The following is a 72089-nucleotide window of genomic DNA, read 5'->3' on the forward strand; positions in this document are numbered from 1 at the left end:
ATGTGACATCTTTAAATTTTCAGCACTTGATATTATAAATCTTTGTATAAAGTCATAAACCGCATATAAGCTTTTTAAAAATTTTGGAAATATGTTGAATTCTTGGATATTTCTTTTATTGCATTTCGGCCTTGTTGTTTGTGCTATACAAGGATGGACTTTATGACGTCATAGCGCGTGCGATTATGCAAATTAACCATGACACAAAACATTTACAGTTTCTAAGGTATTTATGGATACAGAGAGGCTACGCGACTCGGCTGCCTCGCCTCTCTGTACCATTATACCTTACAAACGAAAAAATGTACTGTAAATATAACTTATTGGTATATTTTTAAACCAACGTTGTCAGATATAAAGTATTAGCCCAATAGTTAACTTACTATAAGATGATTCACTTTCCCCAATGATGTTAATTAGTCTCATCGCGTTCCTGGGCATCCCGTCTGGGTTAATTGCATCAGATAAATCTATTTCATTTATTCATTTTTTTTTAAAAAATTAACCATTGATAGATTGCCGATCCATAGCATCTGCCTGCGACGCATGACAAACTCGTCCTGTCAACCCGCATTCTTGGTTACTCCGTTCTGGAAAGTTCTATCCCATTTTCTCACCAGAGGTCGTGCTTTGGAAGCGTCTAAAATCGCGCAATCAAGAGAGGAATTCACTCATTTTATTTATTCAACATTTGTCAAATCTTAATATATATGTGAACCTTAATAAGATCTCAGTAAATATATTCACCATTTACGTAATCATTTAATATTTTTTCATTGCAAGGATATATTTTGATGCAAACTCCCGCTAGCTTGGATCCGCCAAAGCGTGTTTACCACCCTACTCTCATTTATGCTTTCTCAAAATTTATTTCTCAGAAAAAAATAAACTATAGCTTATGGACATCATATCTCACATTTGTTGAAATACCAAAAGTGTAATCAATTACTCTGGTGCAGACGTTTCGTAGTTTATTGGCAAAATGTCTTAATTTATAAATATAGATTTATACTTGTATGTCGTATTGATAACTTACAGGGTGCACGGCAATGTTCGGTTTGATTTCTGGGCCACCGGGAGCAGTAACCGTTTAATTAAAGCTGACATGAATTCATAAATACGCATTATTTCCCTTTTATCTCCGACTACCGCCATTTTAGCTGTCGATTTCTATTGTTCTGCTCATCGCTACACACCCCCTATATACAGTAAGGCCAAGAGCACTATTCATGCTTCACCGCATTCGGATATTTCATACAACCGAACACGTTACATTTGAAGGAAAGACCCGTAGAAACGCGTTTTGAACAAAAATAATATGAAAACCAATGCACTGGCAAGGAATATTCAATAAAAACGAAACAAGACAGACTGAAATCCAGGCATATCCTCGATAACTGTGTAATGTTATAACATCGCACATGCGCAAACCACACACTGAGGCGGATGGAGCAATGTCAATGATCGCATGGATTTTATAAACGGAGGTTTTAGTAGAAACCGATGGAAACGATGTTACGTTGTTACTTTCTTGGATTTACTTAAAGAGGGTCGTTCTTCTCTTGGGTAACTATTTTATGTCACATCTAGTCTAAAAGTTCTGCATCATATATTAATTCTATTTGTACATCTATATTTAACAATGCCAAATATATATATTGAATAAATTTTTTTAAAGAAAATTACATATTAACAGAGTTTAGTAGGGAACTATATTTTGTGGCGGAAGGTTTTCAAGACGAAAATGAACAATTTTCATAACTCTAATAGTTTTTGAATACTGTACCTTTAGTTTGAGTATTAGGATACTGTCATGTTGTTCTGAAAAACATATTTGAACAATATGTTGATACTTCTACTGATATATTTTGGCATATCTAGCTTATATTTCATAGAAGTAAAGAAAAATTAACTCCAATTTTCGGCTAAAATTAGCTTATTTTAAGCCATATCTCAATTTTTTGAGATGTGACCTCTACTTTTACATGAGATATTAAATGTATGTCTATTTGTACGCAAAATTTTGAACGATGGAATTACTGATACATTTATTTAATTTGCTTTATAAGTTGATTACTCCAAAATTGTGTAACAATCTTAACATCTGCTGTTGTGTTCGATATGTACTTGCATTTGATGCCACCAGTAAAGCAAGAATTTTTAAACTTTGACTTAGATATTACTTTTACAGTCACTACATGTGTTCAACTTCAAAATGTATTGGAATCAAATTTAAAAAATTGTTCAAACTATTAATATTTGTTTGATTTCTTCAATTTAAATTATCAATTTCAATACCACATTTTAGCAATAATTTCAGGAAAATCACCATTTCTGTTTGGGGCCCCATATTTCCAAATTTAAAAAAATTGCATGTGACATGAGTCACAAATGAAATAAATGTGTATTTTAGGTCCCCATCTTTATTTCCAAGTGGTTTTCGGACGATAAACATTACTAGTATTTCAGGTGCCAACCTCCTTAAGGAATAAGTAAAAAAATTTTGAGTATTATGAGGTGATAATTTCTGTCAGGGTGTTGTCAAATCCAATAAAGCCAGAAGGTCAAAAATGTCCTTGTTAAAAAATCAAAATATCATTTGTAAACAGGTGTGGACTTGTTAATCAAGCAAACAAATGTGTGTTCCCCATACAGGTGACATCTTTGATGCCCATGTGCAGCAGGCCTCTAATCGCGGTAGACATACGTCTAACTCAACTGCTCCTCGGCACAAAAAAAACCCATTGAGGAATTAAAATATGCCTTCATTTTTAGAGAATATATGAAATCTCGTGCAAGCGCGGGATTTAACACTTTACACATCAAAGTGATATAATGCTTTATATAATGCATGTACATGTATGTAGAACCATAGATTTGATTCCTTTTTACGAACATTTATATTATTTCCAATTTGTACACTTTAATGTAGCAAATGCTATGTATTACTACGCGGCGCAGCCAATGCCATTTCGTGTCACTCATGTTTTATGAAGTTATTGGGTTTTAGGATTCAAAATTGATTCGTAATGTTATTACAAAGACAGTTGAAAATGTAAGTATTATCATTTATATACTGTGTTGGATGTACAGTCATGTAGTGCTGCCGGGGTTTTCAAAAAGATGCAGACGTTGTGCACTCTGTATGAACGACACTAGTGTTCGATGTGCATGCGAAGTAAGGCAGCACTATCTGTGCAAAATAATACGGATACCCTTGGAAACTCTTTCAATGAATAAATATATTTTATGTTTTATTGCATGTAGTTTCCTTTTTTTTTTATTACAAACATTTTAATGTTTTAATGTGTAAGTTCATGCATTTTGAAGCCTGTGAAACCTGAATGCCTCGATCGAAAAGCAACCAACTGTAACTCTCTCAACAGGTATATATACACTGTACCTCAGTGACAGTAGAGGAGCGATCGAAATGCTCTTATGAATTCAGGTCAGCCATAAAATTAAACTGTTTAATATCCTAAGATTATTTTGTCACATTTATTCTGTACTGTGATTCAGGTGAGCTAACAGAAAAATCAAGAGGGCCCTTTTTATATTTATTTTATTTTCAACAATATGGGTAACAAATAAAAAATACATATACATTGTGTAAGTGCATATCAATTATATTACATATATTTCGGTAAAAAAATGTAAGTACATGTTGTAAATGCCAACTGTTTTGTAAATAACAAATTACAATGGAGATTTTAAATGCTAATAAATACGTGTTTTTTTCCTTATGTCCTCATAGTATTGCACCTTCAATATCGGATTTGATGACACCAGGCAGTTGTGATGATCTCATGAAAATGATCCATGGCTGAACAGTGAAATGCAAAGTTCTGATGTTATGGACAATCAAATGAAAGTTTTTGACCCTCTCCCTTTGACTAAGGAAGGTTCCGATATTGTTCTACAAAAATACGATGGCATACTACTATACTAAGGACTTCAAAAATGAAATATTTAGAATAGAAACTAAATATCGAAAAACAGTACACCATCAATTTTTCATAAGAGTGATGATTTTTAACAAAAGAATAATATTAATAATACAGTTTAGTTAAAATCCGAGTAAAGAGTGAACATTGAAACTGAACAGTATTCCTGAGATAAGTTTTCATTAAAACAAAATATTTTTAACTTATATTAATATGATGTTAACCCTTTAAGCCATTTCAAGAATTACCGATCTAATTCACATCATCTTTTAAGTGATAGCGATTTTTAAGGTATAAACTACTAGTATTGTTTATCTTTATATAGTAAAGAAAAATTTCAAAAGCTTTATTAAACTTCAAATGAATATTTTCCTATATCTATATACAGGTACAGGTATAGAACTCTTTTTCTCAAGAAGATTAATAAAGTATAAAAATGGCCACAGTCATACAGCCCTCAACAGTATCACAGGGCATTCTGTTATTAGCATTTGCAAATACGTAAAGTATTAAAAGAGATATAAAGGAACCCGTAATCACATGTATAAACCATCGATATTCTATACGAGAATTAAAATAATTATTGCTTAAAAATCTTCAAATAGCTCGAGGACAAAGACATACAACAATAGTATTCAGTACCTAGGTATTTCTTCAGGGGTTGGATTTCCTTCACTTGTTGATTGTGCTTCTCTCCTTTTTCGGGCGGGGCCGGAGGGAGGTGGCATCAATTCTCTATCTACTGACCGACTGGCAAACTACACACATGAAATCAGAACCACTCTTAGCATTCAAAAGAATAAAATTAACATCTAAACTTGTACTTAAAAAAAAAAAATTGATGAGTTTTTAAATATAAATTTTATGAACCAGCTAGGGAAAAAAAGTCAGATTACAACAAGATAATTTTAGGGGGAAGCAAGTCTATGTACTTTGTAACACATATTTTCTTTTTATTATCTCTCTCTCTCAAAAATTCTTTGATGTTAGTTGATAATTTTCAAGATAGTTCAAGATAGTTCAAGACAGTTTATAATGATGCAAGATATGTGCAGTTCTTACTGCGCTTGCCCCAAATGGTAGCACCGTAAAACATATTAAAATTTTGTCACAATAAAGTTTTTATGTACATATGGTTATGCCACTTTACCGTCTCTCTCCGCTGAGGACTGGGCGAGGAGTGCCCACTGGTGGGTGGAGTAGCGCTGGGACTTCTGGAGCGTGACATCCGGTTCCGACCGAGTTCATCCGCTGATCCGGTCCATGTGGTCCTAAACATGGCCTTCACACCGGAAGAGGAACCATGAATCAGATTGCTTATTGCCTTGACCTGCTTGCTTCGTCTAAACGACGCACTTCTTGTAAAAGAATCGTCCAGAGATCTCCCAGAACCTGTGCCACACAAACAAAATAACCAGATTTAATTGGCAAATGACAACTGTTTGAATAGTCGAATCCACACACTTTGCAAAAGTTTTGCCGGTTTAAACCAAAGATCAAAAGGGAAAAACCCAACTTTCCCCTTCTTTATTCAACCAAATATTTAGCTGTCAAGTGATGAAATCTCTTTGAATATCATTTATTCCTACGATGTGTGGGTTGCTCCATCTTGGGGCAATCAAATCACATGATGGAAACAGATTTTTAATAATAATAATAATTATAAACCTCTTAACTATAACGACTACTTGGAGAAATATAAAGGTTTTTCCCAATTAAAAGATGGAGACCAAGGGACATAACTTCTGTGAAGTGTGGCTTGGTCTATGGTCAACTAATAAATCTGTGAGTAATTTCCGATGTTCTCTCTAGTATACTAGTAAACTGTGGATTTATTTGAATTTGTGGAGATAAATTACATGTACCATGAGTGATATGTTTGAAGGTTTGTGATGATGTAAAATTCAATGCCATTTTGTGGATTTGCTTCTTTTTATTATGTTCCTCAGGGAAAATTATATTGGTAACAGTGGAAAATTATATATTCATAGCAAGGATTCTCTTTAAATTCTTTTTAAGAAAACCAAGAGTGCATTCGTCTCCCCAGTGCAAGAGCATATAAACTATTTTGAATCAAGTTTAATTTTCTTAAATAGGGAAGTCAACAACGTTAATCAAACTTCGCTCCTTTTAATAGCTAAATAATTGATAAAAGAATAATAATCTCTGTCGTCAAGTCATATGCTAAATAGTCACCTGATTTTATTTTTCTCATTAGAAATATTGTATATCCCTACCTACAGATAGATGCATCATTAGTAAGGGGGCATATTTTCGTATACTAAAAAAAATATATAAAATTATATATATATAGACTTACCCATTGATGATCCCAACTTTCTTGATAACAATAACTCTGAAAGAAAAGGTTAAGTTATATGAGAGTTAAACATACGTATACATGTAATAATGAAAATCAAAAAGTAAAATGGTATTATCTTTCAATTTTTCTGTTCAAAGAAAAAAGAGATATAATATATAAACAGGATTTTATTTGAGTAAAAGAAATTCTTACCTCATTTCAAGAATAATGAAGCATTTATAAAACAAAATAAAATTAATCACTTTTTGAAAAAAAAAGAAGTTTATTTTCCCTTTATGATATGATGAAAACACAAACACTTGCAAAATACCAAAGACCATATGAAATACATGTATAGTATCAAAAGGGCAGGCATGCTGTTTGCAAGTGATAGCCTTTGAGGGTATAGTCCAAGATGAAAGTGCAATGAGGAAATTACTATGATACACGAGAAATATCATCAGGAGATATTGTAAATACTGTGAAATAATTAAATTTCGTGGGATTCAATTTTCATGGATTGTGGGATTTCTGCTTATTCATAAGGATGTTATTTCGTGGATGAATGGGTTTTCAGTTTCAGTTGGAAAATTAATTCTTTTATGATTAGTTTTTGTTGAGGATGTAAATTTGTGGGTGAGGGCTATCCATGAATACCACAAAAGTTGAGCCACCACAAATTCTAATGATTTCACAGTACAATATGATTGTACATGCACTGCAAACTTGCATGTGAAACCCCACCCAACCTTAACTGTAACTACTAAAGCTTATGATTATTAAAAATGATGTCTTTAAAATTGTTGTCAATACACCTAAAAACTCTATTTAAAAGGTTGTTTGTTTTTAAAAAAAATATTCCAGAAAACAATAGCTCTTGTCATTATAGTATAAGTGAAGATGATTACTATTTAAAAACTAAGACAAAAAGATAATTTTTTACGAATTTTACAACAGCTACTACATGTACCATAGAATTAGATTCAGGCTATTCTATTGGTGATGGGAATAAAACGTGAAAGACAAAGCCAACACATCAAACATACTCACAATAAAGGATAAAGTACAAAATACTGTGGTTTCATCAATATTCGTTGAATACCAATTTTCGTGGATTTCGTTTTTAAGTTGATACACGAAATTCAATGTTCATTGAAATGCATTTTTAATTAACATTTTGTATTACTGGGGTCATTGGCCACGAATTTACATCTCCTTGAAACTGTGATTTTCACTTTATCCACGAAAATTGATACCCTTGAATATTAATGAAACCACAGTAGTTCTACCAACAACTATCGTTATAATAGTGTTTTATAACTACGGTACTCTAACATTTCAATGGAATAAAGCAGACTTTTTGCTAACTACTTCGCAAAACAAGAAAAACTTATTCTAAGCCAAAAAATGTATCATATGTTCTACACAAACTAAACCAAAATTTTACCATTATGAATTTCATGGTTCTCATTTGATATGAAATTACAACGCATGAATTTTCTTTCCCAGAGCGCAAGTCAATAGACGTGTTTGTTTACTTGCTGAGCTGAAAATAAGCCTGCTGATGAAATGCGCGGGAAGGGGAGAAATGTAAATAGACATGTAAACATTTTGATACAAAATAACATTGTTCAAATATTGTCTCCACACAATTTGTAGGAATACAATACAAATATACATGTACATTGTTGAAGAATTACATGTATTACTCCAGTATATGAAAATGTCTGTAATGAAACAGTTTCTTACATGTATCATTGGTAAATATAAATGTCATACTTACTTTAAAGTTTGAAAAATAAGACGTAAGCAAATTTAATTATCACGCTGAATTTGATATCTTATGATATTTAAAGAAAATTTCATCGGGGTATATGTTTGTCAAGCACATGACCCATTTAAATTAAACTGTCCTTTGTTCCATGCATTTTCCAGTTAAAAAGGAAAAATAAATATGTTCATGCCCAAGACAATGAAGCATATGAAGTGTTAAAGTGTAAAAGTCCAGTTTGTAAATAACCTTGATTAAAAAAACAACTGTATAAAGCAAAAATAAACATATTTATTGAAATTCTCATGAAATAATCACATTGTTTAAAAAAAACAGAACTAAAAAAAGCACCAGTCTCTAAATTCTTTACAACAAACTGAATTCTTTTTTCAAAGTTACCCATCGATGGGATATTGAATTTAAGGCCGTAATCACCCTGTTTATTCATATATCAATTAGTATCGTAGAGCTCAGGCGGTTAGTGTGAGAGAATATAGAAAGACCTCTGATGGATCCTTGTGCCTCATTGTGCCTCTCCTAAACACAGAGCCTGATAAAACACAACGCCATATTATATATTACTTCATGATTAAAACACCTTAGCAGAACAAAACCAATAACAACAAGATATCTGTGAGCTAATGCTCACTAGTAATACCCCGCTCCGATTTGGATTTACAAAATAAGCAAAGTAGACATTTAACAGAAAACTGACTTCCAGTTGGTGTAAAAATAGATCCCATCAAAAACAGAGAGTGTGTTAAAATTTCAAACATCTGCAATGAATGGTTGCTGAGAAATCTTCGACAAAAATTTGTTTGAAAATTTAAGCCAAAATGTGAGCTTTAAATGCATCTTTTTTCTTTCTTATTTGTCTGTTTTGAATTTGTTGCTTGCATTAAATCCATGAAAAATGACTCGGTATTATCTTTGGAATGTGGAATGCTGGGTAATCTCTATACATTTAACCGATACAATAACAAATAACAGAAAAACACAATTACGAATCCATTACACAAGTGATGAGAAAATTGAATAACAATATTGCTTCCTCATGATTATAACGTCATGATAATTACATTGAATAACATCTTCGATAAAATTGACAAAAACATGACATGTCTACATTTGAAAATAGTTCTCAGATATCTTTTCAACAAATCACTGTTGTAGTTTTCACGCCTTTCCTATAGTTTATAATTGGATGTCAGACTAATCCAAGTTTGATTACGATGTTTCCAAATTAAAATAATCATACAACAATTCAGTTTCATGTACCTTCTTCACCAGGGAAAATGTACATGCATTTCTTCTCAATCAGAACAAAGGAATAGCTTGTGCTGCAAATCTACATGATTATGATATTTCAGGTATACAAATATCCTAATGAAAATTTGACATTATAACATTATAATAAATGGCAGTAACGTAAATATGCCCTCAAATCAACTCCTCAAGGAACTGTTTTTTTCTTCTTTGAATTAATTTACCATAACCATAGCAGCTAGTTCAATATTTAAAATCAAATGGATAAAATTATGAATCATAATCAAAAAATAAATAATATAATTCTTAAATAAGTTATAAATATCACAGTAATACTGTTAAATATAATCTTAAATAAAATTTAAAATATAATCCATAAGAATAATGTAAATAAATCATGTAAATAATTACAATGTATATGAAATTAATGTATAATAAATTATATACTATGCAAAACATAACTGAATTTCATCACTTTAACCTTTGATGCCCAATAAAAACATTTGCATAAAAAATGTACATGTAAAGTTGGGAATTTATATAGGATGGAATGGGTAATAAATAAATAAAACAATTTAAGGGAATGAAATGCCATAAGAGTAATCATCATAGCTTGTTCTTTGTTAAAAACAGTAATACCGAACAATTTAATAACTGATGATCCATGTATATAAAAAACATATAAAAGCCTTTTCTTCTTAACATAATACATGTACCAGTAATAAAATATAACAGTCACATGACTGTTACCTTGACAACAGTAAAAAGTATATTTTTTAACCAATAGAATACATTTGGAAAGGTAATTCATCATGTCAATAATAATCCGACTATATATCAATCATATGGTCCCCAGAGTGGTTTGGAAAAAAAAAAAAAAATGGAAAAAGTAGCCATGCTTCAACAAATTGTTATGAATCGCAGAGATTGCTAGACTACTGATTAGTAAACTTTGCAAAACCAATCGCCACATCCGATTATGCGATCTAAGCTAAGATTGAGTGACAAAGAACATCCATACAATACAGGAGCTTAATTGGATCAGTTTTGCAATCCGACCTACCTCCCATTGCAATAACATTTATGTCATTTCCGAACAAACCTGCATAAATCAACATCAGTCTATATGAAACCCCCAAAATGTACACCATTAACCTTCAAATATACATGAACTTTTAACAACTACTTCTTTTAACAGCTACAATAAGCAAAATACAATGTAATAGAATTTGACTTAAAAAAAAACCCATTAAGTGTAACTAGCACCTTCCCCTGTCTCATTCATTGACAAATGAACAATCTGAAGCGAATTTCTCAAGGATGTTTTGTCTTTTCCGGTAATGTTTATATTAAGGGAGTTTCGCAAAGCCGCTTTCTGAACTTCCGGACAGGCTGCAAAAGAACCGCTATCAATAGTATCAGAGTAGGAGGAGAGAGAGGCAAAATGCTTACGCTGTGCTTTTGTTGAGGCAGTGTTTCTTAAGTATTGTTTAGCTTTCTTTCCACTGTAATCTCGTAGGTTAGCATCTGCTTCTGCAAAAAAAAATCCCTTATTTTAAACTTTGAATGTAAAGGTTTGATGACTCAGAGGATAATTACCATTCATGTATCTTATCTTTTGGAGTTGAATTCTTTGCTATGTTCATTTAATTGCAAAACGGATGTGTATCAATGTGTGACAATTAGCTACTGTAAATACTCTATTTAACCGAGTACTTAATTTCGCGATTTCGATGTTTTGTATCAAATTGCGAGAATAAAAAATTGCGAGCACCAATTTTTTGTTAATATTTCATATAGTTCAAGGTTGTCAGAAAAATAAAAGTGAGATTTTAAAATCCACGAGGTTGGTTTCTCCCCACGATTTTAGGTGAATATTCCTCACGTTAAATAAGGAGTCTATAGTATATACTCTACTTTATTAATTTAGTTTAATAAAATGCACTTATTCATTGATCATTGGTATTTTAAACACAAATTTTTTTTTTGTCAAGAATTTCTATAGACTATCATACTGGTAATTTGAAATAAATTCTGCTTTTCTTACTTATATGAACAGATATATTTCATAGAGTACAAAGTAAAAACAAAGACTGATAAAATGAACAGATAATGTCAAAATCTAGTAAATGATTTCAGAGTGTTTTTTTGGTGCTTGGTCCATTATGACGTCATTAATCTTATACAGCAAAACTCCAATATTACAAACACGGACATAGCAAATTTACGGCTATAACAAATTGTCATCAATGTCTTGACAAATTTAAAATAATAATTTTAAATAAAACCATATAAAAATTGCTGTATATATCGAATATGACTATCACAACTTCACTACTATCACTAAGTGTAAATTTAAGACCCACGCTGCCATTTTTAAAGGGACTGTTAGGTATTCTGCATATATTATGTTCATCAAAATTGAAAAAAAGTCTGAGATTTGCAGTTGGTTTCCTTCATATTTCATTGAAAATGACTGTTTAAAACACATCTTCTCACTGTGTTTATCTTTAAAATAAATTAAGCCATGGTGCTTTTAATAAAGCCATTTACGCTATGGTCAACAAGCATCCTTGAAAGAATTCATATCTCAAATCTCAGAAATCTGTAGCTAGTTCCTTTAATTTACTGACATGATAATGCCCTTTAAATGTACTTACTGTACGTTGAAACTAAAAGTTCAATGATTTCTTCATGCCCATGCATAGCAGCAAGATGTAATGCAGTGTAGCCCTGGATAAATATTGAAAAGAATGTATAGTATATTTCATATTATATGAAAATTATAGGCTCCATGAGGTCAACAAAGATAAATTAAAATCTTCACTTACCCCCTACGTACAGTAAAAGGATCATCAATATGAAAAATAAAAAAATTAATAATTAATTCTTTTTCAAGAACTTTTAATATTTGATTTTGCTTCTATCATTTCAAATATTATATTAATTTTTATTCTATCTTTATATTGAAACTTTCAACAAATACACATTTTAAAAAAACACATAGTTTAAAACATTGCAAGTATATGAAACATTAATCAAATTATTAACTTTAAAAAAGAATGATATAGAGAAAGATGAGTGATTGATTTCTATCATTTCACACCTTGCCCAGATTTTTTTTCACAAAATGATCGAGACGCCATTACATGCAGTTAAAAGGTATATGCTTTTTGGCGGTGCCAGTGGTTATAGGGATAGTCTATACAAAATAATGTTCATATGCAGTGTCAACAGACATTGATTAACATTAATTAAAGATAAACCCCCAACCACCCACGCCCTGTATACTTCATTACCTGAGGGTACATAATTATATAGATAAAATAGGTTGTATTGTCTGAACAATGTTCTAATTAAAAAACACTCCTCCTCCAAAGTTTTGTCTTTGTTTTCAATTAGCAAATGCCTGCATTATTCAAAATAAAAACTTACGTGTAATCACAACTCAACAGAATTTATTGAACTTTTCTTCTTTAGGATGGGTTATAAGGGAAGGAGTGTTATAAACTAATTAAAACACCTGATATACATGATTATTTAATGAAGCTTTAAAATAAATAAGTTCAACAAATATCCCATAAAGTCAATAGTTTATAGCGAGCGCAGCTCGCCGGCGCGCAGCGCCGGCGAGCGAAGCGAGCTCTAAGAACCAGTGTGCGCGGGAAAAAGAACGAGCTAAACCTACAGTTCATCAAACAAAATTTTTTGTCTACGTCCCATAATGCTCTCTAATGTTTTCACCCGTGGTGCTATGCCAAAAATGGCCGATTTTTAACTCGTAATTTATGGTGACTTAAAGTTTGAAGACACGTTTTGAGTACCGCATATGCTTTGGCGAGACTCAAAAGATTTGTTACATGCTTCCATACCTCCGTATTGAGTCGAGAAACGTAAACAAAGACGAACAAAGTCATGGATGACGTCACAGTGCACTCGCGCTATATTTCCCGCGATAAATTTAGAGGTGGATCAAACATCTGTAACGAGTGTACTGGCTTTTTCAGTATAGACTGCGATACCTGCCTCATTTACATATAATTTGTTTTTAATTTTTTTTTAATATAGAGATTTTATGTATATATACTAGCAAGAGCCATACTTTACTGTCATATCGATCCATTTTTAAGCTAATTGTGCATGCATGTACAGTAGGCAGGTAAGTATATGAGTAGGGAGAAAATAAACAATAGGATATTTTGAACTAAATAAAAAGGAATAAAATGAAAAAATAAACATTTAAAAAAATTATGTAGATATTGCATATAGTCAGACCATCAAATTTAAAAGTTGGAAATTACACACCTACAAACAGGAACCGGTCTCTCTCTCTCTCTCTCTCTCTCTCTCTCTCTCTCTCTCTCTCTCTCTCTCTCTCTGGGTAGGGGGTTGCGCTGTATGTATCATAACCATTAAAATTAGTACCTTTGGCATACTTATTGTAAAGCAATACTCTCTCAAAAATTTTCTGACGTTCGTTGATACCTAAATAAAACTATAAGTTGACAATGATGTAAGGTATGTGTAATTCTTGCTGCGCTCGCCAGAACGGTAGCACCGTAAAACATATTAAAAGTGTAATAAATATTTATCATTTTAATGTAACTTGATCGAAAGGGCTGGATCACGTCGAGCTGCCAGGCACTGATTATCAGGTCAAACGAGACACAAAGCGTTGAGTTTAATCTGATGATTCATGCCTGGCAGTGAGACGTGATTCAGATTGTTCAATTAAAAGTTTTAATTACAATACCATCTTCCTAAAATCAGTTGTATGATGTTCACTTATTCAGCAAAGCTATTTTTCAATGAGCTCTTTTAAAAACCCACTAAAATACAGATATTATTTAATGTGACTCCTACGTTATCAGTTTCAGAGAATGGTGATACAGGGTTGGAAACCCACAGTGTGGTAATCTGGAAAATCGGATCACACTCTGTAAAACTGACAGTATCAAGAAAAGTAAATGATGAGTATATGATTTATATACTAATATATTCACTTGCGAAATTCATGAAAACCTCTGATGGGGCAATTTTTATTGCTAAGCACTTTGCTGACTTGTGTTCATAATGACTACTCGAAAGTCTAGACAAAACAGGTGCTCATTTTTCTTCTTCAAATAATCAATGTATGTGCATTGATTAAAAGTGAAGTCCAAATGTTCAACTTTTTACTGTACTTGATAATTATTGATTACTGTACAAACATTCAAAACAAATAAATCTAGGCTGTATATCAGGTTGAAGAAATGATCGGGCAAAATAAACAATATCGAAGCACTGTAAGACTCCAAAGTACATATAAAGGCATACAAGTATGAAGTCATGAAGTAATTAAAATACAGTGGCGCAATATACAAGAGACATAATGGGATCATCCCTACAATTAATTAACTTGTGTATGAGAGTGTCAAGTTGAATAAATGATCGGGCAAAATAAACAGTATCAAAGTACTGTTAGACTTCACAGTAATGGTATATATTGTGAAAGTATAAAGTCATGAAGTAAAATAAACTGGCGCAATGTACATGGGACATAATGGGATCATTGCTACAATTAACTTGTGCAAGTGAGTATTGCATTTTGTCTTGTGTATATTGCACCACTTTTTTATTCACAAATAAAATGTGATGTGTATAATAGTTCGTTTACAATCATTTCTTCAATAGTTTATTTATTTAATTTAATTTGTGAGAAGAATTTTTAATTAAATAAAAAATAAAATGAATACTTACATTCTAATCCAGAAAAGGCAAGATAAAAAAAAAACAATAAAATATTTATTATTGGCGTTAATATTGACAATAAATCTAAGAACAGTAAAATATATAATATGCATACTGAGGCTATGAACTGCTTATGTGTATACAATACCCAGCTATTTTATTTCAGTTTTTCATATAAACTGTACAGATTTTGTTGCTATTGCATGCTATGGATTTCTTATTTTATGCAAGTATGCAATTCCGCAATTCCATTGTTTTTTTTGCATCAAAATGCAAGGATATAAAATCTTGAGTGTCAAATTTTATCATTTAGGTAAGTTTCATATGGTTTACATCTGTCTGATAAATAAAAGCAAGATTTTGAAATCCACGGGATGTGCTTCTCACGATTTTACGCAGATATTAATACGTTGCTTTTAATTAGGAATCTACAGTATTTAACTTTACTACTTCAAATTCCAACAGAGTACCGGGGTATAAATGTCTAACTCTAGACTTACAGTTCTTTTGTTGATGTCGACATTTCGCTGACTAGCCAATAATTTTATAACTTCTGGTTTACCATGCTTTGCTGCCCAATGTAATGCCGTCTGTTGAACATTAAAAAAAATCTGATTTAATAAATGTACAAACACGTGAAAAAAAAAATTCATCATCTTTCAAAGAGAAATTTAATACATGTATTTTAAATAATTTTTACTTACATACTGTATCCAAAATGTATGTACCCCAGCGATGTCAGTTATAGATGAACAATGAAAAACAATTTAAAATCAAGAGCTATATATCACATTTATAGTTAATTCTCATTATCTCAAACTCAACAGAACAAAGAAAAAATCTTTGAAATATTTAAGGTACATGATTCACTACACCTTGAAATAGTTTCTCAAATCTGCAGATAATTCCTTGTTAATTGATGCATCAAAAGTCAAATAGGTGAATATAGGCAAAAAAAATGTGAAGTTTAAAGTTTAGGATAAAAAATTAAGATTTTCAAAGTTTAAATTATGTAGATATGGAGAAAAAATATGTAAATATGAACAAAAAGCTCTGGCTGTTTCCAACTTTTTCTTTAACTGATACTCTAACAACTGAGCTATGATTATATTTTCAGCCAAATCCATTGATACAAACATTATTTAACAAATAAATCGCCATCTTGTGACGTTGTGTTATAAAAAGCACAAATTGTGGTCTAGTGAGCTACCTTAAGTATTCAAGATAAAACTTTAAGGTTAAACTATATAAAGAAACATTTTTTTTACTTTAATTTAGATTCACTTGGACATTTTATCCAATGTTTTAGTTAACAAAATTCAATTACTGTTAAAGTTACTGTACTTAAAAAATCATTGACATGCATAATTTTTACACAATTAAACTATAATTATATAGAAATATAAAATATACTTACGCCCTGGATAAGGAAACATGGAAAAGAGAAATGACATTCCATAATGCATTAATATTTTCATCAAAATTTAAATCAAATAATTCTTTAAAAATTAAAACACGTATCAGTCACCAGTTTTACATGTACTTACACTTGTAAAATCCTGAAATAAAAAAAATCAGCGTATAATAATTAAGATAAATACATATCCAATGCATAATGTTACATGTAAGTACATGTACAATACATTCGACTGCGGTATAAAGAACACTCTACCATCTTCTTAAATCGTAACTCATGCCAAAAAATTTTAATTCCGAAACGATCAAATCCTGCTTTTTTTTATTATATATATATATATGGGAATTTTCAAGCAATTTTTTTTTTTTACCTTAATATTTACAAGGTTTGGATTTTTGGTCAGCATTTTGTGCATTGGATGGTAATCTGAAGATGAGCTTGCTACAATCCATTCTTTTTCTTCTGAATCCAGCTGAAAAAAATATAATTATGCCGTATTTAATTATTTCATGCAATATCTTGAGGTCAGATATCCTTAAAATTTATGTATAAGGATGTATTTATTTATAAGGAGAGGGGAGAAGGGATAATAAACGTTTGTTAAATTTAGATTCAATTTAATTTTCATTTTAGCTAGATTTAAAGTTGGCTCATTATTAATAATAATAACTTTGGAATCATTAGAATTCATGGTTACGTGGCTCAATTTTCAAGGTATTCATGGGTAGCCCTACCCCACGAATCTACATCCTCGATTGAAACTGAAACCTACGCATCCACAGAATTACATCCCCACGAATATGAAAAAAAAACTCACAATGCACGAAAATTGACCCCCACTAATTTAAATGATTGCACAATTATACTCAAGAGCATACATTAAAGCAACTTCCTGATGACTGGGAATCTTCGTCTGGGTCACCATCTCTGTCCTTTGTCTAAAAAAATGAATAAAATTCAGTGTGTATTTCAAAGATAATTAATTTTCATCATCAAAATGTAACATGTAAATCTCAGCTTTAAAAAAATAATTGCCTTATTAATCAGCAGTAGCATTCGTATCAGTTGAATTGCAATCTACATGTATGTATTACAGTGACAATGTAAAAAATGACTACATAAATGTTTAAAAGCAGAAAAGCAGTAAAATCAAAGCATATTGTATTTGTTTTCTAAAGGTACATGTACAATTTAATTAATTAAAGCATATTAATTTAGATATACATGTTTTTGTTACTGGTTTATACATGTTTTTGTTACTGATTTATATATAATGGTTCCGAAAACCTGCAAATTTTAATATTAAGGTAATTAAAACTTTGCATTCATATAGGGGGTTATTTTTGTGGAAAGAAAAAAAATTACCTTTGCCATTCAATGTGTTTTTATTTACTTTGAATTAACACTTATTACACTAGCAAAATCATTTTCATTTTCCAAAGTCTTATCTGATAAATCAAATTATAAATTAATCAAATATGATGATTAGTAAATCATATCTATAAATAATTAAAATTGTTTATTCATGAATTTTCACCACTTTTTAAATTTAACCACTCTCCATGAAAATAAACTTTTAAAGTTCCTGCAGTATTTGTCCCGGTACTCAGGACCTGGGGTTGGTAGACCGTAAGCCACACCCATTGCACAACAGAGATAGACACCAAATTTTTGCGATATTAACTGTGTCACAATGTGTTAAAGTTTTGACGTACTGTCATAAAAAGAACAAGTCACAATGTGTTAAGGATCCTCATAATTATAAAAGTCAGAAATTATAGAAAAATTAAGAAAATGCAAAATGTGATAACGGTCATTTCCAATTTTGTTGTATGCAATCTGTGTCTTATTTATGTTCACTGAGCTAATTAAATTATATTAAAAAAGAAATAAAGGAAAATCGTTTACACAGTCAGGTCTTAGTTTTAGAGGCTTAGTCTATAGGAAAACATGCATTTCAAACAGCTAGTCAACTTGGAACAGTGCATTTCTTCTTTTGATTTCCTTAAATAAGAAAGTCAACATTTTCTTCCATTTGAAACTGCATGCAAAACACTGAGAATTTTCCTGAGAGCATGCCTTGACAACCCCTGTAACTTATAATTGTGAGTAACAATGACACAAAAAAAAAGAACAACAAAAAAATGTGTGCAAATTAAAAAATACTCAAATTTAACCTCAGTTTATTAATACATGAAATGTAGTCTTTTATTAATAAATAGTTTCAAGAACTAAAATTAAACTTAATCCACAGAAATATATTAGCATTGATTGTGAAAATTTGAAAAGAAATTGAAAGTCAAAACTAATTTTAAAAACAAAAGAATTAAAACAAATTTTTACACTTCTCTGGCTTTTGACGCTTTGAGCCTCTGTCATTTTCTGCAACTCGCTCTCCGATTCCATTCTATTCAAGTGATGGGCTCGTTCTCTGACACTTACAACTGAGGCGTTGACATCATCTTCTGATGTAGCTGGTCCTGAATTCTGGAAAGGTGGTAGCGCGAGCTTGTATGTGAGAAGCAAAGCTACATGTGTATAATTGCATAATGAACAATGCAAATTTAAATAAAGCCTTAAGTTCTTTGTAGTGATACATAATACCAACTTCCAAAGCAACATGTGAATGCGTTTAAGGGAGATATAAAGCTAGCAAAGTTCTTTCATTTATTCAGCTAGATCTAAAAACTCTAACTTCATATTATAATACAAAGCTAAATTGGATACAAATTTGTAACCTGTCTAAGAGCTCAGAACTGGTTATCATTTTGAATGGGGCTTAACCATTTTAGATATATATGGGCCCGACCAGAGTGATAACAAAATTCAATGAGTAATTTAACGCCAAAAATTGAAAAAAAACCGTGGTATTTGATCAAACTTATCTGTGATAGCTCCATGAAAACTAACCACCAATGATATTTTGCAAAATACATTGTAAATGGTTGAATTTTATTTCCTAGCAGGTTCAAATGTACTGTAAGTCAATTTAATTTCACAATCTTTAAAATTACGTGATTTTTAAAAGAATAAAAGTCACAATGGTAATAATTTCATGCTGCTAGTGAATCAAAATTAAATAAAATTCATTTGAAATTGTGTATCCTTTATGGTCATAATTTTGCAGAAAAATGATAATTGCGAATATCACGAAATTGACACCATCTGTATACTTCACAAATCTTCAGTATTTTTAAAAGGTTCATATTACACGTAGTACTTAATTAACACATATAACGTAATTAATATCAACACATCAAATCAAAAGCTAAGGAGGATCAACCTCCACCACCTGTCTATAGTCAATATTATCAGCTTGGATTAGAGAATAAACAAGAAGAATGGCAATTGGTCACAAACGCTCCTATCTGTGATGCGAAGAAACATGTACCTTTTCAAATTTCCTGGGTACGTGATACCAAAAATGTCTTCAGTGGTAGATTGAATAAACACCTATCACTTAGGACATGATCAGTGAAGGGAACCTTTAAAGGGACTTGGACACGATTTTAGATCAAAAAATTTTAATTTTCTTTTTTATGTATAAAATGGTTTACTGGTGCATTTTAAATGATTGATCAAAATATTAAATGTTAAAGTCAAGGTACAAGCAAGATACAGAGGTAAGAATTGGTTGTTATGAAAACAAAGCTTGAGTCTTATAGTTGTTTACAAAATATGTAGCCTAATGTAGAGATTTACCATTTATAAGACAAAATGACATGTAAACAACAATTTAAACTAACTCGATATCTTCATAATTACTAGTATCAACAAAAGAAAGATACATTTGATTGAAACTTACACCAATACAACACATATGTAGAAAATGACAATATTCAAGCTTTGTTTACAAACAAAGTATTATAAACTCTGTATCTTGCTTATAACTTAATATTTGAATTTCAAATTTTGACATAGCATTAAAAACTTCTATATTTATCAGTATAAACATTGAAAATGGAAAAATAAAATTTGAAAAGTTTAAGTCTAATTGTGTCAAAGTCCCTTTAATAAAGAGGCTGCATGATGTAATAAATTAAGGTCAATGCATATGAAATTCATTAATTACAGTACTGGTGATTAATAGTACATCATCAAGAACTGTGATTTTATCAAAACATAGTTAGGCCACACCACTATAATTTCTTGTTTGGCAGACCCTGCGCGCTCGTTTTTATATAAAACTAGACAAATAACATTATAATTAATTTAATTCCCACATCCACGAAATCCTGCGCTGATTTCTGTTCTATTTCGGAATCCGCTTTTCTTTTTGCATTTTAAAGAGGCTAACTTTATAAATCAGATACATGTACAAAGAATATAACCGTCTGCACAATTTTATTTATGTACCGCCTAAAAGTTTTTTACTGCAAGAAATAATAATTTTATTATTTATTCGCTCGCCTCAGAAACCCATATGGCTCAGATTCAGCATTCAAGTCTGTCCGGTGCATCAGTATCATAAAATGCACCATCCATGCAAGTTTGGTGAAGTTAGGACCAGCAGTAACTTTGATATTGCTATCAAACAGCACCTGCACCAAAAACTTTAACCAGCTCCTAAAACCTTAACCTCATTTAGCATCTGGAATTCATGGCCCAGATTCAGCATCCAAGTCTTTCAAGTCCATAAGTAGGTCCAGATGCATCATCCATGCAAGTTTGGTGAAGATAGGACTTCTAGTGAGAGAAAGGGTGTGGTGGATACTAAAGACTCCGAGCTGGCTGTTGCGTGGGTGAAACCTATCCGATATTGATTTTACTTGTATTTAGAAATGATAAAAAATTTGGCTAATGTTGTCACCTCATTCATTATGTGTTAGTTTTATTTATTTATATGGTTATGAACAGGAAATATTCATGTTTGCCTGCATGAATGTAAAGGAAACTTTTAATACATGTTTAATATATGTGTTTAGGACAAGGGTACCATACTTGCACTAGTTCAAAATCTTGAAACCAATCACCCAAATTAGTTATAATATCCCATTTAGGATATATATATATATATATATATATATATATATATATCCCAAATGAAATACATTTGAAATGCAAATTCAAATTTTTGAAATAAATTTGCATTAATGCAACAAAGTTTGGTTGACAAATTTCCTTATAAGTCTATCAATTAAGTAAGATTGATCCCAGAGAAGTTTTGATTGCATTGAGGGATAAATCTCCACAACAGTCGGGTTTCAGAAAAACTTGTTTACCAAATGTTGTTCCATTCCATTATTCTAATGGGAATTTGACATATCTTTAGCAAACTAAAAAAATTCTATTTTTTGCACTTCAAACTTTTACCCCATTTGGTATACGGTATATATGATATACCACGAACAGTCTATCATAAAACCATTTGGGTGATTAGTCCCTCCCTGTTAAATTTTCATCAATGATAGTTTATAGACCCACAGGTCAACATAAATTGAATACATTTTGTAACTTTTAAATTCACTCAACAAACAGTCTTTCAGAAGAAATGCCAAAAATCTAATTTATATCAATAAATCAAATGTGTACTGCTTCTATTAAGCAATCAATTAAGTATTTTCAAATATGATATAATATCAAATCTCCATGTTTACAAATTAAATACATAAATACATAAGACTCACATATGAAATAAAATGAATGAGTTCTTAAGCAATGCATTTTATTTAGTGAAGCATGAAAACATAATTCTTTCATCCCAATAGGTATGTTTCTGTTTATAATCATTTAATATATACTTTTTAAACCAGCAAGAGTAAAAAAAAATAAGATATTGTCGATAATGCATGGTCATTTTGAGGTGTTTCTAACTAGTATCTATCCTTCTGTTCAAAAGCATACACATGCAGTGTGTATCATGCAAACAAATGACCATTTATTCTCCAAGATTTTCAATCCAGCCCCTGGTCCTGGCAAATACACTGGGTTAATCAACGTAATGTTGAGAAAATATAGTTAACTTGCTTACCGTTGATGCTACAGATGAAATTGACGAAGCATTCGACAAATGGTTGGAGTTCATCTCAGCTGACTGATCCGCTCCATGGGTACTACTAGACTCAGTCTGAGCTCTGACTCTACTCTCATCTTGAACCCGTGAATCTCTCGCAGCTTCTAATTGTGAAAATGAGTCTGCATTGTTGTGACCTGGCTTGAACTTTTTCTTCAAGACTAGAATTTTTTCTCCTCTCTGTTTGAAAAAAAAAATGTAAGTTAAACTGCAGGTGAAATGGGTTAAATGAATTTGTCAATCTATGTCCATATTTTATTGCATTTCAATGTTGTATGTGCAATCATGCAAAGCCTTAACACACATATATTGGCTCTATAGGAAGTCATACATAATGCTTGTTAAATAATTGTTTTAAATACAGTAATTATACAATCAAAACAAAATAGGAAAGCTTTTGCATGTTTGCAAAACCATGCATTTACTAACTGAAGTGAATGTACCCCAATTTATAATATATGGGACACAGAATTTATGATTTACATATGTACATCCATCATTTTGACACAGCTGATTTAATTTTTTATAAGTACATGTACTTTGGTTCGATCTTGATGTCAAATTGGTAGAAAGATTAGAGCCCTTTTACCAAGAGTTTGGACTTTGGACAGTATAATTTAATGAATACTGCATGGGTCTACTCATTGTTAAGTCTGTCAAGTCATTGACTTATAGATATGAATACACTGAACTAAATGACACATGTACCTGGTACTTGTCCAACATTCTTTATGCCGGGCTGTGTACATGTACTTGTATTTCAGCTTAAACAGGGTCAATTTCACACAATAAAGCCTATCTTCGTTTAAAAATAACCTTCTGTTTTTTATGTTTTGACAGTTTATGAATATTAATGAGCTTAACAAAGCAGATAGGAAATACTCAATGTTTGACAGTTTGTTTTGATGAACAAACTAGAAGGTTACAACCCACTAAAAGTCCAAGCTATTATTGATACATTTGTATGGCTCTATAAAAAACAAACATTTACCTCATCTGTTTTTATCCCTGCCAAGGTATTCACAAACTCTTTGAACTTTTCTCTATTCAACTTTTGGGCTGTAGAAGAAAAATATAAATATCATAAAAAAAGTTTTTTTGAAAGGTAAAAATTACAAAAGCTTCAGCAGGATTTTAGCTCATGGCTCACAGATTCTTAGTGAATGCTCTAACCCATTGCGCTACGCTGTTACGGAACAATTATATGGGAATTCAAAAAAAATATTAAAAAATTTATACTTGGTTTTGATCGTTTTTTTTTTTGATAGTATGACGTCACAATATGGAGGACGTGTCCCATGCCACCTTAAACATTCTGTATAGTACTGTAGCTCTAAGTCAGATGAATAACATAGACAAAAAAAGTAACAAAATGATACAGTTGAAAAGTCTTTAGTTATAATTCTGAAGTATATAATGCTGTATTATGACATCTTGTAGCAAATGTGACATTGTGCGACTCATGATGTTTATTGAAAAGATCGAAGCTTAATAAACAAAACATGGTAACATGTTATAAAAAGTATAGTGATGGTATATGATTTTATCCAACTTGTGTTTTCTAGGCTCTGGAAAAGAAAACACAAAATTGTTGGATAAATGTGGTAGAGTCAAGTATATGGCATTCCTACTAGCTCTGGCTAGTTGTTTAACCCTTTAGCTCGATCGGTAGAGTGCTGAACTGGCATGCCAGAGGACCCGGGTTCAAACCCCAGCAGAGGCAATAAAAAGTGTCTCTGTTACATAAAAACCATGTATCGCAGATCATGAGAAATCCTCATGTGTATGATAAGGCTTCCCGATTGATTTTTTAAGTGATGTGGAGTCACTTGTCTGTACTTTATATGGTTTGACGTCAATTGACATCACGATCTGCATTAATTATATACCATTTGATACTTCTCAGAGATCAATGAATTGTAACATTTAAAATGAATTATAATGGAATAGTTATGAAACCATTTGTTTTCTTTACATAGATGCTGCGGTCGATGTTATACGACAGAATTAATTCATATCAATAATAGGCATCAAATGGCACGTCTTTTAACCCCATGGAATCCCAAAGATACCAAAATGAAACATCAAATAATCAGCGGTTTTAAAGCTTTAAAGAGAATATAAGTACCATGGTGAATCATGCTTGGGACACCTACGGACTTACTCCAATTTTATGTAAATCGCTTTTGACATAGACATAAATAACATCATTTTTGTTAATCATGTCGCTCCTTTTGATTATTAAAAACGTGCCTTATTTTAAGGATTTGGTGAAAAGATTTAACAATGTCTTATATACGCAAACATTATTTATCCCCTTAAAACAACCAGATTATGTCACTCTTGACTCGTAACATGGAACCGTAAACCCTATTCCAAAAAACAAAAACAATTTGAAAATATCAACAAAGACTCGGAGAAATACACATAGTTAAATAGAGGAAAATTCATAACTAAAAACTTACATTTTTCGATGGGGTCATTTAGATAACTTTTAAAATGCGTAACAAGTTCATGGTTTGTCACCTTGCAGTCATTCTCAATCATAAAGTTCTTGACAGCTTCCAAAGAAAACCCGGAAGCTGCCATTTTATTTAAAGTGAAAACGAAAACTCACTATACAAAAGAAACGGATATAGTAAACTTATCTTTCCCGAAAAAAAATCGTCGCATATGGGCATGCACTCTCTAGGAAAAGTAAAACAAATGTGAAATGGGGATAGGGGGTAGGGTCCATGCCCCACGTGCCTGTTGGGGGGGGGGGGGCAGGAATAGTGACCTTTTCATAGTGGTGGTCCAGGGGGCGAAGCTCCCGGAAACTCCCGGATTTTATGAGATTTAAAAAGAATAATATGTTTTATGGTGTGACCGTTGGGGCGAGCGCAGAAGGAACCACACATCTGTCATCATTGTTAAATGCAACCCGTGGACTTGCCCTTACCAAAAAACTTTGGCTTTGTCTCGAAAACTTTTACCACCGCAAGGAACCCGAAGTTATCAAACTTTTATTCCAATGGTCCCTTCCTAGGCTTAAACACTTAAACAAACTACCACTGAACATTAGATCTAATAAAATGTTAAACAGACTTATTAAAATATTTTGATAAACACAAAGTCGTTTGGTTTTTATTATGTTTTATCATTCCATTACCTTTTAATAATATGATCATTCAAATCAATAAACAATAAATTGTGTGTCTGTGTTATTTCTCATGTTGTTCATACAGTGTAGTTGTTACCTGTGTTTTATTTTACTCTGTGACATCAATTTTGTTCTTAATCTTTTTAATTTTTGTACGCTATATAAGCGTTGTAGACATGTGCCATCACCCTTTTTTAGTGTGTGATATCCAATATTATTGAAAGGTTTGACCACATAAGCAACTATAAGAAATACATGTACATGTAGATATTTTAACAGTTTCTTTTTTTTTTTTATTCATTCATTACAAAATGACGTGGCTGCACGTAGTTCTAATAATGATTGGACTTTTCTTTTTTAATTTTTTGTCACCTACCTAACGTATGCATATATCATTGTCCATCCATATGACGGTAAATTTAGCATGGAACTTGCATGTGTATTTACTTAGCACAAAAATTATCAAAACAAAACCAATCAGCCAAAGAGTCACTGTTAACACTGACACTGAGTACTTCTTACACGTAACATCCAGTACAGATGCTTGATCCACCTCTAAATGTATCGCGGGAAATTAAAACGCGAGATCACTGTGACGTCATACGTAGTTTTCTTTTGCGCTCGACGGTTTTCGTAAGTTGTCGGACAAATTCGGGGAAGGAAATTACGTCATGTGTCAGCAAAAGTTCAGATAGGTACATTTTTTTTTACGTAAGCAAATGTGTTGTTTACTTTAACCCTTTCGCTGCCAACGTAAATGTTTGAATTGCCAAATATGTAACGTCACTGGTACAGTGTATATGACGTTTTTAAAAGAGTTATGGCGTTATTCGCGGGTTTAATTTTGCGTTCGTTGCGTAAAGCCATTTTATATAATTTAGCTCCCATTTGATACACGAAATAGAATTAAAACTTTGATTTGTAAGTTGATAGTGAACTTTCACAGAGTGTAGTAAAGATGTGGATTTACAAGTTTTCTTTTCCCCAAATTAATTATCCCCGAGTACCCAAACTCCGTCACCATAAGCAGAAAACCTCCCGCGTTTATCTGTAAATTATTTTTTGTGGTTTTTATCATTTGCAACCACTAAATATAATCTGAAACAATATAATTTATAAAATTATTAGCAAAGATATTTTTATTTTTATTCAAATAAGCTCTCTGAATACGACGTTTATCAAGCGTGCCTATTATATCTTATGAACGTAACTCCGTCACCCACATGCTCTATGATATGGCAGGGAATGAAGACACATTAACAATTTAGTTAAAACTCAATTCGTATCTATATATAGGCCAAGTTATAATAAGTAAAAGTGGTGCATACAATTTAAATTGTATTTAATTTCATCGAAATGAAATGATCGCCAGAATAAAAAATGGGTCCATGTAACAACAATCACAATGGCCTTTTCAGTATTTATGGATGCCGTTTGATTTATGTCCTTACATATTTCAAATATTTTATATCATTAATTAATATATTACTTATTATATTATTTATTTATTACATTTTTAGAAATGTAGCATATTCTAAATAGCGATATACCGGAGATATCTATACCCTGTATAAGGCAAAAGTATCGGCATGAGCGTTTTGACGTTATCATCAAGAGTAGTGCATAAAGGCTATTGCGAACTGAAAAAAATGTATTAATTACCTTAATCAAAAATGTATTCCATGTGAAATGTTTCATCTTGACCTCTCTAAAAATGGCTGACCACCGTAAATGGTCGAATGGGCCCGCATGTCAGAAATATCGATATTTTAGTGCACCCGGCCCGTAAAAAAGTTTTAGCTGATTTCACACAATTAATGGTGCATAAAATGAACAAGGTTTAATTCTGTTATTTTTTGACACATTCTTTAATTTAGCCGTTGCAAATTGTTGACATTTGATTAAAGATTTTTGACATGTAAAAAAAGACGTCATAATCGTACTTGATTTCAAACGGCGAGGAGTTTCCCGAAAGTGACGGAGTTAGGGTAGTGACGGAGTTAGGGGGCTATGCGATACACCCCTTTTTTGTGCATTTACAAAATAAATGTACAATATAAAAGGGATTGCAATTTTCGTTGCAATTATATTGCAATTTTTCCGATTTATTTTCTAAAGCATTTAATGCACCTATAAAAGAAAAAAATGTGGGTAAAGCTAACTGATATTTTATAACATGTTAACATCATGCCAATCATCTTAGTCAATGATTTTATAATTTACCAAATATACTCTTGCTTTGTGTCTAGCATGTAGCTTTATAACACAAAATTAAAAATAAAAATTCACTAATAAAGGGTTGACAAGCAACGCCCTTTTTGATCAAACTTATTTACAAATTAAATCAGCTGTTAAAAAGTAGACCAAATAAACTTTAAACGTGAAAATTGCGCATCAATTACACATAGGTAAATTCCCAGAAATTGTGTTCACAAAAGAATGTTCTATTTTGCATTCAAAAATTGTATTTTCAATCAATTGCTCCACACTATTCCTCCACACACAAATGCTTTTTTAAACAGGTAAAGTGAAGGCCATTCAAACAACTCGTGCACTGGGTTCTGGATTGCCGCCTTTGCCCTGTGGCTCTGTCAGAGCATACGACGCAGTCCTTTTCTTTTCTGCCTAATAAATAAAAATGATAAATAAAATTTGATAAATGAAATATAATAAATAGTTTTCACATCGTCAGTCATTTTATCCTTTTTCTTATTGTATTCTCTCTCTCTCTCTCTCTCTCTCTCTCTCTCTCTCTCTCTCTCTCATTCATCTGATTTGTTAATTTTTTATGTTTGTCGGAAAATCTATACGTGTATATGTGGTATGAAGAGTGTATAATATTAAGATAAAAATACATGTACAAAAATCACCGCTGCATGGATCGAGCGGACCAATATCTATTTTTATAAAAATCAGATTGAGGGATGAACCTTTTCTCATATCCCAGACCACATTTCTACCATAAGTTTTGTTTTAACCAAAGCAATATCATGAATGCGGGCCATTTTTTAAAATTCAACTTCGGTTTTTAACATTTCTATTGGAGGTAGGTGTAAAAAAGTTTTATTAGATCAACATAAAAAAGACTAAAGAAGACTATGTGGTTTATTAACCTTGGATGTGTTGGATAGTAACGTCACGTCTCGTTTGCCTCACGCCTCTGACGGGCTGGTCCCTGCCGACCAGGTACTCACTACTTAGGGCCTCAATCACCTCTTGTATAAATTTCAGACGGGATTTCACTGGTGCATTTGATGTGTTCTTTCCGTACAGGATGTAGGCGTTACAGCACATTCGATGAATGATATTAATGGCAATTTTTTTCCAGACTTAAGTAGATTTCCGATTATCATTATAAAAGTGTAGCATCATATCTGCCCCATCCACTCCCCCATATTCATGTTATAATGTTGTATTATTTTTGGTTTTCCATTTGAGTTTGCTGCATTAATAAAAGTACTGATCATTCTAACCGGTTTTTTACTCTCCCTCCCCACTGTACGCTGCTGCCAAAATTTCACCTTGTCTTAGGTAGCAAGGGACAGTTTCGAATAAAGTACCCGTCAATATTTTTGTAAAATTGAGAGTTGCTGTACTTGAAGGCTTATGAGTGTTGCTTAAATTCATGAAATGATTTCTAATGAATATCATTAGTGAGAGGGGTGTCTCTTGTTGAAATTGATATGCAATATGTAGGCCCGTTATGTTAGGTACATGAGAATCAGAAGTAAAATGCGAAACCTGCGGCTTTGACTGTTGTGCTGACTTTACAGTTACAAACGGGAGGTAAAATAGCACGAAAAGTAGGTGGATGGGACATTGTAAACTATACACCGGTAAGTTTCTGACATGTGATAGTGCAGCATGCACGCAGTACGGAAGGTCAACCCTCTGCAGGGAATTAGCTGGGGGAGGTCTAAAAAGCTGAAAAATCATGAAAAATTAGCAAAATATGAAAGGGTCAAAATCTCATAAAAACCAGTATGTAGAGAATTTTACAGGTTTTGATAAGCAATTTTCTTCAGAAATTGGTGATTGGCCTTATAAAGAGTGAATTAAAGGTATTTGTGCTGAATGGGAACTGAGGAAATTCTAGCTACAGAGTTCCGAAGACATGCATCCCTTGGCTACAATGAATTGGATCAAAAAAACTGTCCCCTGCCACCTTACATACACACTTTCACTAGGTCCAACATGAGCGTTTCTGATTGTTAAAGGCATTTTTCGGTTAGATCTTAAGGTTCCTGTCAAATACGTGTTTAAGTCTATTAATTTTCTTGCGAAGTCAAAACTGCAGAAAAAACTGTCACTGACAACATGATAACCTTCTGGAGTAAGTTGCAGTTTTTTAGGAGTCGCAGGACTACTTCTGTTTCTTGTAAAAGATTGGATGTGGGAGTAAACTTTTTACCTAGATAGCATTTCAAATGTGCAACATATCCAGTTGTACTTTCGGCTAATACCCAGAATTTCACTCCAAATTTTGCTGCTTTTGACGGGATGTATTGGAGCATTGCTGTGCGACCTCTTGTGCCAATCGATGATTCGTCCACACATATGTTCCGGTCGGGCGTGTAGAAATAGGTGGCGACACGGTTGAAATGGTCAATCAAGGGGCGAATTTTACTGTCGGGTCTGTAAAGTTTAAAAGCAAAAAAAAAAAAAAATACTAAGACTGATTTTTTAAGAATTTAAACATTTCTTTACTTGAATTTAATTGAAATATATTTTTCTAGGTTTTTATATAAAGCATTATTTACATAATTATACATATTTTGACATCGCATATCCCAGTGAGTACACGTGTTTGTCGTTATTTTGCTTGATTCTTGCTATAGCCCCCCCCCCACCCCTTTTTACCATAACTTCATGGTAACGTGCCTCATTTAAAAAATAATTATTTTTTTTGGTGAGTCATATGGGTACGAAGTTAGCGACATTGCAGTAAAGTACATAAGTTATGTGAATTTTTTCTGCAATGATCGCGTTTTAAACCCCGTTTTATTGTTTTTATTTACACTTTTCAAATCAAATTTTTGAATAATCATAAAAAGTAGGTAATTAAAAAGTAACTAAACTATAATTGTTAATGTGCAGCAGTACGTTATATAAAAGAAATATTTGTGAATTTGAGCTGGACATCATCATGATTATTTCGTGCAGTCCGTGATTTTTTTTAAGGTTTGTTGAAGCTTTCGACCAATTAATAACAGATTATGATTATTCAAAAATTTGGAAGTTTCTATAAAGCTATGAATCACAATCAATTTTCTTTAAAAAAAAAAACAAAACCCAGATTTAAATAGGACAATCACTGATGCATCTAGTTATTGACATAAGAAGAGCAAAGAGCAAAGTATGCAAATATTTAAACAAGAAAATGCTTTTTTTGGTGATTCATTCGGGATATGAAGGTAGTATCACCGTGCAAAATTCACTGTTCAATTATAACTTTATTTTGGACTTTAATTACTTTTAAAACTCAACATCTGTTTCGTAATATTTTTTTGACAGTTTATTACTTACAAAGTTACTTATTTATTAAGTGATTGACACTTTTCGGACACTTAACGTGATTTCAAAGAGACAGAGTGCCATGTCTCAAGGACTGTTAATCTCTTAAAACAACATAGTGCAATTATCAGTTTTTCATTTCTTGGACATCAAGGACTCATTGAGTTTAATTATTTGATATCTGTAAACCTTTCACTCATCTTACTTATGTCATCACTTGTCAATTTATACTCATTGTTCAGATTCTTATAAATAGTTATGTACAATTGTCAATCGGCAGTCTGGAATACGGCGGCCAGCCTCGGCCACGTCCGACTCACCCAGAGTCTTGAGTCCGGAGGCCACTACTGGCCATATCCGACTTGTTTGTAATATGTCTGCCTGTTAAATTGTTATAATGTTTCCATCGTTGAGTCTCGACCAATAAAAACGGAATCCTGCATCAATTGCCTGTTTATTTCTCTGGAACTGTATACTGGTGGACCTTCGGGGATATGGCAAACCTACCCTTCGTTTTACCTTACGGCCCACAGCGCGCCTCAACCTTATACCCTTTACGCCAACATTCCCTCACCTAGTTCGTACTGCACACGACCGATGCAGATCCAGACGAATTCTCTAGCACCGTAAAAATCTACGCGGTCACAGTAGCGACATTGCAGGAAAAATACATTTTTCCTGCAATGATCGCTACCTTCATAACCCGCATGAATCATCAAAGAAAGCATTTTATTGTTTATATTAACATCTTTCTTTAATTAATTATTAAATTGATTATGAAAAGTTTGTAAAATTCACTAAATTACTGTTAATGTACAAAAGAACGTTAGCTAAAAGAAACAGCCAAATCGTCTCCTGTGAGACTTTGAGTCGGGCATCGTCATGATTATTTCGTGCAGTCCGGGATTTTACTAAGGTCGATGTAGGTTCAGACCAATCGATAAACAGGGCATGTCAATTTCAGTCCTGTCACTTTCAGCCGCTGTAGATTTCGACCAATCGATAAATAGGGTAGATTTCAGTCTGGCTGTTTCTATAGAGCTATGAATTTTAAAACTATAAGTTTCCGTAAGAAATAGAGGAAATTATTCTTGGTAGATGTAAATATATACATGTAATCTGCTCTTGAAGGCGGAATATCACATCATCAGAAAATGGCTGACCTCTGATCGAAACGATAATTCGCTTACTATACAAAATTTTATAGACGGATACATGTAACTTACTCCATGAGTAAATACGTAAATAAAATAAGTAAACGAGTGAATAAAGTGTCGGGCTTGTGAACCGTGAAGCCCGAATTCGAATCCCGCAGGGACTTTTGTTGTTACTTACTGAATTAATTTTGTTTAGATATTCGTTTTTTTTTTATCCCCAAAGTGCATATGTTTTGCTTATTTGACATATGTACAGTTTATTTATCATTATATCTTTCATAACCAAATAATTCACTGTTAATTTGAGTGACCTTTTCCAGGTATGTTATTCCACCTTAAACATAAATTGGGAGAGCTAAGGGGTCAATTCACCTGTAATTTGAACTGTTACGGTTCGGAATTTTTTTGTTGTCCACGAGGTGGAAAAAATTCAATATGAGTTGAAACCGGTTTCTTGAGAACATTTTCATAAACCAACGGCTTAACTGGCTGTCGTGACTCTTATTCCAATATCCAGGTATTGTTGGCTTCCTCACAATACCCATGTTCAAAATCACAGCGAGAAATCCTTTCATTTCATTTATCGTCAGAGGTACCCATTTTCTTGCTCTCGAAAATCGAGAGAGAAAACTGTTTCTAATGTGAGTCCGAGCGTACCTTAAAAAAGTTAATGTATATAAACTACCAAGAGAATCCTTTGAGAATAATATGTTACAATAAATCAAAGTAGATTATGATATTCAAAGCAATGTTGTGTGAAATAAATTCGCATTTGTTTTAGGAACATATGCATGTAGATGTGAATGTGTGGCATGTTTCTTGTAGATATAATAAAAGGAATTTCAAGCATAATGTTTCCATATTGCATACACGATTTTTATTCACAAAAGCATATTTTAAAAGCATTCAATATTTTTCAACGAGCAAAGCACATGTTAAAATAAAGGCTTGTAAACTACCATTGCTAAAAACTAGAAATCCCTCATATAGTTATGTATTTCTAAGAACTTCAACGCAATTCTGAGAAGGGTGTAAAAATAGCTAAATAATTTTGTTACAGTATTAATTATTCAATCATAGTATAACTTTATATTCTATTTCCTCCCGTCTTGTTAACGTTACTAAGGTTATTTCTGTTAAATTTTAGCGAAATGTAATTCTTTGAAGAAAAAAAACCCCAAACAAACCACTTAATGTTATATCAAAATATTATCTATATATATTCATAATGCAGTATAACAACATTCACCACAACTTTGGAATACAATACCTATTTGTTTGTTGCACAACTTCTCTGATGAGGTTTAGGTTGAAAAACAACAGGAAATACTGCAGAGGAGATGCATTTCGCGGTGGCATATTCTTAGGCCCTGGATTACCGGAAAATGGTTTATTTTGCACTGGTTCAGGTGGCATTACACGGAACCAAACGCCAGCCATCTTGCACAGCGTATAGCAGAACGCACGTGTTATTATGACGTCATTTACTGACGTTATAATAAATCGCCGCGTACTTAGCAGTCATTTTTTTTATTGCTTACAGTTATGGAGGTGAAATTTTGAATTTATTCATTATTGTCACATTTACAAGGAATATATGGAATTAAAAAAATTAATTTAAAATCAGAACAGTAATTCAGACGTATTTTTCATTTACTTCCGGACAGAAAAATCCTCTTCTGGTGATTGATTTTCAAGAGTGAGAAACAAACATATACGGAACAAAATTATATGTACAGATAAGTATTATATATAAATCCCGATACATGTACAATAATACTTGAAATCTTTACAAAATATGCCTTTTCCGCGCAATGTCTTGCAGCAATAAAATACAACTTTCCAACAAATAACGACTCGCATATATGGCACATATGTGGTTTAGATTGTAGCATAAATTTTATTTAATTCTAAAAAATAAAATATTACGTCATATATTATTAAGTCAATATGTCGACAAATAATAAAATACTATTTTATTATTCAGTCTCACATACTATGCTTTTATAATTATTGACATAGAATGGATAAATCATACGGAAAAAGTGTCAAGTTCAAATCGGCCCAAAATCGGCCCTGTGGCACTCTACGCAACTGTGTGATCGTGGTTAATGTTTTTAAAATGATTTTTTATTGTTAAGGTAGTCCATCCATAACTAAGGCGAATTTAACTATTTTGATTGATCTCAACTACACCAAATACATATTTTAAAGCTATTATGAGGCTGACATGAACCAAACTCGGGTGTATGTATGTAGTCAATTAAATGAACTTTTTGCACCTAAATTTTTTTAAAGAGTTGTCTCCCTTTAGGAAAATTTAAAAAAATATTTTCTGAAAATATGTATGGTAAACTATGAATTATTTTCGCATATTTGGAGAAAAGGAAAGCTTTTGCAACTTTTTACCTAGAGAAACGTGAGAAAATCACTTGTACTAAAGAAATATATTCAAAAATGCATTTTCCCCATAGACTTCAATGATAACTTCAACATATGATAAATTTATTGAAATTCATTTTTTTTTGAAGATTTTAAAAGTTAATCTTTTTTATTTAATAAACTCCTTAAAATCACACCAAGATTTTAGTGATCAAACTTACAATCTATTAGATATGAAATATGATAGTTATGGATGAACTACCTTAAATGAAAATGATGTATGCGATTTAGAGGTAAGAATTTTCCGTAGGAACGCTTCCTGTTCCACCATGTTGCTATGCACCGCAAAGGATTATTGGGATATGTAGAACTTTTTCACACGGGTCCACAAAATTTTCTTTGAACAATGTGCAGATTTCAACTCGAATTTCCTCCGTTCGTACACATTGTCTATGGAGCTCGCTGCGCTCGCTAATAAAACAGAAATGCTCTTTCTGTTATGAATTATCTAGCGAAGAATAAAAGAATATATTTAGAAAAAAAATAAACAGAATTTTTGGTCAACTTGTATTATAATTTTTTTTTTAAATTGCAAAATTAATTTCAGCGTTAAATTTTTGATTTGTAATACAAGAGTAGAAACTTTATGGATTTTTATTATCATATGAAAATTACCAATGAAATTGACCATTTACTCTTTAATTAAGACTAACAAAATTTAAAGAAGCTAAAAAAATATAATTTTTTGGAACCTTATTAACAAGAGCTTGGACTTGTTGTAGTTGTGTCAAACAGCCTGTCTATTTCATTGTTGGCCACCCAGCCCTGGCTCTTTGAAATCAACATCTGAGTTTTTGATTCCAGGCATCAATGCATCATCGTAGCAAAAGTTTTGTTTCTCTGAGTTACGTAATTTACAATTTTGTGAATATTTAATTGCTGATACGCTAGTAGAAAAATCTGAAGATATACATGTATTAAACAAAACCAATGCAGGAGAGCTTATATTTAACTCATGAAAATATCTGGTCATTGACCCCACATAATTAGACACAAACAGAATGAATACAATTTAAATTATTATTCTTACGTCTACCGATTTCAAATGCTCTATTTTTACAGAAACTATTAAATTCATACCTCTATAGAAACTAACAGTAGGTGCGTTCAGAGTTCACCAGATTGTTACCAACGGCAAGTTCGGTCCCCAATATCTACAAATGGTTCCCAATGGTAGCAAATGGTTACCAATGTTGACCATTGGTGTACTCTCAATTTCAAATGAGGTCACCAATTCTACTAGCAGCCCAGAGCTTAGGCAAGTTTGGTAGGTGACACCATTATGCTAATTTAACATGGCGGGTTATAAGATGCCTCTGGATACTGATGTAAATAAAGACTTCAGAATAAAATATATGCATATCTTATTGAATGAATACAACTGAGGGCTTCTTAAACCAGCTTCTATACCCAGAAACATGTCATTATTATAGAGAATATATGATAGAGAACCATTTTGATATTCAAGCTTGGACTTTCGGTAGGACGTTACTTTTTCTTGCATCAAATCAAGTTAAAATGATGCTGATATCGAGCGAAATATGCAACGATTGCGTAGAAATGGCTCTATATATAAGCCAGACAAATCTTGTTGATTTCAAAGATCCATGGCTGAGTGGTCAGCAAAGAAATAATTGATAGGCCTATGTCACATTGCTGTTTGACACAACTACCCAAAGTCCAAGCTGCTGTTAAAATGGATTGTAATTAATATACTTTTTGCTGGCGTTAAATATTTATTATTAATTTTGCAATTAATCTTTACTTTCTTTGTATTAATGATAGCTATAGATTGGTAGTCATTTTGTATACCTCTTTATATAATTGGGAATAAGTATTATATAATAAATCACTCAATGAAGCTGTTTTAAAGGGAAAGAGTCACACTACACAGAGGAAAGGTATTTTGTTTTGTTTTTAACTGTTTTATATGTTTAGATGGTTACAATTGGTAACCGAGTGTAACCAAAGGCTACCATTTGTTTGAATTTGACAAAAAATCGTTCATGGTACTACCGATACAAATTGCTACAAATGGCAGCATTTGGTGACCATTGGCTACAATAGTTCACCAATGGCAACCAAATGCTGCCAGCGGTAATTTAAAATCTTAATATCACCAACGGTACAACACCTAGTAATAATATCGACACGCCCCGTTTATCGATTGGTCGAAACCTACAGCGATTGAAACTGACAGGAAATTGAGAAGGCTGAAATTTACACGCCCCGTTTATCGATTGGTCGAAACATACAGCGACCTCAGAAAAGTTCATGATATGCACGGAATTATCTTGATGATGTCAGATTCAAATTCCCATAGGAGACGATTTGGCTGTTTCTTTTAGCTAAAGTACTGATGTACATTAACAGTAATTTAGTAAATTTAACTACGTTTTACAATCAGTATAATTTGAAAGGAAGATGTAATTCTAAGCAATAAAATGCTTTCTTTGACGATCTATGCGGGTTATGAAGGTAGCGATCACTGCAGAAAAAAATTACATAACTTGCTAACGCGGGTTATGTATTTTTTCTGCCATGAATCACAAAAAGCATTTTATTGTTTAAATAAACAACCAATAGTGTAGAGTTACTATAAGTGAGGTTTTTGTAATATTTAGTAAAAGTGTATAGAATTTAGAAAATCACAAGATGAAACACGAAATTTAATTAATTCAGACTTTCAGTTTGATGTATTGTAATAAATGTACATGTATATATGAAATAAGTAACAATATCTTTATTTCACTGCTTTCTATTCCTCAAATAGTTTAATTATTCTAAAAATATTAAAAAAAAAAAAAAAAAAACTTGTCCTGTGATGGTCTTAAGGTCAGACGACTATTGAAATAAAACCACTATTGAAATAAATTATTTCAATAGTGGTTGGGAATGTATTTCATTAGAAAAATCACCTTGCAACCACTATTGAAATAAAACCACTATTGAAATAAATTATTTCAATAGTGGTTGGGGACTTATTTCATTAGAAAAATCACTTTGCAACCACTATTGAAATACAACCACTATTAAGTAATGATTTTAATAGAGGTTGAGGATTGTTGCAACCACTATTGAAATAACACCACTATTAAAATAATTTATTTCAATAGTGGTTGGGAATGTATTTCATTAGAAAAATCACCTTGCAACCACTATTGAAATAAAACCACTATTGAAGTAATGATTTAATAGAGGTCGGGGTTGTAACTATGTAATCACTATTATGTAACACATTTGGAAAGGAAGAAGTTGTATATCATATTTGCAAACTATTTTGAAATGCAAGAAATCTAACGAATAATATCAAATACACAATTATGGTACAATTTTCACTGCTGTGTAGAAGTAAATAACCAATTCTTGCAGATAAACATGCATATACATTTGTTTTTATCTAACAACTAATTCAAATACACACTTAAGGTACTAAAGACTTGCATATTTTACGGTAATAGTGATCGATATATGATATAAATGTACTTATTTTAGGATGTTCACTGTTGTGCAGAAATAACCAATCCTAGCAGATAAACATATGAAACTGTTTTCATATCTTTTCTTTACCTTTCTCTTTTTATAGATATATCATGTTTTATGGAAATTGTAAATTATTTGTACTAGAAGACAACGTTGTAAATTGCCAGAACTTCTATTCAAAACCCCTGCATATTAAAAAATAATTTATAGCTTATATATCATTATAGATTTATGTAATAATGAACATCTCTATTAAGATAAATATTTTCAATAATGGTTGAGGATGTACTTCATTAAGACCAATATTGAATGAAATAAATTATTTCAATAGTGGTTGGGTATACGTTTCATTATAACCACTATTGAAAAAAATTATTTTTGCGGTTCATTACAACCATTATTGAAATAAAATATTTTGATAGTGGTAGGATGTTATTTTAATGCCAATTATTCCGACGGTGCATAACACTTTCGGTTCCAGGTGACAGGTGGTATGGGAAAGATGACCATAAAGTGGTAAATCAAAAAACATCATAATCAAAGAGGAATTCATCATCTCATAAGACATACTTCTTTTCTGAAGAAACTCTCCTAGCAGAAAGGAAATGTTACAAACAGACATAATAATAGACATAAAACTGAAATGCATCATCAACCACTATTGAAATACTTTATTTCAATAGTGGTTGAAATAAAAGGTATCCCCAACCACTATTGAAATAAATTATTTCAATAGTGGTTGAAATGAATCGCATCCTTAACCACTATTGAAATAATATATTTCAATAGTGGTCGTAGTGAAGTAACCCCAAACCCCTATTGAAATAATTTTTATTAATAGTGATATTTATAATAATATTTATCAATAATTAATTATTCAATATACAGGGGGTTTGAATGGAAGTTCTGGCAAATTACAAGATGTTCACAATTGTGCAAATAATATACAATATCATAGGACATGATATGTTTGTAGAAAGAGAAATGTAAAGAAAAAAATGTAAATTTTGAAAGAAAAATGAATAAAGAAATTTTTCTATGCTACGATTGAAAAAATAATTCTAATTGTAGTTGTACTTCAACAGTGTCTGCAAATTGATTTTCAAAATGGAATACATCCCGGAATACTATTTAAATATTTTATTTTAGTAGTGGTTGTATTTCAGTAGTGGTTGTAAAGTGATTCTTCAAATGAAATACATTCCCAACCAGTATTAAAATAATTTATTTCAATACTAGTGGTTTTATTTCAATAGTGGTTGCAAAGTGATTTTTCTAATGAAATGCATTCCCAACCACTATTGAAATAACTTATTTCAATAGTGGTTTTATTTCAATAGTGGTTGCAACACACGTTCCTCAATTTTATATAACTTTTTCCAGGAATTTGTTGATGGTTTACTACTATTTTGACAAGCTTTCTGGCAAAAAATTAGGGTACCTTACCAGGCATTTCTGCAAAATACTAGAGTATGCAATTTCCTATAAAATCTTGAAAATACACTTGAAATGCTGATATAAAAATAAATACAAATACCGCACAGCAAAATTCACTATATTGGAACTCTATCTCGGCCGGGGCGGAGCTTTAAACTCACGACCTCTAGAACCTATATGCTTCTGGCATTGAGCGGCCACGGTTCTAACCACTCGGCCATCTAGACATATATTAACCACATCCAATTAAATTTTAATCATTTTAAAATAATTGTAAAATTAATAATTTTTATTGGAACTCTTTATTACGAGGAGGTACAAAAAAGATTCTCGAGGAACATGTCGTCTGACCTTAAATATTTGAAAGATTTCAAATTTTCAAAAATAGAGGCTACTAGCAAGACAAGTAGGTCATTGACCTAAAATTTTGAATGTTAATTGCACTGCAATATGTGATACAGTTATTAAATCATATACTATAGTATTAGGTTCATTTCAGGTAGGAGATGATTCAGTCTGGAAAGATGGGGATAGGTAACTATGTTACCGGTATCTTTATCCTAAATTTAATGTATTACATGGATTATGATTATTATCCTGCAATTACCCCTTGCATTGATCGACTAAAGGTAACCCAATAGACCAAAGCTACATACATGTATGTATATATTCGGTCAAAGTCCCAATATCGCCTTGTGCATTTATGCATCTTACTTAAGTTTGTTTACGCTAGGGTAGAAAATGTGACGGAGGTCGAGGCTTGCCGAGCTATGTTCGCGTTTTCGACCCGAGCCCAAATATCGCTTATATTTCAAGACAGTCATAATTATGTCAGTCTGATTAAAATCAAATCTTCCACTAGCTCCTTTATTTTGATGGTCGCGTGGACCATCAAAATAAAGGAGCTAGTGGAAGGTTTGATTTTAATCAGACTGTAATTATGTATTTTGTTTATCCTGCAACATAATATCACACTTTGCGCCTCAAACAAGCTTTATTCCACAGAGCAAAACCCCTTTTAGCATTAATTTCAATGTACTAAGCCATCTTTATTTATGGTTACATTAAAATTAATGTTAAAACGGGCTTGCAATTGGCCCCTGTGCTTTATTCGACTAAAGCTGCATATCTGCAGTTCAAACCCTGACGCAAAAGAAGCAAGAAGATAATGTCACAATGCATTTGTATTGGAATATTGACTTTAACATAGCTTAAATTATTGGGTTACCTTTATTCGGTCAATGCATGCAGGGGGTAGCTGCATGATATTTTAATGCACATTGATTCTATTTAATTAACATATTCAGTTTCCTTGAAGAATTTATCATACTCTGGGAGTGAGACATCCAACTTCAGAGGACACTGTACTGTGTACTGAGTTTATATAATTGATACTTTGGTAGCACAAAGACCTCCTGCCTATAGATATATTTTTCACGCTTCCCCCTTCCCATCTTTTAAAAGGATGACTGCACTTAAAGCTATAAGCAGGCTATAACTTGCGTCAATTTTGAATTACGTGAAAAATGCATGTGTTTGATTGCTTATAAAGTTACCTTTATGCTTTTGATTATAATGGTGCCCTATTTAATAAGGTAACAAAAAAAACCCCAAATATTAAACAAAAAAGAATATTTATTTTCCTGTCAGGAAAGTAATGCCTCCTAATGAATATCAATCTATCACTTGATATCGACAGCTAAATTTAGTCTATCATACAAAGTTGGTGGAGGGTGTAAGCTTCATAACTGTAAACGTTTCACGAAGGAGAGGATATAAAGTTTTCAATAAAACATAAATTTGTCCTATATACGAGTATAAAAAAAACCCCAGAACCACAAGCGTTTGGGCATGTATACAGGTACTCAGTATATACATGACGTAAGCCTGTGTGTTTTCCCTAACAGCTTTTTTTCGTTCGTGTAAGTGTTATCCCTTAGGCTTTTTAAACATGCAAAAGAAAGGGTATCGTAAATAAAAAAAAACGTATCACACACATAATACATTTCAAATTAACAACTATAAAGTATATTCAAAATCAAGTTGGATATGTGTGATAAGGCAAGAAGTAACGTCCACCTGATTCATCGCGGACATGCGCAATGAGATCGGATTTGCTCTTCCGTCATCAACTTCATGAAAAGGCATAACTGTTCTGGCAGGAAAATAAACAATTAAATATTTGTAACGAGATGGTATTCACCATTGTTACTTACAAAATAAAGGTGACTTTTATTAGTAGACAAACACATGCGTTATCACTGTCATTCAAAATTGACGCAATTATAGCGTGTATAGCTTTAACACCGGGTTTTGAGTCTTTTTCGGTCGCTTCTGTTGCGTTTTTTCTGAACCTAATTATAAATTTTGTTTATTTTATCGAAGAGTCTTGTCAATTTCCAATATAGATTCCGATTTTAGACTGTAATAGAATAAACTCATTCTGTGTGTGTCTCCTTACAACTTTTGAAAAAAGCGAATTTTCGCTTATCTGCACTTGATCGAACATAAGATTGATATTGATATGCATGAGAGGTGGAGCTGACATTATCAGAATGGTACTAATCAAAGTACTGAAAGTACTGTTAGATGGTGGCATCGTTTGAATGTGGCATATTACATGTTTGATAATTACTGTCGTCAAAAACCCGCGGCCATTATCGCATATATGGTGGTCGTGAGTTTCCTACATGAATAATTATGTGGAAATCGTAGTTGTCATCTCAATCCACACTTTAAAAAAGCTACGTCTCTTGGCCGTCATCTTTGGTAGAAAACCCGTAGATTTATCACAGTAGCCTTTGTAGTATAGAAGTTTGTATCTATATGTTTGTATCAATATCATTTGACATTAAGACCCGTTTCGGTGTGTATTTTGTTTGCCCCAGAATGCATCATTTAATATGTGGGTTGCCACCACGTAGTGCATAAATAAATAAAAATCAAAGCGATTTCATCACAGTACGCCCAAATATTAGATTGTATAAAGAAGGGAAATTTGGTTTTTTCCCTTTTGACCTTTGGGTTGACCCCGCAAAGGGGAACAACTTTTGAAAAGTGTGGATTGGACTATTGTGCTTTAAAGATACTAGTATTGTAGATTTCTGAAAGTAACGAGAACAAATGAAGCTTTGGTATGATAGAATACTTACCAGGTTTTTACTAATTATTTGGACATACATGTAGTATGTTTATTGTCCCTCTCAACAGCATTTTCCCTCATTTTTTCAAAGGGAAAAAGTTGTAGTCTCGTGGGCTAACATACTTGCTTTTGTCTACATAGCCAGTTAATACATGTAGATGTATAGAAAACGGAATGAGTTTAAAAGACCCTGTTTAATAAAACTGGAAAATGCTTTTTGGAATGCATGTCATCATGAAACTGCAAAGTCAATCAATATTTTATCTTCGATTTCGAGTGGTTTATTTGCTCACAATGAACGTGAATGAAAGTTGAAAAAAAAATCATACAATATTTAGTCGCTGCAGTTTCATTAATCAACGTTTTAAAGTACATTTGTTCTATTGTATTTAGCTGTGGATTTATTCAAATCATTTGAATGAACTCGGGAAAGTTACATGTTTATTTTATCGCTTCTCAGTACACTTTAAAACGCATAATTTACTTGCTACATTAAACTTCTCTAGTATAACATACAATAAATATTCATTAATTATTCACCAAAACATTTGCTTTTCATAACTAAATGTCATAATCAGTTCCTTTGTTTGGAAAGCACATATTTTTTTTTAACCTTGCATCTACTTTGCGAGATTTTGAAGATTCTTTTTACTATTTTTATTTAAAAAACTCTGCGCTGTGTCAAGACTATTCCACTAATATGTATAATTTTTACGAGGTCTTCAAATTTGCATCCAATTTGATTTTTTGCAGTAAAATAATACTGTTTATGGGACATGTTCATTGATTTAAGCAAAGAATGAAATGAGCAAAGAAATAAATTATATTGCTTTCAGGGATCTTTTCAATATCTCCAAGTCGCGAATAAAACAGTTGTCTGTGGTAAAATGAAATCTAATGTTTCAACAGGATAAGTTAGGAAAATTAGTTTTTAAAGACAAAAATCAAACATAATCCGTGTTGAACACACGTTTTTCTGAGCGCTAAAGCTGTGTATATAAATTTCATTTTATTCTTTGCATGTACTGACAATAGATCTAGGGTTCGCATATCCCGGCAATATTTCCGGAAAGCTACAGTTCTGTAGCTCAGCAGAATACTACAGTCATCTGTGATGACACTATCTAACCATGGTGTGTATGTCAATTGCTATTCGCAACAAAGATTCTGATTGGCGCATTTATATAGACTCGCCCATTTATAAATGCATGTTGAGAACATGATGCTAACACATGGGAACAATTCATGAAGAAAGCTCATAATAAAGTTGTACTCGCAGTAAATATTACAGAGTTTATTTGAGAACAGACGGGGCGATATTTACGTACATGTAACATTAAGAAAAAAAACCACACACACACACACACACACACACACACACACACACACACACACACACACACACACACACACACACACACACACACACACAAAAACAAAGAAAAAAAGCAAGGACTGGCAGATATAGATAAAACTCAAAGATTGTACATCGCGAATTACGTTATTCAGCTTATTGTGAAGAAATTTGTCAGACACTTTTTAGTGAACAAATATATTCTAAGTTACAATGCACCATACATGTATATGGAGTATCGCATGAGTTGAACCGATTGTTTTTCCTCACAAAAAGCTAGCTTTGGTGCAGAATGGAGATACACGGTTTGACACGCCGTGAAATCCACAAGACGTTTACAGCATATATCTTCGATCCCTTATTTGCTTACAACAATTCTGTACTGAAAATCTTTGAAATATCGTCGCAAGGTCCGTAAAATTGTTAACATACATGTAAAACTGTGTAAAATGGCGACTCGATTTGCAAGTGAATATAACAATCCGAGGTCGATTAGCTGCTGAGTGAGTGATGTTTGAGAGAAAGTCAGTGTAAAGCGTCAACATTAGTAGTAATTTAATTGATTGTCTGATGAATATTGAGGTGTATGTAATAAAATGATTCTACAGACTGAGTGGGTTACAAAGTGGGGTTAATCACAGATCAGTCTAAATTTGAACACGTTTGTGTCGTAAATTTCAAGTTTTTTTTTGTATGTTTGAAAACACATGCACACTTGTAGAAGAAAGTTTGCCATTGATCGGTTGAAGTTCAATAAAATGTAATTTATGTAATATTCATAGTCAGCATCTGTTTTGAATTCTTTGGAAAAAGCTACAACAATAAATTCTGCCTCAACTTAAATTGATGCGTTGAAAATGATTGAATTTGTCGATGAAGCATAATTGCAGAAAAATAAAATGGCAAACCTGTTTAAATAGTGTGTTTCTGACACTTGTTTACACCATAAAAAACAAGAAACGATCATTGTAAGAACTCTTGGTCAATCGCAGTAAAATATTTTTTGCAGTCCTGATACAGTTAAACGTCACAGCTGGCAGTTCAATCCCGCATAAGCGGACAGGGTAACGGCTCTTTAAAAATAAAACACAATTTCATACATTATTTAAATGTATTTACTTAAGATATCTGATGAGATGTAAATAAGTTCTCAAACTGAAATCGACACATAGGTAAAGCATTGCCTGTAACACTGCATACCTAACAGAGTTATCGTTCCTTATCCGCTAGGGTCCCCGTGAGAAATACTATAGCAATAGACCGTCACTGTGACTATTTATAGCCACCGTCTAAAAATATGTGATATCATTACTCTTTCACCATAACCATGTCTATTCCACAGGGGCTCGGTTGTCAGACACTGAAATTTATAACAATTTATTCCCGAATAAAAAATATACGTAAATGGTCATTCAATATATGTTCTATGGTATCGAAATAAAATCTGCCGTTAAAATCGCCCTTTATGGTCGTTTTAAAAAATGTGTATCATATGTACATTAAAAAAAGTATTTTAACGCGGATTTTATTTCGGTACCATAGAACATATATTGAATGACCATTTACGTATAGTTTTTTATTCGGGAATAAATTGTTAAAAGAACTATATAATATATGATAAGAGTTAAATTTGGCCCCCATAATTCGCCAGTTTTTAAGTGTTTCGGGTACAATAAAATGTTAACTAATTTTTTCGAAGAGTTGATATAAAATATATTTTTCATCTATTTATTTGATTTATTTGCACTCACTGGCAGTATATAATGTCAGAAGTGACGCCATATCTATAATTCAATCAAAATCAGCCAAAAATTAACATTTTTCTTCTTATCTATTTACGAACGGGAAATATAGAGCGCATGCTTGAACAAGGAAATTTTTTTTGTCACTTATTAGTCTAGGCTAGATACATCTCTGATTAAAATATTTCATTTGTTCAAGAATACGCTCTATGTTTTCGGAAGGACAAACTGCTTGAAAACAAACTGTTTTACGTTAAAAATGCAAAAAATGGCGGTAAAAGGTTGTCTTTACAATGTCATATTTCTAAATTGTGGGCACTTGAACCAAAATGAATATTATGTAAACACATCACATACATATCTGTAAACAAAGAATGATAGTAAAATGATGATGTTCATTTTAGGGGGCCATTTTAGGTCCTTATCATACATAGTCCTTTCAGTGTCTGACAACCGAGCCCCTGTGGTCTATTCTATATGGTAAAAGTATACTATTCACTATGGTTCAACAATAAGACCACGCCCGTGTAAGTACAGAAGACGTTAAATCAATGCCTGACATCTTAACGTTTTCGAAAACATTGTCCAAGTTAGCTCATAACAAGTCATGTGATAGAGCTTTGTATTTACAAAGTGAACTGAGGTGTGAAATCACGTGGTGAATTATAATAGTTTTTAACCATTTCTGCAAAATTCTTCTTTCAAAAGTTTATTTTCTCGCAAACATCGCATGTCCTTAAGTGCAGTCATCTTTTTTGGATCAATATTTGCCCCCTTTTTACACCGTTTTTGCCTGGCCGTGCATCTCTCTGTACGTAGAGAGATAAACAGGTGGCAGGGGACAGTTTCAAACGAAAAACCCGGTCAAAATTTTGAATAAAGGGAGAACCTGAGGTTTGGCTGGTATAAATTGCTAGAATATATATTGCATTCATTTTGTGGACAGAGGAGCTCATGTCAATTTCATTTATATATGACACTTTCATACTGGTAGCACTTTTTATCAGATATGGAATGAAAATGCGAAACTGTGGCCAAAATTTTCACTTTCGGTTTTGTGCTTGAAAAGTAGGGTTGGTTCAGAACACGAAATGTCACTCAAAAGGAAGGTGATTGACCCCCCATAAATTGGTGATTATTTGCATGGGTATAGATTACATTAAACAACCAATCCTATAGTAGTTTATGGCAGTTGCTCGGGACTGGAGCGTGGTGCTGGACCCGTGAAAATTGAAAAAGGGCAATTTTTCAGAAAATTTTGAGACCGTCCCTGGCTATTCTATATAGTGCTATATGTAAGTTTTACTTGTTTTATTCTGAAATGTTTAAAAATTCTCAAGAGTCGGGACCATGTGTCCCTTGCATGCAAACCAATTTTAGTAATTTTGAAAATCCACTGAAAAATTAAATCACATATATGAGCACTATCTGCCTCACATTTCCTCGACCGGAAAAACTACCCCTGTCACCACAGACAGTATGCCTCTGTCAATGAAGGCGGTGCATTTAAATTCGTACAGGAACCCCATTACAAGAATCTATAGATTAAAAGGGCATGGCAATGAAAGCCGTATGACGACATCATGCAACATGAATGTTTTGAATTTGTTTACTTGTCATATATACGCACTTACTGATAGCAAAGAAATGGCATAGATGTGGTTTTGTCATTATCCAAGTTATGAAATACTCTACTTTACTGATAAAATTAAATGTAAATGTATTGATAAAGATATGAATATGTTTAAGCCAATTTTGATTTAATTGCATTGAAAGTATTGAAAGTACAAAAACTTCGAATAAACAGAATTCGAAATAATCTTTTGTGTACTGTATATAATATTGTATTTACTGTTTCTTCTCATGTTCATACACAGCTGTAGTTTCGAGAACGTCATGTCCTGTTTGAATATGAACAAAATATCTACATATTTATTCCAGAATAGAAAAATATTTTCGAAAAGAGTTTTTTCTTTAGATTTGGACAAATTATGATATTATATCATATTTTGCTGTTACTTGTTCATATAAATAACGAAGAAAAAAGAGACTTTTGTTTGTAGCCAATAATTACAGAAAAAGTTGCCCAATACTAAATATAAAATTGTTACATTGTATATCATGAATTATTGGAAAAAAAAACTTTAAAATGAAGTTTAGTGAATCAGATACGAATTGAAAAAACACTCGTCGAACATAACATTATCGACTAAAAAAGCTGTGTAAGAGAATGAGATAAGATGCAATAAGGCACACGATGCTACAGAATAAAATCTGAATTCATAGAAGGTTTGTGAAACAAAGTGAGCATACAAAATTGTTGACTTTTTTAAACCTTGTTAAACCTAATTTACATTTACAAATAAAAATAAAGAGCAATTCTTACGATATGTAAAGCGATTTGCCACAAAGTTTTTTTGTGACCGGCCAGCAGAGGATGCTCACTCCTCCTAGGCACCTGATCCTACCTCCAATGTAATGGAGGTCTGTGTTTGCTCAATGTTTGTATTTTGACCATCACAAACAATGCAAATCATCAACGTTTCATTTTTTCCCTACTATGACATTTTCCAGATTTTGACATTTACCTCGATTATGACATGCCCAATTGTGACAAGGAGCACACGGCGGGTGCGACCGGTCAGCAGAGGATGCTCACTCCTCCTAGGCACCTGATCCTACATGTACCTCTATTACGGCTCTATCTTTTTGGAGGTCTGTGTTGCTCTGTTATAATTTGTATTTCGTTTTATGGAATTTTGAGATGGTTGACGGTTTGCAATCCGGGCATGTAAAAGCCAATGGTATTTGAATTTAATTCGTATGGAGGGTGTCGATACGTTGTCTTGAATACAATTACATCATCAATATTGTATAATATGATATTTTTATTGATATAAAGTCAATAAGAAATTTAAGTTTAATGTACATGTACATATGGCACAAGTACCCAGACGTTGAGTAATGCCTTCACAAGTTTGTATGATGTTCTACAAATACATAAATACGAGTTGGTCTGTGGGAGTAAATAATAAGATGGTACTGGAAATAAAGTGATAATGAACTATAATGAACTAATTAACAGTACATGTATCTATTCCTCCCATTCATTAAAATAAATCAAGCCTATTTGCAGATTAAACGTATAGGTGGTTCATTTCAAATTTTAATGACAGTTAAGAAACACTATATAAAAGATCATGAACTGAAAAATCAACACTCACATATAATATTGTGAAAAGAGAATCAAATAAAAAGAAAACACAATGAAACCTCTTCAAATAGTTTTTCTCGGAACGAATGGAGTTGGAAAAACAAGCACAATCAGAAGATTTCTTTACGGAACATTCCAAGAAAAAACCGAGGAGACTTTAGCACAGTCCTACAATGAAACCGTTTTTCTTCCAAGTAAGTTGATATGACGTTGATTTTATGACGTTTCAATATTACTTGACATCTAGTTTCTGTGATTTGTAATTCATAGAGCAAAATGTTTGCAGAAGAGTTTCTGTAGACATGCTGTTTCTTCTTATTATTTATTTTAGATTTAACTCTTGTTTATTATAATTGCTTTTTTTAGATGGGATATTCCAACAAGTTCACATTCTCGATACATGTGGCAGTGACGAATTTCCAGCCATGAGGACAGTTAACATTAAAACTGGAGATTACTTCGTCGTGATGTACGCAGTGGATGACAGGAAATCATTTGAACAAGCTTTGAATTTCTGCGAGGAAATAAAAGAAATTAAAGGTAAAGGTCGAATTATCCCAAATAAATATTGCAAAGGAGAATTTTTGAATGTACATATTTTTTTGCGTCTTTATGTCGATAAAGTTTTTAAAATCTTGAATGATTCTAATTTGATAGTTCACTAATTTCTACTTTTTTCGTTTTGAAGGAAAAGAATTTAAAAGAATCCTCATAGTTGGAAATAAAATAGACAAGAAGTGTGACAGAGAAGTTTCTACGGACGAAGTATTAAGGACGTCGATCAAACACGACTTATTCTGGTTTACAGAAACGAGTGCCAAACTGAACTGCAACATGAGATGCCTCTTTCAAATTATCTTAAGACATTATGTTAAATCTGATGATTGTTTTGTGGAAAACAGAAATGTTTTTAAGTGTAGAACGTACACTCCTAATAGATTCAAGCATAAATCTAGGAAAATATCCATGCAAGATTTAGTGTATTCACTCTGTAATACAAGTTGAATATTTTGCGTTTCTACTCCTGTATATCATGAATAACTGTATAGATAATGCAATAAATTTGAAAAAAAATGTTTTAAAATTGCAATGAGTTTTTCAAGTTATTTTTGTACTTGTGTGTCAAACACAAATTTACACGCCATGTAATGGAATGAACACATTGTGAATTATTTTCTTAGTGACCCGTCCGCAGAAGATTAATTTTACTTTGTTAAGCTTACATTATAACAATAACTTTTTGAAAATTTCTGTAGTGTTTGCCAGCGTAACACTAGCATTTTCCTCCAAAAAGCAATTTACAAAACCTATTTTTTTTTACTCAACTGACGTCCTTATTAGTCCGTATTCTCTGCAAAGAAAATATTATTTATCATTATAGGAGAATGAAGAATTCATCTGTAGATATTTTTGTTGATAGTTTGCATTTCTATAGTAGGATTTGATATATGTCTTCTTTACGCTCCAAATTATGGTATTTGTGCACGTATTGAAGTATCATACCATACCATAAGATATCATACTATACATTTTACAAAAATACTAATTTTATCACAGGAACTACCCCATCAAAAAGACTTGTATTTTAACTAACGAACCGATCGATCCATTACAAAAAGGTTCGAAAGTGAAATTTATTTATGACATTTTTCCAAGATAATGTTGATTAAGAGATATTCGGAGATGTTATACAAAGACTATAAAAACCACTTTTTTCTCTAGCTTTTCGAGTACAACAGATATGAATCTAAAGTTCTAAAAGGAAAAAATAAGGCAGTTCACCATAAAATGATAAAAATACGTCAAAATATATCAAGTTTTGCATTTTCTGTAATGCATGTAAGAACTCCAAAATGATGAATTTTGCTGAAAACTTGTAATAAATAGAGTTTGCCTATTATGGGGATTTTAGCCTGTTATTATTGGGGTCATTTCAATTATACCAGATAACGTATTAATAATTTCAAGAAAAATAATATCACTATTTTAATATATAAAATATATACAGGTGTATTGAATACACATGTAACAAGAACATTTCCGACTTACCATAAGTCAGACTAAATTTATTTTCAGTTACTATTCATTTTCCAAAACGACCTGAAATTCTAGGCTATTGGTGGTTTAAAAAATCAGAAAAAATTGACAAACACTAATGTTGAAATTCTCAAGGTTAAAAAGGAATCCTTGTAGTTGATAATAAGCAAGTCCAGCCTAAATCGTTGACTACAACATGAAACAAAGAGCTCAGCAGTAACTGATATACTTCGATTTATGTCCGAGTAATGAACATGATTGAATAGTTGAGCAATGATTAAATTTGATTATAGCTATTCAAACATGAAACCAAATAAATAGTTTCAAATAGTAGCTATATGCATGATAACAACCACATGTCCTTATTTGGCTGCAAAATAAGCAAACTCAGTGAACTGACAAGACAATAATTAAGTAACATAAACATGGCAGTCGATCAAATTAACGCCATCATGACACAATTCAAATAGGGTGGGAGGGTTTGGGTGTGATTTTGTTTAATGATCCGACATCATGGAAGAAGTTGCTGAAAAAAGGATGCCGAACACCATACCCAATGGTTTAGCTAAAGCTAACCTGATCCTTATTAGGATAACGACTAGAGAAGGCTGCTGTTGCTAGTATACATTCCAATATTTTAATTACATACTTAGTACATGTTTCACATGGGAATTCTTTTGCGTTGCTTATCGTTAATTTAAGTTTATTCTAATCGATTCAAAAGAAGGACATCTGTCTCCACAGCATATTCTGGTAACAGTTACAGGTGTTTATAAAAGTATTCCCTCTGTATCCAAAATCGTTGACTGAAGTGGATATCATTCTAATCCCAAGTAGAACTTCACTATAAGACTTGGTCTTTTTGGAAGACAAAGAATAGGAAAATGTAAAAGTATTAATCGTTCATATTTTTTTAAAGAAGAGATGAGAACATCCCACAATTGTTAAGAGTTTAGGACTCATGTTTGATTGTATATTTGTCTTTAGTTTCAAAAGCTGAGATTGTTTGGTTTGCTTTTGAAATGAATATCATTCTCTGTTTGTTATATATTAATATTCATGTATTATATCATGTATTGTTGTTCTTAATATCAGTTTCAGTGTTATTTTTTTTAGTTTCATCGTCCGGTTTAATCTATATACCGGGATATGTTGCACATCTTGTAAGTTATTGGTATTTTATTTAGAGCTATCATTCCCATGCAAATCAATTTGATTGCTTTCTATAATTCATTCCTGAAACTGTTTTTATTCGTTCAAATAGGTACTTGTTCTTTTTTCTATCTTTTTTCGAGCCAAATAACAAATCATTGCCAATTATGACCGAAATGATAAATATCCTTACTATAGCATGTCTACTTATCTGTGAAGCTTAGAGTTTATGTAAACTATGTCATTTGATATCAGCAAATATCTAGTGTGAAACATGTTGTAATATATTGGTTAATTTAAAGCTCATACAAGAGGAATGACTCTAAAATGTGTCTTCTGCATATTGAATTGCGTCATGTTTGTCTTTCTTCGCGAAAAATGTAGGGGGAGAGAGACACACAATGAATTTTTAATATTTTTTGTTTACGAATTTTGAGTTTAATTTGTTTTGATATTAATTGTTTGAAGATTTATTTTGCCTTTAGTTTTCGAGACTTTTGAAAGATAACAATATTTCTTTTTTATCTACCAGGATAGGCCAAATACTTTTATATTATTTTTCTTTAAAACTCACCTGAGTTGAAATCTCAAGTCAGCTATTCTGATCACATTTTGTCCGGCGTTCGTCTGTTCGTCTGTCAGTAAACTTTTTATATATTTTCATCTTCTCCAAATCCAATATGCCAATTTCGACCAAACTTAGCATCAATAGGTTAAGGAGATTAAAATGAAGGGCAATGTCCCTTTTTAAGGGGAGATAATTTAAAATTATTAAAGATTTGTTGGTATCTTCTAAGGTCAAAAAAGCTGAAACTTATGTGGAAGCATCCTCAGGTTGTTTTAATTCAATTTTTTTCTAATCATTATCCCCTGGGGTAAGGAAGGCGCCACATTTGACGGTTGAATTTTTACAAAGGAATACATAGAGAAAAACATTATGAATCTTCTGCTCGAACCATTCGGTCAGAAATGCTGAAACTTTTCATATTTATTAACCTTTTTAAAACTACTTTTCGTTATTTTTGTTCAAATGTTGCATAGATGGAATATTGGTTGCTAGTTCTATACTGAATTAAAAATATCTAAAATTTAAGCTCTTTTTATGGAGCTTTCTTTAAAGATATGAACAATGCCATTTAAGAACTCACCATTTATGTGGGGGGGGGGTGTAAAAATATAATAGAAAAACCCATAATCATTTTACTCAAGAACAAGTTTATGTGAATCTATTTCAAGGGGCATGGTCATTATTTCGGTCAAAATATTTTTTTTTCGATTTAACTGTTTTCAATGCTTTAGTGGGTCAATCTTAGTAGACAACAAGAGTTTGAGTGCCATTCTTTGAGTTATAAGCGAGTTATAGAGCTTCAATTTGTTTATAAGTTGAATGTTGAAATGAAAATTCTAGTTTTATACCTAAAACGAATGTTTCAAACGTTATGAACAGTTTATTTATTCTTAAAATGAATAAAAAGATAGACAAATCAGCTTGAAAAAGATTTTACTGTTATATTGCACCTATGTAAACAAAACAGGGCATGAGACTTGTTTACATGAAAAAGAATAAGAATTGTTACCCTGTATCTTGTTTTTAATTCTGCGACTGACTCTCTAATTTCATTTGATAATTGGAAATGCATTGTAAATGAAATAAAAAACAGAAAAATCAAATTTTACCAAAATTGTGACCATGTCTCTTTAGATGTCCATTTGAGATACATACAATGCCTTGCTTGTAGTCATGTGAAACAAACTAACAAACAAAGTAAGGGGATAGATGCTTTTAATGATTTTTTTTAAAACTGGAACAAAAATATGTAATTGTTGTTTCACTGGGAAGTGCACGCATTCTTGAATTTAAAAAATCTATAATGGTTGGCACACAAAATTCCATTGTTTCATTTCCTTTTCACCATTTCTCAATAACATGTAAAGCAACCTCTGATGACAACCGAAATCTGATACGTTATTGAGAGTTATCTTTCTTTGAACCGCCCTGTTTATCTATTCGTCTCATTAACAGGAATTCATTCATATCGAGCTAAGTTGGATTAAGTTCATTACAAATTAATAAAAACAAGCAGCCGCCTGAGCCGAATTTTGGGCTATATTGTCCAAAATACTTAGAAAAGAACAGGTTCACGATTCAGAGGAGACTTTGACGAATATCGTCTGACTCAGTTTTATTACCCCGGAATTTATGTCATGTTAATCGCTGTTAATACGTTACTATATTAAAAAGTTGGGGTTAAATTTACAACGTTAACACGAATTTTCCCATAGAACAGACTACAAATACCAGATCTTTAGCTATGTTTCATATTCATTATGAAACTTAAAATTGCCTACACTAATTGTGTAATTGCATACTGTATGTCACAAAATAAAAAGATTATAATAACTATATTACTTAAGTTTTATAAAACATTTGTGGTGTATTTTCACTAGAAATGGGAGGAATTGAACAACCACGTAAATGTAACAACCCCCAATATATACACTCAAGAGCGTGCATGGGGATAGAAATAAACGAACTATTTTAATTTGAAGTGGTTCTAAGAAGATATATATTTGATCTCCTCAATGACACGTATTTTCCTAAATAATGCCTTTCCCAATAATATTTCATTTCGCGAGGGGATGCTCCGCTTTGCGGCGCCGTTGTTGATAAGTAATTATCATCAACGAACCACCTAACTGTCCATGAATGATGAAATTTCGAAAATATTATCATTAAGGGTCAAAATTCACATCCACTAACGATACATGTAGATGAGAAAAACGCAAAATAAATACGTTAGTGTATTCATTTCAGTTATCTACATGTATAATATTTTTATGTGTGAAATAATGAAACGAGATCCTTATTTCAAATGATGCATCCAACTTTTTAACAAAAAGCAAGAAGAGCATCGGACGTGATCAACACAATTTTACGTCACTCTATCCGTTTACTTTCTCCATTTAATGCATGATTCAGGACTACTTATTCAATAAACATGTATCTGTTGTAAATTAAATGTTTATTATTTCCGAGATCCTTTAACTAAACCCACGTCGTTTTCTATTTGTCCTTTTTTGTTCCGTGTTGAATCTGCGTTGGCGGTTGCTTTGTGTTTTCTTAGCAGTATGATTAAGAAAAACGGTTGTATAAGATGGCGATAAGACTCATTTGTTAACGTAAATAAGGATATTGTAGATTATACGAATGTTTGCATCACTACTTATTATACAAATTATTCTTATGGCGTTTGATCTTTCGTTCATAATCGTTTTTACTTTCTTCAAGTAATATAAAATCATTTTTTCGAAGTTTGGCAGAAATAAAGTGACCTAGTAATGCCCCAGTTTTGTCTTAAATTGACCCATATAGATTTTTTTCTTCGAATTTTCTCCAAGAAAAACGATTTGAAGACGTTTCTTGGTTGGAACCTAATTATCGTACGATTGAACATGAAATAATTTTCTTTCTAAACTCCCTCTTTAAATAATTATGATTTGCGATGATAATGCAAATTTAAATCGAATTATAGAATTTTTGCGAATCATGCCTTGGGATTCGTTGAAATAAACAAGGATAAAGAAATATCAAATTTAGTTTTCTTTCTACATCCTGATTTGTTTGTCAATAGCTTAGTCGCAGACAATTCGTAATGATGTTTGTCTTTGGTTTTTTTATGCGTAACTCTTACTTTGTTTTATTCGTATATAGGGTAGGAATTGTAATGTTAATTTTTTTTTCATAATTTGAATAAATTATAAATTGGAGCTACAAATCCACGCTTCAAGAGATGGTTTGACCTGTTTCCAAAGTACACCAAAAGATATTTGAGAAATTCTCATCATAAATTAAAGTATACTGATTTTTAAGTTGATAGTACAGTTATTTAAATTTTGTCATTTTTTTGCATTTTCTGCATTCTATCAGTTTAATCAAATTTGATCATCTTGTTTTCGCATCAAGGTCGGGTCAAGGTCACTACCTTTTTCTTCAACTTTAAGGAGGATAAAAATAAATGTTGGTTATCTGCAGTAATGTAGACATCTGTTTAAGATATGACGTTTCTATTCTTCAAAAAAATGATAGAATATCAGAATGTTTAATATCAACTTATACTACCGAATTGGAATAAATATTTAAATTAAAATTAATATGACATGTACTTTAGCCCACATTTGCTCTTTTTTTTCTTCTTCAATTTTGAAAACATTTTAATTATTTTTTTAAAGCCTCCAATGTTCAAATATTTCTGATCTTTACATATTTTAAAGACCTTATATAAAGATATAAATTGACAGAAACGCTGATATATTGACCATCAAAAAAGGGAGAAAATCAAATTTATGTGATTTTATCACACAAATCTATTCATAGAGTGAGCGCAAAAAAGCTAACAAAATGTAATGAAAATCATATTTTAAAAACATACTCTAAAACCCAAGTATCTTATCATTAGTTCGCATCAGTTGAAAAAATCCAACATTAACTCTTTCTCATGTGAGTATTGTGGCCAGTATGACTCACTCACCTGTTATGCATAAATATATACCGCTAAAAACAACGTTAACGAATTGATAAAAAATAAGATGTTAAAGCATTTATTGGAGCTTCCTTGCTCCAATATAAAATAACTAATCTACAAAGACTGTAATTATATTTTCTGTGGGCAACAAATTTATAAAAAATAAGATGTTAAAGCATTTATTGAAATTTCTTTGCTCCAATATAAAATAACTAATCTACAAAGACTATACTTATATGTTCTGTGTAATGTAGATAAAGAGAGAGAAAGTCAATATTGATAAAAGTTCAATAAAATATATATTTTATTTCACAAAATTACAAATGATCAATGTAGTACAATAATCGTAATCAATAATTTAGTTACATTAATACGCATTTCAAACATTTTTTGGTATAGTGGTTGAACATATACTATAAACCAAATTCTGTACTGACAATTTTTTAGATTTAAACATAATACTGTTTTTGGTATTTGTTTTGTATTTACCAACACCCTTGCCTGATTTACCATATAAGTCGTATGATATCACATAGTCTTGCAATATAATTTGAAAGAGACATCTGATATTGCAGTTAAGTTTTGCACTTGTTTCCGTACACCAAAGTAATTCTTCGGAGATGGACTTTCGTAAAACTTCTTCGGTGGTAATTTCTCTCGTGTCTTTCTTGTCAATCTTGTTTCCAACTAGTATAATTCTATTAAAATCTTTTCCTGTAAAAGAAAAATAAACAAATTGTTCAAATTGATTGTACGTGTATTTTATTAAAACAGTTATCAAGAATTATCCAACCAATAACAGACTCGTATTTTACTTATCTAAAATGATCACATATACATGTATTGTAACCTTTTATTTCTCGTATTTCCTGGCATAGATTAAGAGCTTGGTCCAGAGATTGCCTATTATCCACTGCATACATGACTACGAGATAGTCTCCATTTTTGATATTTACCCTTCTCATAGCAGGAAACTCGTCACTACCAGCAGTGTCTACGATTTTAACGTTTTGGAAAGTTCCATCTTCAAAACAAAAATATAAAATAAATATAAAATATATTGAATTACCGGTATATGCTACTTGTAGTTGTAAAGCAAAGAAAGTAGGCATGTGAAAAAGATGTTGGTAATTTAAATTATCTGCAACTACTTACTTGGAAGAAAGACTGTTTCACTGTAGCAGTGCCCAAGTGTTGCATCCGTTTTGTCTTGAAATGATCCGTACAAAAATTGATTAATAGTGGAAGTTTTCCCGACTTTTTCTGCTCCGATAAAGACGATTTGAATTTGTTTCATAATTAGAATTCAATTGTCGTACAATTAAAAATGAAATAATTCCACTGAATTTTCTTTGTAAACTCTCTCCTTAAATATGATTTGCGATGATAATACAAACGTCAATCAAATAACTTTTGCAAATAATGCTTTATTATTTGTTGTAACTAATGAACGAAGATAAAGAAAAATTGAGTAATGTTAATGGAAATCACCGTTAATGAATTCCTTCCTACACAAATTTAAATGTTTTTCCTATATATGTTCATTGACAGTAACGGAATACCTACGTAAGGTGAGGCTGTCTTGGGCAGATGCTGTTAGATGTTTTAGCTTTAATTCAACAAATATTCATAAAGATAACTGATAAGATGGTGCTCAGTCAGACACACTGCTACACAGCACATTGTTTAGGGATTGAATGGTCATTTATTAAGCTAGTAAATAACAATTAAAACGTATTTTATCCAAACATATATAACAGTTAAGGCTACAACAAAGAAAACAGTACCATAATTCATGAGAAATTATGACTAGTTAAACATTAAACAGAAGTTGCCACAAATCTAAAATTATAAACAGAGTATTTGTTACCAGAATAAATCTTAATTTACAATACTCGATAGTTTGGCATAATGTATATTGTTTATTACAATAATTATTGATAAAAAAATGTATCTACAATTATATATAAACACAAAAATGTTTTACAATCACTATTAAAACTTCAACATTAATTTTTTTGTTTTTTTTTTCTAAAGTAAAGGCCAACCAAAGTTTCATATTAAGTTTCTAATTATTGAATACGCACCTTACACAAAGGTCAAATTTTTGATGATAAAAAATAAAGCAATTTTAATGTTGGCTTTGAAATACGAAATACCATTGACTGTAATGGGTAACGCATGGTGTTTTGTAAAATTGTCCTTATTATTAAATTACCTTATGTTCACTTAATTAACGTATTTTAGTGTAGTGATACACTATTACTGGTGAAGATCATCACCAGTCACAGTTACCCCAACAGAGACGTTTGGTCTTTTATCTAACTAAAGAATGTAGTAAACGGATAGGGTGGCACAGAGCAATGTCAAGAATCGGTAAGGCAAGAGCTGCATTCACCATGCTTAAGAACATCTTGACTTTAAGGAATATCTGCATTGTTACCAAACTACAGAGTTTAGAAAGAATTATTTCGGGAAAAGTCGGGAAAACTTCTACCATTAATCATTAATTGTACAAACCATTTCAAGACAAAAGTGAAACATTTTTTCTTTTAAGAAAGAACATACAAATTAGTTATACTTGTATAACCAACATCTTTTTCACATGATTATTTTCGTTACTTGACAACAAGTTAAAATAAAACGGTAATTCAATAAATTTTATATTATATTTAAAAATTTGCATTAAAAAAGTCGATCGGTCCATTTCTCATTTATGTTGTAGCTATAATAATTGAAGAAAATTTTACAAACTGTACGTTGATAAATTAAATTAAAGTAGTCAAAAGCATCGACTGAAATAATGATTTCTTTTCTATTTTGAGACTAAAGAGAAGTAAGATGAAGTATTTAATTATAACTATAATTTTGGTCACACTGATTTGTACGTTTAGCTACTGATTCGAAATACCCAGAAGTGACCCGCAATACACTAAAATAGTGGTGTAGTAAGAACGCCTGTGACGGTCCCTTTTTTAAAGATAGATATATTTTGTAACACAGTTGAGCTCCTTTCTGTTGATACCAAACAACCAACAATAAGCATGCATGTTTTGTAACCATTGCACGTTGTAGAAAGTGATTTGAAATACCTAAAAATGACTGCATCATTTATGAAATATCCTGTGAATTGCATAATAGACAGAAATATACAGGAAAAAACTGGTTCTTGTTTCGTGGGCTTCTATGTTCATTAAAATCATTTTGAAAGTTATCTAAGGATGTCAATATTGCATTTTAATTATAAATAATTATCACTTTGTGGAATCTTGAATGAAGAACTGCCACCACGGCCATGCTTTGTTTTCACTCCCTCCCATGATCAATATATATGGTGTTAGAAATTACCTGCTTTGTTGCAATTTGCTGTAATATATCAGTTGATAATAGATTAGGATTTTGCATTGGCCGATTATGAATATCAAACACATGCAATGTCGTAGTTAGTCCCTGATTTCAATTCCGTTAACACTTAACACTTTGCACACTTGTATCATATAATGCTTAATATGTTAACGTTAAACTATATTTTTTGTATACTTTGTTCGATTTTTGGGAGTTGATTTTTAATCAACTCTCCTATGCAGTCACTCGGACAAACCGAAAGTGAAACAGTGTTTGGACCTCAGCACAAATCATTGCTCCTGACAAGACTTAGTTCTTGAAAATAATTGATGAATTCGATGTAATGTATGCTAAAGCATTGTTTTTCAAGGAAACTTATTTACAAATACCTTTAAAATAGTCAGATTTTAAATGGTACGAACAATTTAAATATTTTTTGTAGTCGTATGTATTCCTACGCCAGAGTTCAATATAGTCTCGTTCAACTCGACGCTCGGCTGTCTCCGTAAACCCTTGTCGGAGATTTACGGTGTCAGCCGAGCGTTTGGTTGAACGAGACTAGAGTTCAATATTGCTTGGATCCATACAATTTTCGAGAAATATTTCTACCACTGATACATAGTTTGATTGAATTAATTATATCTTTAAATATTATTTAACATGATTCATATGGAGGTTTCTCGACATTCTAGTCGAAAAAGTTCAAAAATTCATATTATAAAAATATGCGTAATTCAAATTAGAAACTACGTATACATGTACTTGTCATGCAAAATAACATATCATTGAAAACATCGACAAAATTAACTCCGGTCAGTTCTTCAGTACTTTGATTTCTTTATCTTATTCTTTAAAATTGAAATAAAAAACAAACTGCAACAGGTATCTTAACTGTGGTGAAGGTCTGTTCCGAGACACAGTTAGATTATTCTAACTAAGCAGAGTGTAGTGAAATTAATAGCATTATTGTAGGCTTAAAGCTTGGTTATATAAATGTCAACAATACGGTGTGTCGATGATCTATATCATAAATGTCCGAACTCATATGCAATGTCAACCCGTGCACGCACGGGTAAAAGTCTAGTATACATGTACTTGGCCTTAATCCTGTTTGTTGCAGCTGACTGAAAAAATAAACTTCTTTATTGTATTTATTTCAAATCAGTGAATGGGAATTTAGTGTATCTCTCTAACTTTGGTTCTTGTGGTCAATTTTCAATATAATTTGTATTACTCTCCCAAATAAGAATTTCAGATAAAAGTCTGTTTTGAAAAACAATGAGGAGAAGGGGATGGGGCATCCCCATTAACTTATAGACGTTAACAAATTAATGTCTAAGGTTCATCCAATCTGATATGGTATAAAAAAGTTTAAAATTACATGTAAAACACGCTAGATAATGCATTATTATCTATTTACATGCATATTTTAAACAAATGTTTTTAGATTCATAGTATCTGACCGATGTAAACTCGCCGTACACTTTCCTCCATGATGTCAATTAATTAACCCGTTTCTGGACACCCCATTCTGGAAAGTTATTTAATTAATACTAAAATCGCATTAATTGTTCCATTTTATGTATTAACTTTTTGTATTAATAGAGGTCCGATCAAGGTGTCTGCCCGCGATGCATGATGAATTCATCCTACACTTTTCATGGTAGCCCCGTTCTGGAAAGTTCTCAAGCGAATGTGTATCAAAACTAAAATTGCCCACTAAACAAACGAATTGACTCATTATATCTATTCAACTTTTGTCAAATCTTAACTTCTATGTATTCTCTAAATATGCTCACAGTAAATATATTCACTCTTTACGTAATTATTCAATATTGTTTCATTGCAAGTATATATTTTAATGCAAACTATCCCTGAATTGGATCCGCCAAAACGTGTCCACCACCTTACTCTCATTTTTGCTATTTCGGGCCTGTGTATCGAAAATGAAAGTAGGATTTTGATTAATTTCACAATAATAACTTATCATTTAAAATTCAATTATACCTTACTGACATCATAACGCATGTGTTGAAATAACAAAGGTGTAAGTAAGTATTCTGATGCAGGCATTTTGTAGTTTATTTGCAAAATGCCTGAATTTAAAAGTTTAAATTAGTTTCATTTCACAAAACTATATAAAGAAAATGAAATCTGAAGACACTTCTTAAGACACATTTCTTTCTTAAGGGGGATGTCTACACCAAATAAGCGTAGGATATTTTTGTTGCATGCATTTGTTACTAATAATAGGCACAGAATTCAACAATAATAGACCTCAAAGTACAATACCCTATTTTTTAGAGAATTTTTAAAATATCAGTATGCATCCAGATAACCCCTTATATGTCGAATTTTTAAACATTTCTGTTTTAAAACTCTTATGAAAGTGAAATGTTATAAAGTTTGAAAATGAAAAACAAAATAATCATGAATGCATGAAGTTTGTATCATTTTTATTGGAATCAACATAAATATGAAACTAAAATATTTAAAAATTCTTTTAACGCAAACTGCTGGATGAAATCCCACAAAAATCTAAAAATAGAAACAATATTCGTTGGTTAATGAGATGAAAAAAAAGAAATTGAATGAAATTGATTGGCAAAACAAAAGATTGGCAGTTATTAATCTGCCAATCTCATTAAAATTTCAGGACATTTGATGGACCAGTATATTTGTATTCGCTGTAAATATTGCTGCAAAATAATGCGTATTTGGAATTGATGATTGCCGATCTGCCCCGGCTTTTATTTTGCCACGGCCCGGGTTTGCATACCCATTTTACCAAGACTCGTATTTCATAATTCTAAAACGAGGTTCTTTGTTTAAAGCAGCCATGACACTATATGATATACGGGTCGATCTGACAATGATGAATTTGTTTGTTGTGCAACAGTTCGTGTACGAAGGGAATCTTCGAAACATGCAAAATACATTGGTGCCGATTTTGTGAAGTAAATTGAGGCTAAATATTTCAATGCGTCGACAGTTTTCACATATGACGGTGGTTTAAGCTTGTGATTTTCGTTTCGTTTTCATTTATGCTTTGCGTTAACCTGGGAACTGTCGCGTGTATTTCCTGATTTTTACGTATCAAATCAAACAGAGACTTCGGTAAATCAAACAGTTTACTGTTTACCTGCGCAAATTCAGCAACATCTGATGTATTAAGAAAGAACTAAAATGCAATTCATTCAGGCTATCGGTAAATCGGTATCATCTTTTGCGTAATGGTAGAATAATGCAGTATGTTTTGTTGAGATGCTCGGCATTTTCTCGAGTTTATTCAGTTTAGATAGAGTTTAATATCGCTGACGGAAATATGTAGGTATATACATGTATATGATTCATTTTGAAAAATAAATTGTGTTCTTTATTTGTTATAGTGCATGTTTCTTGTGTTTAATTGTTTACAATTTCTATTTACTTACCATATTTGAGTGTTAAGCTTCGAATTATAAGCAAGATACAGAGATTTGCTCACAATTCAATGTTTGTACACAGATCTGAGGCCATTCGTTTTTTTCCATTTTAAATGCCGAATAGGAAATACCAAGTTAAACATCTTAAGCTGCATGAATGTAATAAACTCATGTGAACAAAATATGACTCAAACCTAGCAAAATTTTGAGCTCATCTTGCTTATAATTCTACGATTGACGCTGAAATTTTGGTTGATCATTCGAAATTCTATATGAATAAGAGTATGTTAAATACTTGTACACAAAAAATAAAAATAAAGAATGATATGCTGTATATAACTACTCTCTTGGGCCCTCTCTTTATACAATGAATATTGTAAAATGTGAGTAAATAAAAACGACATCGTTAAAACAGTTTCCATAATTCTGACACATTTCTGTTGCGGGGATAAAAGAATTATCGTTATTCCTAAGAAAATATTACAGCGGAAAATTATCCTGGTTTGTAGCCATTTGTTATTTTTGAATAAAAATGAAAATAATGGGTGGGCCATAGTAAATTAGAGTGATGTGCCTGTCAATACGGTAGCATTGATTTTTATAGCTCTTTAACATGTCACGTGACAACATTTTTCATTCCAGTGTATTCATCAATCAAGTGTGAGTAAAGTTATAAAAGTCACGAGTTTACGCGAGGTAAACAAGAGTCATTTAATTATAATGGAGAAGACAAATTCAATTGTTGAATATATTTAATTTAAGAAATTGAGCGCATTGAGGTGCAATTTTCTTCTTCACATATATACATGTAGGATTTTTTTGATAAAATACAATAACTATTATATTAAAAAAAAATATACAATAACTAGTAAGTAGTTGAGGAAGAAAATGTACCTATATGCTCTCATATATTTTGATCGCTTTATTAAGTGGGGGAGGGGGCAGAACGAAAATACAGGAAATTAGAAATATCAACGTTAGTTGAAAGCTTTATTCACGAAGGGAATTGACATATTTTCTAAGCGTTTTGGTGATTTCATTCTTATCTCATCTCTATCGTTAGAAGAGTTCTATTGAACGGTGTATAGCTATTTTGTACCACGACATAATGCTATCAACCCGGAACAGAATGGCGTTTCAAACGGATGTCAGACATATTGTGACAATGTAGCCTTCCACCTTAAATATATTAAATTTTTTAAAGAAAATTCTCTGAAGAAGAAGACAGAAGATCTGAAAAAGGAAGCATGGAGGTGTATTGAAGTCTTCAACTCAAACACGGTCGAGGAACTATCGACATTATCTCCATCACCGTTAAATTATTCGATTTTGCATTTCTGTCCAAGGGTTCTTTTTGTTCCTTCACATGCATGATAACTAATGTAAATAGTCACCAAATGGAAAATGTTTGAAAATGTTTTTTGGGATTATATCAAAGTAATTTTTTGAATGCCCCATCCCTCTTAATTTGTCATCTATATGAAAAAAATATATATAAAGTTCATGCTTCTTTTGATGCCTAACTCATTTATAAATTCTAAGTCAAAAAACACAAGTCACCTTTAATAGGCAAGTAAAGTCATACTTCCTCGGTGTTTTTATTCATTTACAATGTTAACAAAGATTGAAAAAATAAGCTTGGTTAGTGGGCAAATATATTCTTAGGTATAAAGTCGTATCTGATAGAAAGGATGATTTTAATGAATAATGAATATTTATCTTTAAAAAAGAGATTGATTCTGTGAAATGAATTCAGAAACTAAGTAGCTCAAAGGGGGTATTTCACTTTCCGTCATGACAACGGAAAACATGTGATATGTAAGAAATCAAAATAAAAGGAAGTTTCATGCATTATTATCAATCTCTTAACATCCGGAATTACACGTGTTTACAAATCAGGTTTTCACACACTCCAATATTTTATAACAATATTCAATTGAATTATATAAGAGAGAATCATGAAGTCATTTATTAACTGTGCACGAAAAATTAAAGCACATGTTCCATGTAGATTATATTTCGTGGAAGTCAAACTACTCTATTGCAATATCTGCTTAAAATGAAAAAAGGTAAGAGTTGGATTTAAAACATTGAAATATCATTATGATCATGCAATGTTTGTCCAAGTAGAGACGTAGGACGTTGGAGCATGTTCTAATCCAGCTCCAAAATGTTTTATCCCAATAATTGCAATTTGTTTTCCTGCAGTCCTTCCAATAATAGATGCATGTGTAAAGTTAAGAAACTGAAACACATATACAATGCACATTCAATTATTAATATAGATGGTATTTTCTGATATCAAAAAATTTGATACCAAAACTTCATTTCTTGGTTAAAAATATATGTTATTTTTCTAATATCAAAAAATCGAAATTTTTATATGAAAATTGAGAATGATATTTTAATGTTAATACTTAGCTCTGAAATTAACTTGCAGATCTTTTGGTCTTTCTGTCTGATCCATAAATAAGAGAAATATATCTTTTGGGATTTTGCTCTTGCTGCTCCTTCATATTCCTACCACAGTTTGAGTTATGTGTGTGTGGGTGGGTGGGGTGGCGTACTTTCAGCAAGTGTGAACAGTTTGTCCAAAATCGTATAAGACCAAACCACCTGCAATTATTCATCATCCAAATCGATTATCTAAAACGAATAGAAACAATCAAATAATTCATTTCACACCTTTCTCGTTGATCACAGGATGTACTGAGGTGTTTTCTTCGCTTTGGGTGACCAACTTCCCGTCAAGGTTTGCCAAACATCTTGCAACGAAATATTCCTATTCTATCGTAGAGGATTTCTTTAATCTATTTTTGATTAACTATTATAACATTCCTCATAACAAAGACCAGTTTTAATCTGTATACTCGTTATTCACCCGTGTAGGAAGGTAACTAAGTTAAAAGTTTTTCAGCAGAACAAATCATCGTTTATTAACTTCAGTAAATTGAAAGTGTTGTTGACACTCGACACTTCGTCTTCCTCAACATCTTTCATAAACTATCAAACAAATCTTGATAAATCTGTCTTAACATGCTTTGTAAAACAAAATTGAGTTTGATATCTTTATAAAGTCAAATAACCCCATTATTCATACACCAAAGAAAGTCAAACTGTCCTTCCGTGAAAATATGATTCAAGTATAATTTGGTTAGAATGTGCTTATATTTAAGAAATCTTTAAATATTAGAACATTATATTCATCTAAACTTAACCTTCAATCTGCGTGTAACATATGACTTTTCTATACGTGACCAAAATTTGATCAGAAATTCCCAAAATGGAATAATTGATCTGCGTATCTTGAGAAGTTTGCCTCATGTAGTGAAAAGTTCCTGTATCTCTCACTGCAATGGCAACTATGGCTTCAATAGATAAATATTACAACGTTTTCCTCACCATATTTATTAATTCTGCAATGTTTTCCTCGCCGGATAAACTAAATTTCATAAGTTATATCACCATATTTATGGATACTGTAATGTTTTTCTCACTGGACAAAGTCAATTTAATAATTTTGACACATTACATTTTATCAACTAATGATTCATGTTTGATAAGCAATGGTTAATAAGATATGATTTTAAATCATGCATGCAGTACATGTTGAAATTGATTTTCAAATATGCAATGTAACCGTCTCTCCAATTGGACATTTTATTGCGATTTATTGTTCAGTGGAGCTAAATCAATAAACATTGCATTAACATTAAAAAATTGCAATAAGGTTTAATATTTACATTACCGAGTATGATTCCCTCTATTCCTAACGGGAATGTATAGTTAGTTCATAGCTCTATAGAAACAGCCAGACCTAAATCTACACGTTATTGATTAGTCGAAACCTACTGCGACCGAAACTGACAGGAAACTGATAGGACTAAATTCTAAACGCCCTGTTTCTCAATTGGTCAAAACCAACATCGACCTAGAAAAATCACGGACTGCACGAAATAATCTTGGTGATGTTAAACTCAAATTCCCATAGGAGTCGATTTGGCTGTTTCCTTAAGCTTACATACTGATGTACATTAACAGTAATTTAGTGAATTTTATTTACTTTTTAAAAGGAATTTATTAATTTGTTAAAGGAACGATGTACATATAAACAATGAAAAGCTTTCTTTCATAATTTGAGCGTGTTATGAAAGTAGCGATCTTGCTGAAAATATTTGCATAACCGGAGTGTTTGAAAACAAATAAAATTATTATGATGAGGTATTATTCTACAGTACTTTACATTCAATGTACATATATATTGAAGCCTTTATGAATGAAATGGACATATTACTCGAGAAAAATAAAGAATTCTGGTAATTGTTTATATAAAACTAAAACTTTACTTTCATGAATATTCGTTGGCGTCAATCTTTGTGAATTGAGTGAAAATCACTGCATATTCATGGTTATTGACTAATGATCCATTAATTCAATATATTAGAAATTGTTTTTAAAAACACACTTATTTTGAAGTATTTTTCAGTTATGTTAATTTGCTAAAATTTAACTTATATGTAGTTATTTCCTTAAATGACTTTCAAATTATCATATCATCATTTTAAAACTATGTTAAGATGTAACAGTTAAACGTAACTTGAAGAGAGGTTAAAGCAAAACTGGGTAAATGTGTATGATATTACATGTATGCATATTAAAACTTAGTCTGACCATGATTTCTACGTATCATTTGCTATTACACAATAGCCATCAAAATTGACTACATCTATAATTTTATGTCGATTTCAATGTACTTCAGATCTTTATGCATACGAGTTCCCTTGATAAACACGTAACAATATCTTTTGGATTTTCTAGGCCAGGAAACTGGTGATGATCAAGTTCGACAAACGTACTTTCATATTAAATTTTAACGTCTAAAAGATCTGTATGTTACCCTTTTCAAAATTTTTTTGACTTTCTGTTTGATGTCATGGTCAGATTGTCGACGTCAGAAAAAGATTGCGATTTGAAAGTTATTCCCTGTAAACATCAAAGATACGGATTATTGCCGGAAATAGCATGATTATCACACTATAAATACGTTTACATCATATCTGACCACCTTATCATACCGTTGTGAAATTTTGAATATAAATTAAATCATTAAACTTTGCCCACACATGTTACTCATTTGAACCATAAAAAACATTATTTTTTTAAATTTTCATTTATGAATATCAGCTTTAAAATCATTAAAAGATTTAATACCAAAACAAAGGGGACATGATAAGGAGCCACATTGCTCACTGTGAATTAAAAAATATATATGTGAAAATAAATTAAATTAAGTAAATAAATTATTTTCTTACAAGAAACACATTTTGTTGATAAAACAGAGTATTTATGATTTGAAATGACATGGTTCTGCTTTTAATAATTTTTTGGAATCTTCACATTGTAAAGGGGTGTCAATATTTTTTCATTAAGATTTTGCCTTTAAAACTCTAAATCTATATGGATCTGCCGATAGTCGAATTTTATGAATGAATATTGAGTATGACAACAATATTATTACTTTAGTAAATGTATACGCCCCAAACTCAGAAAATCTACAAATTATCTTCTGTAAAAAGGTTATCAAATGGATATCACAATATGCATTGAATGAAGAAAAGTAAATATTTGGTAGTGACTTAAATTGTAATGTACAAAAGGAAAAAGATAAAAGTGGGAAAATAGACAGAGAAGATATGATTTATATGATATGTGGTTGGAATTAAAGGTCTAACGTGGCACCAAAAAGTCGAATATATTATGTAATAGCGAGCAAACAATTTTGTTATGTTCCGGAGAACATCTTTTTACGCAAATCCCCCAATGTGAATAATTGTAGAATGAGTGATCACCTCTCAATAGTTTTTAAGTTTAGAATATCGTGTAACACTATAGGAGAAGGCTTTCGGAAATTAAATGTATCTGTTTAATATGATAGTTATCTTACAACAATGAATGATATTTTAAAATAACCTTCCAGATGAAATAGAAAATGAGAATGGTCCGCATATCAAATGGGATTTAATAAATAGAGATAAGACGTCTAAGCATAATTTTTAAAAAACAAAACGGTAAAACAATAAGAAAAACTAGACACGATCTCGTTGCGAGCAACGAGTGGGTCTTCCGTCCCATTTTTGAATAGATTAGATTAAACTTATCACTTCAAAGATAAAATCGTAGATCTAAGCGAAAAATAAAAAAAAAAAAAAAATTGCGGCAATCGGGGCTTGAACCCGGGTCACCTGGGCCATGTCCACGACTCTATCGACTGAGCTAATCAGACTCTCGCTTCAGAACTTTGACGCTTAATTTCTCGAGAATGCCTGAATTACCTGAAAGCACCTTGTTGCGAGCAACAAGTGGGTCTTTCGTTTGATTTTGAATTTATAGGGTTCAATTAAACTGTTGACATTTGGTACGATTTACTATCATATTAACTTCCTTTTAATCTAATTTTTCAACCTACAGTACACTGCGAAATGCAGATTTCCGGAAAATGTAATTTTTAAACTTCAATATCTCTGCAATGCATTGTCCGATTTGAAAACGGTTTTTAGTTTTGTATTCAGTACAAAAATGTCAACAAAGCATATGCTTTCAAATTCCAAAAAATCAAAATATGAGAATCACGGTGACGACCGGAAGTGACGGATGACCTGCTCATATTAAAATTTGATAAGTTTAAAACATATTCTGATGGGGAAAAATTGTAGATCATTTGATTTAAAAAAATTTTAAAACACAATTTTCCAAAAATGCTGTTTGAGCGGACCGGAAGTGACGGACGATCGTAGTTTTACCTGATCGGCCTTAGAAATTCAAATATCTATCATTCCTGAAACTTTCAATTTTCTATCTTTAATCGTTTTTGCGAAAAAGGGAGGACAGGATCACTTTTTACAAAAAGAAAAACGAATATAACGGCCGACCGGAAGTGACGTCATCAACAAAAATGTACATGATAAAAGACCTTGATATTTTGTATTATTCGTGAAATTTTCATAAAAATCCATTGTAGCATATTTGAGATATTTGAGTTTTAAGAAAAATGTTAAGAAAAAAAAAGAATAATAATAGTGAAAAATAGAGAAAAAGAAACCTAACAAAAACAATAGGGTCTTCCGTTGGAAACGGAAGACCCTAAAAATTAATGTTATTCATTTTTATGGGGAAATCATGAACGCATCAAGAGACACACATTAATTCGAGAAATAAAAGAAGGGGTATAGGAATAATTCACCCAGAAATCAAAATTAAAGCTACTAAAACAGGTTGGATATCAAAACTTATACAAAATAAAAGTAGCTGAAGAAATTTTTTAATTCATGTTTAGCATATCATAAGATGAAAATTGATTATATCTTAGAATCAAATGTTACAAACATTTCTGATTTTGATAGTCTGAAAGGACTTTTACAATTCTACAAAGACGTATTAACTGCATTTAATGAATGTAAATCTCCAAATAATATTAATACCATTGTCAAAATATTACGACAGAGTATTTGGTTAAACGTAAGCTTGAAATACAAGGGAAACACTTTATATTTTCAGAACTGGTACGAAAGCGGCTTATATTATGTGACAGCTCTGTGAATGATAATGGTTTTAAATCGCTCAATGGAATAAGTACTATATCAAAGTAAAAAAGAAATTATCTTTGTAAAAATTTAACACTGAAAAACGTTTTTCATTCTAAAATGTATAATGATACAAGCAGGAGGATATATATATATATATATATATATATATATATATATATATATATATATATATATATATATATATATATATATATATATATATATATATATATATAAAGAATTGTTTGGGAAACAATGAAAACAACTATTTTTTTAAAATTAAAAGCAAAATAAGGTTTTTTCCCCTTTCAATTACAGATATTAACTTCAGTGGATTAAAATCGCTTGTAAAATTAAAACCAACAAATTTTCCTTTTATTTGAAAATGGGATGTTTTTGTTAATTTATTACTTTTTAGTCCTAAAGCCCCTTCCACAATTAGTGCACGAGCAGAAGCGACCAAATCTTCCTGCGACCGAAAAATAAGATATGAATCGTTAATTGTTGTCGAAATAATCGCATATGAAAAAAGTATTCGTACGAATTTCGCACGATCTAAGCCAGCGTTGTGCGATGTAAACGCATTGAATCTTGCGATATATCTTGCGTCTGTGTGCGACTGTTGTACAATGAAAGCAACTGTTGAAAGATAATACGGTAGTAACCCGCGAGAGACTAGGTGATCGGACGATTGAACGTGATTGGACGTGCGATTATGCGTTCCATGGTACGAATAATCGTGCGAGTCAGAGGGGGTATATACACCGCCCATATTCAGTAGACATAGTTGAAAGCGAGAAAAGATGCCACCCAAGAGGATACAGATATGCAGCAGCATTTATTATTAAACCTCAGTATGATTATTCTATTATATCTGATTGGTTTAGAAAGTCACGTGACAGGACGATGTCATAGGAATGAAAAAGCCGATATGAGCATACCATGTAGACAAAT

General features: G+C 31.7%; 2 protein-coding genes, 1 long non-coding RNA gene and 2 pseudogenes across 6 annotated transcripts; all 5 read right to left on the bottom strand.

Moving 5' to 3' along the window:
* Positions 1 to 3543: 3543 nt before the first annotated feature.
* Positions 3544 to 12873, bottom strand: LOC136273777 (ankyrin repeat domain-containing protein SOWAHC-like). Of its 2 annotated transcripts, XM_066079173.1 has the most exons (8): positions 12115 to 12873; positions 11944 to 12016; positions 10736 to 10816; positions 10347 to 10385; positions 6265 to 6300; positions 5095 to 5336; positions 4587 to 4702; positions 3544 to 3916 (listed from the first exon to the last, which is right to left on the bottom strand). In XM_066079173.1, the coding sequence occupies exons 2-8, from the start codon at positions 11987 to 11989 to the stop codon at positions 3862 to 3864; spliced, it is 615 nt and encodes a 204-aa protein (XP_065935245.1). In that variant the 5' UTR covers positions 11990 to 12016; positions 12115 to 12873; the 3' UTR covers positions 3544 to 3861. The 2 variants fall into 2 exon arrangements, with proteins under 2 accessions (XP_065935245.1, XP_065935246.1); XM_066079174.1 differs by lacking the exon at positions 10347 to 10385 and having other exon boundaries at positions 12115 to 12871.
* A 623-nt stretch (positions 12874 to 13496) lies between these two features.
* LOC105318539 (ankyrin repeat domain-containing protein SOWAHC) lies at positions 13497 to 25069 on the bottom strand. Of its 3 annotated transcripts, none has more exons than XM_066079171.1 (10): positions 24909 to 25069; positions 23435 to 23502; positions 22402 to 22623; positions 18774 to 18917; positions 17309 to 17368; positions 16801 to 16902; positions 16561 to 16572; positions 15718 to 16433; positions 15514 to 15603; positions 13497 to 15025 (listed from the first exon to the last, which is right to left on the bottom strand). In XM_066079171.1, exons 1-8 carry the CDS (start codon positions 25030 to 25032, stop codon positions 16404 to 16406), a joined length of 762 nt encoding a protein of 253 aa, XP_065935243.1. In that variant the 5' UTR covers positions 25033 to 25069; the 3' UTR covers positions 13497 to 15025; positions 15514 to 15603; positions 15718 to 16403. The 3 variants fall into 3 exon arrangements, with proteins under 3 accessions (XP_065935243.1, XP_065935242.1, XP_065935244.1); XM_066079170.1 differs by having other exon boundaries at positions 18774 to 18938; XM_066079172.1 differs by lacking the exon at positions 18774 to 18917.
* Positions 25070 to 27901: 2832 nt separating this feature from the next.
* LOC136273437 (piggyBac transposable element-derived protein 4-like) lies at positions 27902 to 29064 on the bottom strand (annotated as a pseudogene).
* LOC136273360 (piggyBac transposable element-derived protein 4-like) lies at positions 28876 to 33707 on the bottom strand (annotated as a pseudogene).
* A 23468-nt stretch (positions 33708 to 57175) lies between these two features.
* Positions 57176 to 58092, bottom strand: LOC136273361 (uncharacterized). The gene is made up of 3 exons (XR_010711551.1): positions 57938 to 58092; positions 57633 to 57806; positions 57176 to 57496 (listed from the first exon to the last, which is right to left on the bottom strand). It is a non-coding gene; the product is annotated as an uncharacterized lncRNA (long non-coding RNA).
* Between the last annotated feature and the right edge of the window lie 13997 nt (positions 58093 to 72089).

Source organism: Magallana gigas, chromosome 3, assembly GCF_963853765.1.
Source record: "Magallana gigas chromosome 3, xbMagGiga1.1, whole genome shotgun sequence".
In the NCBI taxonomy this organism is placed as follows: Eukaryota; Metazoa; Mollusca; class Bivalvia; order Ostreida; family Ostreidae; genus Magallana; species Magallana gigas.

What these genes read in the sequence shown, in the direction of transcription:
- LOC136273777 (XM_066079173.1), bottom strand. Translation starts at nt 11,989, where the DNA reads ATGCATGGGCATGAAGAAATCATTGAACTTTTAGTTTCAACGTACA. An exon ending in ACTTTTAGTTTCAACGTACA is followed by an intron (nt 10,817 to 11,943) that starts GTAAGTACATTT and finishes TTTTTTTTGCAG; the next exon opens with AAGCAGATGCTAACCTACGA. An exon ending in AAATGTTATTGCAATGGGAG is followed by an intron (nt 6,301 to 10,346) that starts GTAGGTCGGATT and finishes CTTTTCTTTCAG; the next exon opens with AGTTATTGTTATCAAGAAAG.
- LOC105318539 (XM_066079170.1), bottom strand. Translation starts at nt 25,032, where the DNA reads ATGGCAGCTTCCGGGTTTTCTTTGGAAGCTGTCAAGAACTTTATGATT. An exon ending in CAGGGATAAAAACAGATGAG is followed by an intron (nt 22,624 to 23,434) that starts GTAAATGTTTGT and finishes TTTTTCAAACAG; the next exon opens with AGAGGAGAAAAAATTCTAGT. An exon ending in TTTCATCTGTAGCATCAACG is followed by an intron (nt 18,939 to 22,401) that starts GTAAGCAAGTTA and finishes CTCACATACAAG; the next exon opens with CTCGCGCTACCACCTTTCCA.